The following is a 72,089-nucleotide window of genomic DNA, read 5'->3' as shown; positions in this document are numbered from 1 at the left end:
CGTGATGCTGCCGGAGACATTGTCGCCCACACGGACTACTTGAGGACTCTGACAGAGGAAGTTCAGTAGCCAGGTGCAAAGGAAGGTACTGAGGCCCAGCTTGTCGAGCTTGCAAATGAGACGCTGTGGAACAATGGTGTTGAATGCAGAATTGAATTCCACAAACAGCAATCTCACATATGAGTCCCTGTTCTCCAGGTGGGCGAGGGCAGAGTGGAGGGCAGAGCAGACGGCATCCTCAGAGGACCGATTGGGTCGGAAGGCAAACTGGAAGGGGTTAACGGTGGGGGGGAAGAACAGATCTGACGTGTGCCAAGACAAGCCGCTCAAAGCACTTCATGAGGATGGGGGTCAGTGCCACAGGGCGGTAGTCAGATAATTAGCAAGGTCTGCAGAAGCTGGAGAACAATCCTGATCATTTGAATCAGGTGTGGTGCAGCAGGGGACCTATAAAACATGCAGGACACCGGCCCATGAGGACCGGAATTGCCCACTCCTGTTGTAGCAGGTAAACTTATTTTAGGAGGTCAGAAAGGCAAAATATGGATTTTCCCAAAGATGCATGTTATGTTAAAATCAAAATAAAATGTCATCAGATTTGAGTTGGGATAATTACAGCTAACACAATTTACCAAGAGCATAACTTGACTAGTGGTAATTGTACACATGATCCCAACTCATTAATTTTTTGCTAATGGCAGCTAAACCTGTTCCAATTCAGCAAATACAAAGCTTCGTCACTTCTAATAGCGTAGAACTCATGAATGTAATGCCTCAATTTTGTGTTAAACCTTTCCTTACTTTATTGAGTCCCTTGAGCATGCACATTACAGCCAACAATGATCTCACAAGCACTTGTGAGATCGTTATAAACGTAAACGTTATAACAACTTTAAAATCAAAAGCACATCTCAAGGATGTCTGTGTTTTCATGCTTTCTGTCTTTGTAAGTCACCAACTTCCATAGTTCATTTTTTCTCTTGTCTGTAAAAGTACACAAAATGGCAAAATATAGCAAAAGAAATCACATGCAAGAAAACACACGCATGACGCACGTACACACACAAACCATAAACATCAGCTGTAATTTGTCTTGACTGCTGGGGCTATTAGCGCATTTCAATCATACCCTCAATCAATTGAGTATGTGACACGGTGATAAAACATAACACGCCACTCTGGCACTATTCCATCTTTCTGAAGTAGGATTTCAAATCTTTAGATGCAAATTATATATCGCCCATTGACAGTAGGTGGGGGAGGCATGACACTGTAAAAGAGTGAGAGTTCAATGCAAACATAGAAAACCCTCACTTGCACCATTCCTTCACATAAAAGGACCGCATGATGTCATATTCTCTAGAGACGGTTCATAAAAAACACTAATGCACACCAGATGGAATTATGGTTATACACCATGAAGAGAATGTATCTTGAGGTGGGATTTAGATTTGAGAAGTGAAAATTCTGAAGGAACCTTTGTCTGGCTCTGTTACCTTTAATGCTTCCTAGGCTAATAGTAAGTACCCAAAGACTGGATATTCTTAGTTGAAGTCTTCAATGGATGCCAGGAAGATCGCAACATAGTCGTTGAGCCTTTACTGCAAGATTGCAAAAGAAGTAATCCACCCACCTCCAGGATTCCTACTCTTATATCCTTGAGTGGGGAGACTCTGCCTGGCCCATGTGACTCTATGGTCTTAACGGAAATAAACTACACTGCTCAAAAAAATTAAAGGAACACTTTGAAAACACATCAGATTTCAATTATGAAAAAAAAAAAGTTGGATATCTATTCTGATATGGACAGTTTAATGTCTCAGGAACAAAAGGATGCCACATCTTTTGATGGAAATAAATGTTTTCAGCCTACAGAGGGCTCAGTATATAGACACCCCAAAAATCAAAGTGAAAAAATTATGTGGCAGGCTCATCCATTTTGCCTAAATTCAATTTCTGCAATTTAAAACTTTTCAATATCTTGTGTAGCCCCCACATGCTTGTATGCATGCTTGACAACGTCGCGGCATGCTCCTAATGAGACGACGGATGGTGTCTTGTGGGATGTCCACCCAGATCTGTCTAAGGGCATCAGTGAGCTCCTGCAAAGTCTAACGAGCAACCTGGCGGCGTCTGATGGACCGAAACATTATGTCCCAAAGGTGTTCTATCGGGTTTAGATCAGGTGATTGTGAGGGCCATTCAATTGTGTCAATTCCTTCATCCTCCAGATACTGTCTGCATACTCTTGCCACATGAGGCCGGGAATGTCGTGGATCAGGAGGAACCCAGGACCTACTGCACCAGCGTGCAAGGATTTCATCCCGATACCTTATGGCAGTCAGACTGCCGTTCTCTAGCCTGTAGAGGTCTCTTCGTCCCTCCATGGAAATGCCTCCCCAGACCATCACTGACCCACCACCGAACCGGTCATGTTGAATGATGTTGCAGGCAGCATAGCGCTCTCCTTGGCTTCTCCAGACCCTTTCACGTCTATCACAGGTGCTCAGGGTAAACCTGCTCTCATCTGTGAAAAGCACAGGGCGCCAGTGGCGGACTTGCCAATTCTGGTGTTCTATGGCACATGCCAATCGAGCTCCATAGTGCTGAGTAGTGAGCATAGGGCACACTACAGGACGTCGTGCCCTGAGGCCACCCTTGTAAAGTCTGTTTCTGACTGTTTGGGAAAAAAACATTCACAGCCTGCTGAAGGTCCTTCTGTAGGGCTCGGGCAGTGCTCAACCTGTTCCTCTTTGCACAAAGCAGCGGATATCGGTCCTGCTGATGGGATGAGGACCGTCTACGGCCTTGTGCAGCTCTCCTAGAGTAACTGCCTGTCTCCTGGAATCTCCTCCATGCTCTGGAGATTGTACTGGGAGACACATAAAATCTTCTTGCAACAGCACGCATGGATGTGTCATCCTGGACTAGTTGGACAATCTGCGCAACTTCAGGAGGGTTAAGAAATCGCCTCGTGCTTCCACTCGTGATAATGACTCTTGCTAAAGCCAACACTTGTGGAAAAACAGTTAAAAAAGATCAAGAGGGAGGAGCTTGAAATGGCCTCCACCTGCAAAACCAGTCCTGTTTTGGGGACCATCTCGTTGTTGCCCCTCTAGTGTACCTGCCACGTGCCTGACCAAAACCTTATCAGAAAAGTGTAATTGAATTCATGCCATACCCTGATAAAAAACTGTTCCTTTAATTTTTTTGAGCAGTGTATTTTGTGTACTAGGGTGTCATACGCTGTGTTTCCATGATATTCCAAAATATAAGCAATATTTCTACTATTTCGATAGTCTTGAAGGTGGTTCCATTGAAGAGTCTTCGACTTCTGAGGCTTAACTCCTGTAACATCCTACCTTGATACCGTCCATCCATTTTCTATACTGCTTGTCCCCATGGGGTCGCGGGCATGCTGGAGCCTATCCCAGCAGTCATTGGGCAGTAGTCAAGGGACACCCTGAACTGGTTGCCAGACGATTGGTTGGGCACAGAGACGAACAACCATTCGCACTCGCGCTCACACCTAGGGACAATTTGGAGTGTTCAATCAGCCCACCAAGCATGTTTTTGGGATGTGGGAGGAAACCAGAGTGCCCGGAGAAAAACCATGCGGGCACGGGGAGAACATGCAAACTCCACACAGGGAGGGCTGGAGGTGGAGCCTTTATACAGCATCTTGTAATCTTTGTATAATAAACAGAAAACACTTTTTTTAAAGAGTGATACCAATTTAGTTGGCCTAGCTCACTCCACTCTCTTACTTGTTGGTTGAGGGTAGGAATTGGTAACAAAGTGAGTACCGTATTTTTCATACATAAATTGCGTTTTTGTTTTAGTTTGGGTGGGGGGGGGGACTTGTATTCAGGATCGACTTATATGTGTAATTATTCACAAATTTTTACTTGATCATTAACACATTACTTACTTACTAGTAAAGTTGATCACATGTTATTTTCACTTTCACCACCATCACAGGATTGAATGACTACAGACCTGTCGCTCTGACATCTGTGGTCATGAAATATTTCCAGAAGGTGCTGAACCACCTGAAGCATGTCACGGGTCCCCTGCTTGACCCCCTCCAGTTTGCCTACTGGGCAAACAGGTCGGTGGATGATGCGGTCAACATGGGACTGCACTACATCCTGCACCACCTGGACACCCCAGGAACGTACGCCAGGATCCTGTTTGTGGATTTCAGCTCGGCGTTCAACACCATCGCTCCTGACATCCTCCAACAGAAGCTCATCCAGCTCGCCGTGCCTGCCTCCACCTGTCATTGGATCACCAGCTTCCTGACCAACAGGAGACAGCGTGTGAGGCTGGGGAGCATCACATCTGGCACCAGGACCACCAGTACTGGGGCCCCCCAGGGGTGCGTCCTCTCCCCACTGCTCTTCTCTCTCTACACCAACGATTTCTCCTCAGGTGACTCTCCTGTGAAGCTCCTGAAGTATGCAGATGACTCGACTCTCATCGGACTGATCCGGGACGGTGATGAGACTGGGTACAGACAGGAGGTGGAGCGGCTGGTCCATGTGGTGCAGCCAAAATCACCTGGAGCTGAACCCGCTCAAGACCGTGGAGATGACAGTGGATTTCAGGCGAGATCCTTCACCACTTTCACCCCTCAGTAATACCATATTCTCCTCAGACACCTTCAAGTTCCTGGGTACCACAATCTCACGGGACCTGAAATGGACCGGCCACATAGACTCTGTCCGGAAGAAGGCCCAGCAGAGGCTGTACTTTCTGAAACTGCTCAAGAAGTTCAACCTGCCGCGGGAGCTGCTGTAGACCTTCTACACTGCCATCATCCAGTCTGTCCTCGGTACCTCCATCACTGTCTGGTTTGGATCAGCCTCCAAACAAGACAAGCACAGACTGCAACGGACAATCAGGACTGCAGAAAAGATCATTGGAATCAACCTCCCATCTATCCAAGACTTGTACCTGTCCAGGACCAGGAAACGCGCAAGCAACATCTCTACAAACCCTTATCACCCAGGTTACAGTCTGTTTGAACTACTCCCCTCTGGACGGCGATACAGAGCTCTGTATGCCAAAACCAGCAGACACAGAGACATCTTCTTCCCCCAGGCTGTTGCTCTGATGAACTCACACCACTCTTAGAGTCTCAGAGTCATTGCTGTGCTATAACATCCTGCTCTCCACACCTTTTTGGATTGTCTACACTGTTTGTACTATGTGTCTTCTCTGCATCCATTGCAGCCTGGTCATCCTGGAAGAGGGACCCTCCCATCTGTGGTCTCTTCTCAAGGTTTCTCACTTGCCCTAGTCGGAGATTTGAGTTTTTCCTTGCCCTCATGGGAGTTTAAGATCAGGGGATGGCTGAGAATATTGTCATTTGTCATTTTCACATGTCCTGAGTGTTGTTAGTCACCTAAATGTTGAACAGAGACTGTGATGTAACGAAGTCAAATTCCTTGTTTGGCACGCTCAAACATGGCGAATAAATTCTTCTTGAATCTTGAAAAGCATGAGGGCGCACTATGGCTGTGGAATAATTGGAGCCTCACTGACAATGAGTTCCATTCACTGACTTCCGGAGGTAGGAGATTTAATGATTTGAAATGGTATCGGCTGAAAACGGCGTTCAAAATAAAGCACCCTACCTCAAATCAAAGCACGGCTGAACACAGCATGGAGAATTCATAACACATACTGTAAATATGTTTTTAGAACAGCTTTTATTATTATAACAATTTTAATAACAAGGTACAAATGTACATACTGTAAATATGTTTTTAGAACTGTTTTATTGTTGTAAAGATTTTTGTATAACAAGGTATAACATTCTTAAATGTGTTTTAAGAACACTTATCATTATAACAATTTTTTTATGAAAACGTACAAGTGTATGCACTGCAATTGTGTGGGCACTCCTTGCCTTCTGCTGATGTGTGGGCAACATTTGTGCCATAATTCCTCAATTTAAAATTTTTATTTATTTTTTATTTTTAAATTTGGGGAAAAAAAATCTGCGATGCGGTATGCCCTGGACAATAACACTGAAACAACACGACACGGACATTTAGAGAACATTCACGAACAGGAATTTGCCGCCACAAAAAAAACCAAAAAAAACGACACATCGGGAAATTGGACAGACTCATCGCACAAAAGAAGACACAACAGGACCGCACACACATCAACGATAAATGGATTCACAATATGTCACGCCACAAACTCACCCAGGCAAAACGCAACATACTAGCAAAAGGACTCAACTACGCAATCACACCCAAAAATATATATAGATGATTTCATTTTAGCCACAGAGTTAGCATGCAAAAAAATACATAATCCAGGACAAAAAGCAGCACTACGAAATGAAGTTGCAGATATATTAAGAACGGCTAAATCACCACCCAGCAATATTATGAAACAGGAAGTAAAAGCAATTATCACACTAGCAAAAAACAAAGACATTGCAATTCTCCCAGCGGACGAAGGCAGAACAACAGTAACTAGAATTGGCAATTTCTGGAGAAATTGCGTGTGAAGGCGAAGGCACTTCACACTATTGTGGGACTCGAAATAATGATTAAATGAAATAAAAATGGTAAATTAATTATGATGATTAAATAAAATAAAAATGGTAAATTAATTATGATGATGATGTTGAATGAAATAAATTATTAAAATGCTATTTTTAAATTAAAATTAAATGAATAAATAAATGAATAAAAAATAACGGCCAATGTCAGATTCGAATCCACTCGGGGAAATGACTCGTGTTGAATGTGCCATTCTCTACTAATTGAGCTAAACAGTGACTTAGTGATGCTGTGGTGGAATGATGCTATTAAACGAGAAATAAAAATGGTAAATTGATGATGTTGACTGAAATAAATTATTAAAATGATGTTTTTAAATAAAAATTAAATGAATAAATAAATGAATGAATAAAAAATAAAAAAGTTAAGGAAAGAAATCATGATAAAAGTTGTCAGATGTCAGATTCGAACTCACTCGGGAACATGACGTTAAGAATGAATGGGGGATTTTAAGGCACACATTTGCTAATCATGCAAAAACTGTAAATGTTATGAACAAACAAAATGGTAGCAATCATGCCGTGAATTTTTGGAACGTGTGAAAGTTGGAATGGGGTGAATCGGTTAAAGCATGTGGGAGTAATTAGGTGTCAAAAAAGTGGGAGGAATAAAAAAGTAGAATAACAATAGTGTGAAGGCCTTCGCCTTCACACTAATGAAGGCCTTCGCCTTCACACTAATTATGGACAGACACTTACGAAGAACAAATCCAACAGCTACTACAGGACGACACCTACAAAGTAATAATAAAGACCCAACAGAATACAAGAAAAATAAACTCAAAGCATTACTTAAACCATTACTCATTGAAAACAAAATAGACAAACAGTCATACAATCACTTAATACCTACAGCAAACATCATCCCCAGAATCTATGGCACACCAAAAATCCACAAACCAGGTACACCTCTCCGCCCCATTGTAGACAGCATAGGGTCAGTCACATACAATCTTTCAAAAGCACTCACAGAAATAATAAAACCAATACTAGGACTCACAGACCAACACTTTAAAAAAACTCAAAACAACTTGCCACAGAACTCACACACATAAAGGTACAGAAAGATGAAATGTTTATATCGCACAACGTCATTTCACTCTTCACAAAAACACGCACACAGGCCACCATACACATCGTGCATAACAGACTATTAGCAGACAGGACACTCAAGAAATGCACAAATCTAACAGCACAGGACATCACGCAACTACTCCATTTCATCGCCACCTCCACATACTTCCAATGCAGAAACACAATCTACAGGCAAAAAGACGGATTCCCCATTTTTTCATGGAGGATTTTAGAACAAAAAGCACTCTCATACAAACCCACACTATAGAGACGCTACATAGATGACATTCTAGAAAAAACAAAAACAGGACATACACAACACCTTACAGACCACCTCAACACCATAGACACCACTGGCAACATAAAATTCACTCATGAAGAAGAAACAGATCGATCCATAGCCTTTCTAGACATCAACATACACCACATAGACAACGGAGACATACAAATAAAAGTACACAGAAAACCCACACACACTAACCAATACCTCCTCTGGACATCAGAACATCCCACTATACACTATACTTCATTCCAAGATGGCGGCGCGTGCACACGCAGCGGCCTCTCTCCGTCCCAACCGATCGGTGTTTTGTTCGTCTAATAAGTGTTTGTCAGACAGTTTTATGTGTTTGTCTGATCGTACCATGTTGCGCTACAAGTACAGCAGGCAGGTTCTGCTCGACATCGGCGAAAGCGAGTTTTGCGGCGTTTCGGACTTTGATACGGGGACATTAAAGTCACTGGGACTGCTCCGGCCTGAATCATCGCCGGACTCGTCTGCTACTCCTTCCCCGGGCAAGCAGCGTCGGAAGCGGTGTGCGAGGAGGCAGAAGAGGGGAAAGCGCGGAGGAGTCCGGGCCAGGCTAGCGGCGAACCCAACTCGCCCGGCCGTGCCTTCCATTCTTCTGGCGAATGTCCGGTCGCTGGACAACAAGATGGATTACATTCGTCTGCTGAGATCCACGAACCGGGCAGTGAGCAACTGCTGCGTGTTCGTGTTCACTGAAACTTGGCTGAATGTCAACATTCCGGACTCTGCTGTGCAACTGGAGCGGCTGGCGTGCTTTCGAGCGGACCGGGCAATTGAAGAAGGAGGGAAATCGCGTGGAGGAGGTATATGTGTCTACATCCGCGACGAATGGTGCCGGGACTCTGTAGTGGTATGCAGGCACTGCTCGCCACTGGTGGAGTTTGTGATCGTTAAGTGCCGTCCTTTTTACCTACCAAGGGAGTTTGCTGCGATTCTGCTTGTCGCGGTCTACATCCCGCCTTCCAACGTTGGAAGTGACAGGATAACGGCCCTTAATGAACTGTATCGGGCTGTCAGTGATCAGCAGACGGCGCACCCTGACGGTCTCATCATCTTCGCTGGTGATTTTAATCATGCTGACCTGAAGTCTGTCTTTCCAAAGCTTCACCAGCACGTTACTTTTCCAACGCGTGGTGGCAGCTTCCTGCACTTGGTCTACACTGCACATAAAGGAGCTTTCAAGGCCACCCCCCTCCCCAACATCGGACTTTCTGACCACGTCACCGTTCTGCTTACCCCCGCGTACAGACAGAGAGTGAGAACTTCCAGGCCGGTTCGCAAACGTGTTAGGGTGTGGCCTGAGGGGGCCTCTGATGCTCTTCGGGACTGCTTTGGCACTACAGACTGGGAAATGTTTAAGCAGGCAGCCACTTGCGACAATCGGACGGACATTGAGGAGTATGCTGACTCTGTGACCTCTTACATCGCTAAGTGCATTGATGATGTGACCCTCACAAAGTACGTCGTCACTCGGGCTAACTGGAAGCCATGGCTGACAGGGGCTGTCCTTGGGCTCCTGAGGGCCAGAGACAAAGCCTACAGGGCTGGGGATGCAGCGAGCGTGAGATCAGCAAGGGCGAAACTGTCCCGGGGCATCAAGGATGCGAAAAAGGCGTTCTCTTCCAAGATTACTGCTCACTTCAAAGACAGCAAGGATGCTCGGAGCCTGTGGCGAGGCATACAGACAATCACGGACTACAAGCCCGCGCCGCAGAGCTGTGAGGGCGACGTCCCTCTGCTCAACGAACTGAACCGCTTCTTTGCTCGCTTCGACGCTCAGAACGACACTTGCCCGCTGAAGACCCCTCCCCATCCGGACGAGCAGCCTCTGTGCCTCTCTGCCGTTAGCGTGAGGAAGACGCTTGCTGCTATCAACACCCGTAAGGCGGCGGGCCCGGACAACATCCCGGGACGGGCGCTGAAGGACTGCGCTGAGGAGCTGATGGATGTCTTCACGGACATCATTAACATTTCCCTGCGGCAGGCCGTCGTCCCGTCTTGCTTCAAGGCTGCCACCATCATACCTGTGCCGAAAAATCCTGCTCCCTCCTGCTTCAATGACTACCGCCCTGTGGCACTGACCCCCATCGTCATGAAGTGCTTTGAGAGGCTTGTCTTGGCGCACGTCAGATCTGTTCTTCCCCCCACCGTGGACTCCTTCCAGTTTGCCTTCCGACCCAATCGGTCCTCTGAGGATGCCATCTGCTCTGCCCTCCACTCTGCCCTCACCCACCTGGAGAACAGGGACTCGTATGTGAGATTGTTGTTTGTGGACTTCAGTTCTGCATTCAACACCATTGTTCCACAGCGTCTCATTTGCAAACTTGTCAAGCTGGGCCTCAGTTCCTCCCTTTGCAACTGGCTACTGGACTTCCTCTGTCAGAGGCCTCACGTAGTGCGTGTGGGCGACAGTGTCTCCGGCAGCATCACGCTGAGCACGGGGGCCCCTCAAGGCTGCGTGCTCAGTCCGCTGCTCTTCACCCTGCTGACGCATGACTGCATTGCGACCTACGGCAGCAACCGCGTGCTGAAATATGCCGACGACACGACTGTGGTGGGTCTGATCACCGGTGGCGACGTGACTCACTACAGATCGGAGGTCGACCTTTTGGCCGCTTAGTGCAGGGACAACAACTTTCTGCTGAACGTCAACAAGACCAAGGAGATTATCATTGACTTCCAGAAGGGTCACACCCACCACCTGCCGCTGACCGTCAACGGAGCTGTGGTGGAGAGAGTGAGTAGCACCAGATTCCTGGGGGTGCACATCAGTGAGGACCTCTCCTGGACCACCAACACTGCGTCGCTGGCGAAGAAGGCCCAGCGCCGCCTGTACTTTCTGCGGAAACTCAGGCGGGCAAGTGCTCCTCCCGCCGTCATGACCACATTCTACCGTGGCACCATTGAGAGCGTCCTCTCCAGCTGCATCGCTGTGTGGGGTGGTGGCTGCTCTGACTACAACATGAAGGCCCTGCAGCGCATAGTGACCACTGCGAGTAAAATCATCGGGGCTACACTCCCCTCCCTGAAGGAAGTTTACGCCTCCCGTCTCACCCGCAAAGCGGCTGCGATTGTGTGTGATGAGAGTCACCCCGCTCGCTCTTTGTTTGTACTTCTGCCCTCTAGGAAGAGATACAGATGCCTGCGCTCCCGCACCACCAGACTCAGGGACAGCTTCGTGCTCCAAGCTGTCCGGATCCTGAATTCCCTCCACCCTCTGCTACATGACGTCCTTTTCTTTTGCGCTATGATCTGGCTGTCTGCTATTAGCGCGCTTGCTCCATTTTGCTGCTCTTATTTGTCTATTTATTTATTTATTGTTTATTATTTGGGTTATTTGCTTATTACTTATTTGTTGCTCTTGTCTGTTCGTTTTTACTCTTTGTGCTGTTTGATGTGCGTGTTGTGTACTGTCTAGTCATCGTGGGACGGTGGGAAACGTAATTTCGATCTCTTTGTGTGCCTGGCATGTGAAGAAATTGACAATAAAGCGGACTTTGACTTTGAAACTGTCAGTAGTCAGAACACTATACGAACGAACAACAATAATAACGGACCCGGAGGACAGAACACAGGAAGAAAAGCACATAAAACATGCACTCAAGAAATGTCAGTATCCACAATGGGCAATGACAAAAGGTGCAGAACAGGTAAAGAACAAAAAATACACAACACAGGGGGAAAGAAAAAAAACCCACAGAAACAAGAACCCAGTGGGAAGATGACGTTGCCGTATGTGAAAGAAATTACGGAACGCATCAAAAGGGCCATGAAAAAATACAACATAAACACACCTATCAAACCACACACAACACTCCATCAGATACTGGTTCACCCAAAAGACATAATCAACCCGGAAAATAAATGCAACTCCATATACGAGATACCATGCAAATCATGCAATAAATCATATATCGGGGAGACAGGGAGGAACTTCAGCACCAGGAAAATGGAACACAGGAAGGAGTGTGAGGAGACCGCAACCAGACAAACAAGAGCAACAAAACAACAAGCAGAACATGAACACTACAAGTCAGCCATTACCGACCACTGCAAAAGAGAAAATCACATCATGGACTGGGAAAAGACCAGAGTTATCCGCACCGAAGAAAATAAACATCAGCGTTGGATCAGGGAGGCCATTGAGATCCCTAAACGGGGCCCGAGGACCATCAACAGGAACGAGGGAGCCTACATGCTCTCCACCACCTGGAGCAGCATTTTGGAGAGGTGAACGGACAGCAGAGGGCGTGATTCATCTGTCAAATCTGACAGGTGAGTCACGCCTTCATCCATCAGCTGATAAAGACGAGTCACAACCACACCAGTGACACTCTGATGAAGGCGGAAGTACACGCCAAAACATGTCAGGTAATGCAACCTAAAATAAATTGTTAAAATAAGACCTAAATAACATTATTCGGAAATGAAAATGAAATTTTTGTTTCTTTAATTTATTTGCATTTTTTTAAACTTACAAATGTGTCAGATCATTTTGCCAATGTTTAGTTTGTTGGACTGTTGTAGATAAAAAAAAAATCTACATTGTTGGAATGTCAGTGCAATGTAAATATTTTAAATATTTTTAGAAATAATATTGTGCATGAATGCAATTGTGAGGTTGGTGGGTGAGGGAGTAATGAGGTGTGTTAGTAATGGTGTCTGGATTAAAGCAAAAACCAAATCTTTTGACTGAAAGTTTTTTCAGGCCAACTCATATTGACAGCAGTTAATTTTTTTTTTTGCCATACAGTTGCTTCTCAAAGGTTTTCATGTAGAAAGGACTATAGTGATGTACACGCCTTTAGCCCAATAGACAGAGTTTTCTAATACAGCTAACAAATGCTATGGTTTAAATCTAAATAAAATTGATATCCCAGACCATTTTAAAAGAAGAATGTAACTTTGAAAGGATTTCTATTGCAGTTTGCGCTGATGTAATATTATTCAATGTTTTCAATTGATTCATCAAAACGATTCTTTTGGCAAGGCTTGAGTGTATTGTGATCATATAAATTTACCATTTACATAACTTTTTATTCAAAGTTGTTATTTTTCTGACATTACGTGACAATGAGCTCAACCAGTGGCTGTGACATGAATGTCGAATTGTTCTCCACTATAAAATCACACACACGCACTCAATCCCACCCACTAACTCACTCAATCCCACTCACTCACTCACTCACTCACTCACTCACTCACTCACTCACTCACTCACTCACTCACTCACTCACTCACTCACTCACATACACACACACACACACACACACACACACACACACACACACACACACAAATTTTCAGGTTGCACACATGGTCAGACATAGATGCGCATACCTCAGTTGTTGAGGTTTTTACCAGGCAGTGAAGATGTGAACCGTAGTTTTTGGACTATAAATCTCTCTGGACTATAAATCACACCAGCCATAAAATGCACAATAAAGTGTAAAAAAACATATATAAGTCGCACCGTAGTATAAGTCGCACTTTTGGGGCAAATTTATTTGTGAGAATCCAACACCAAAAACAGACATAAACCAGCAACAACAGGGTAAACGATACAGTATGCTAACGTGACATATACACAAACAAGGAGCTGAGAACGGGCCTGACGTAACATTCAGAGTTATTCAAGTATTACATAAATAACACGTTTATCAAACCATCTGTGTCACTCCAATTCATTAAATCCATCGATCGTGCTTTATGTAAACAATGCTATGTATGCCCCGCATATGCTGACGTCGGACCCGTTGTAAATTGCATTTCTAATTATTCCACAGACCCATATAACGATATATAAAGTATATTTCAAATAACTATCATATTACAACAATATTATGAAACCATCTGTGTCACTCCAAATCATTAAATCCATCGATCAAATTCCTCATTCTTTATGTCATCAACGCCGTGCGCTGCAGAGATTTAGTATATAACGATATTGTAGCGTTAACAAAGTACCAGGAAAGACGTGGGTTTGGTAAACGGCTCTTTATTTAACAAAACAAGAGTTCAACGAGCCAACAACCACTGAACTTCCAGCCACGGAGGTGGAAGAGAGCTCCATAAATAGGACCGGGCGTGCGTAAAAGCCATGTCTGAGCCCCATCCACCGTCCCCAGACAGCCACGCGGCCGAGCGCCGGCCCCCGACTTCCATCCACGTAGGTGAAAGAGAGCTCCCGTCGAGAAAGACCGGGCGTGCGTAAAAGCCATAATAGTTTTTCTAACGTTCTGTGTCACTCCAAATCACTAAATCCTTCAAACTCTTCATCCTCCGTGTCACTTACAAACAAAGCCGCTAATGATGCCGGTAGTACGTGGGGCCCTTTGTCATCTTCGTCATCCCGTGATCGAATCCTTTGCCTTTATGTAAACAACCGCCGCGCAGCACGGGTGACGTCACTTGCAGTTCAAATGACAGTAATCCCTTGCTACATCGCGGTTCGTTTATCGCGGTTTCACTACATCGCAGATTTTTGAATTTTGAGAATTTCCTGAAAAAAATCACATATAAGTTGCTCTTGAGTATAAGTCGCCCCCCCGCCCAAACCATGACCAAAACCGCGACTTATAGTCCAAAAATTACGGTACTAAAGTGAATGTATGGTAGCTTTATGTCTCTCCTCTAGCCTGATTGCGTGTTAGCACCTTTGTTGCCATTACTGCTATACCAGGGGTCGGGAACCCAAAATGTTCAAAGAGCCATATTGGCCCAAATAAAATAAAAACCATACCTGTCTGGAGCCTCAAAAATCTAAAAGCCTTTTATAAGGCAACATAGACTGTCAATACACAAGCTGTACGCTTTCTAATAAAATAATTTTAAAAATATATATAATAATAGTGGTATCAATTCGATCGTTTCTTCTTGCGGCCCATTAGAGTTCACCTTCCTGCATAGCAGAGCTGTCTGTTCGATTTCAGAATCGATGTCCTTGATCTGGTGATCTGTGATATTGTTTGTGCGGAGAGGCATGTCTTTAGTTTTCTGAATGATTTCGGTTTTATTTTTGAAGTCCGAAAATAGACACTCTGATATTTTAATGAATGAACCCCTTCATGTACTCGCCATCGGTGAATGGTTTTCTGCGCTTTATTATCTCCCGGGCTGCAACAAAACTTGCAGCAGTAGTAGAGTTTGGAGATGCAATCCACTTTTTGGAAATGTTTTTTCGGTCCTCAAATTTCTCCACCAGCACTGCAATTGCACGTTTCCTCTCATTTGCAACTGGGTGATCGGCAGCAAATTTAGCATGCTTTATCTGAAAATGTCGCTCTAAATTCCTCTTCTTGTTGTTTGACAACTTCTCATTGCAAATCAAACATGCAGGCAATGCTTCAGCATTGGCAATGAAAGGAAATAGTTCAGTCCATTCTTTTTCAAAGCCTCTTCTCATCAGCAATCTTTCTCTTTTTGCCTTTTGAATCCATGGCCAATCACTCACCCACCTGTTTGTTTACAACTCGCATGTGCTGTGTCGTAGACCATGACGCAATTTTGCTATTTGACGCCATTCTTAAATTTGGTATTTTTAACATATTTACAACTACACACATTTTTACAGTATGAGAATGGTTGTCATGATTACCATATAGAAACCATATTTTAAAAAAAACAACAATAAAAAAACAACAACATATTTTTCCATTTTCGCGCATTTTTGCAAAAATTCCAGGGAGCCGCTAGGGGCGTGCTAAAGAGCCACATGCAGCTCTGGAGCCGCGGGTTGCCGACCCCTGTGCTATACTGTATTATGTTTTATGGCATAGCCTACCACGCACATACAAACACCTGACAGTTTCACCTTTTTGAATCACGAATCACTAGGCTTCTGTCCCCGGTTTCTGCGAGCCATGCCCATCTCCATTTATTTTTGACAGCTTCGTCAGTGTAGTAGCTCTGATATATAACTCAAGCTTGAACAATCTTTTTGCCTTGATAGTTGTCCAGGCCGGAGATGGACCTTTCTTTGAATGTCTTTGTCTTGCTTCTTCTCCCTCTTTTGTATTTCTCAATGGAACGCTCAGATAATTCTTTGTGTGGTTTGAATGTCAGTCTGCTTTCTACTGGAATTGGCACGATATTGACCAATGTTCTCAATAGTCTGGTCACCTGAGGACAGACCTACCTGGAGGGTGTATGCTCGGTCATGCTCGACTGGGAAAAGGCCAGAGTTATCCGCACCAAAGAAAACAAACATCAGCATTGGATCAGGGAGTCCATTGAGATCCGCAAGCGGGGCCCGAGGACCATCAACAGGGGTGAGGGAGCTTACATGCTCTCTACCACCTGGAGCAGCATTCTGGAGAGGTGAACGGACAGAGGGTGTGACTTACCTGTCAAATCTGACAGGTGAGCCACGCCTTCATCCATCAGCTGATAAAGACGCTTCACAACCACACCAGTGACACTCTGATGAAGGCAAAAGTACAAGCCAAAACATGTCAGGTAATGCAACCTAAAATATCGTTTGTGATAAAAGAACCAGTAAAATACAAGTACGATGTAATGTTAAAGATTATTTTTATCCTAAATTGGCTTACCTTAACTCGAGCACACCCTCCAGTCCCTCTTCTTGAAAAGGGGGTTATCCTGGTCTGCCAAACCAGAGGCACGGTGCCGAATGTCCACACGATGTTGTAGAGGTGTGTCAACCAGTATAGCCCCCACAACATCCAGAGCCTTTAGGAACTCCAGATGGAGCTCATTCACCTGGGGCTTTGCCACCGAGGAGCTTTTTAACCTCCTTAAAAAAGAAAAGCTCCATCTCAGCCGAACTATAAGAAGAACCAGTCTTGTAGCGCCATGTATCTCAAAATGTGTGGCATGCGCATTCTGACTTCACCTATGGAGAAGTGGAAAAAATGATAAATAAATTATTGTGTTCTCGTTCGTCGCTTTTTTGCACTCTAGTGCATGCGGTGCATTGAGTTCACACCTTGAACTTAATAAAATGCTCCCATTATTTTCTCAGGTGTGTGATGCAAAAAGAAAAGAGAAGCAGGATGGTGTTTGTGAACTTTTCTCTGCAGAGGATGTGAAGATAAATGTCATCTCTATTCAACACCTACACCTAAAATCCTTTCCTCCTTTGTTAAAGTGCTCTATTAAAAGAATTTTAGTAATGGTCTTTTCCATTTTCTGTCCAGAGCCCACCCGTCTCCGGCACCCATCAAACATCATACCACCCATCACCGCAAAAAGCTTTAATACTAAAGGAAACCAGAGAAAATGGAACGTACTGGATAGTGCCGATAAAAATCAAGTAAAAAGACCAAAGGGACCTGAAATCCCACTTTTCTTCTTTGTCCAACAAATACTTAATGTGTTATTAAATTTGAGGTTCATATGCATCCCTTTTGGACAATTAAGAGTCATAAAAGATGCATGTTTTGGATTGTGGGTGGAAGCCAAAGCATTTGCAGAAAACCCACGCAGCCAGAGAGCTAGTAGACTTTTACATTGCTGGACTGGTGCAGCAACAATGGTCTACTGTTAAACAAAAATTAAGGCGCTCGTTTTGAACTATTTGAGTACCAGACCCACGATCCCATCATGGGGTAGCTACTTGAAAGTACACTAAAACAATGGTCTGGACAAAACACGGACTGGAGGTGTAGTTACATGCATGCAGGTGCCTACATTATATTTACCCTCAAGACTTTCATTAAACACGTGTTTTTCAAAAATGTAACTGTTTTGAATAGGGGGAAAAATCTATTTAAATTATTTCACTCAAATACTGCTATTCAAATACATAAATGCTGTATGGTGTTTTTGCTGACTCTGGCCAGAAAACCAAGCAAGCTTCTTTTTTTCTTTTTTCTTTTATTAAGCCTTCACATTGTTTCAATAGTCAGCTTATAAGTGTACTTTTAAACCATATAAACACAATGCATGTTAACAATATGCTTAATACAGCATGTGACATGCCTCAAAGCATTGTGGCATACATGAAATGATTTTTGCTGTTGTGATTTGATATGTACACACCCATTGTTATGTAAAGCAAGGAGTGTAAACGGAATGATATTCCATATGTTACCAAACATCCTTGGTTGCAATATTTAATTAGGAGGCTGATTTCATGAACACAGACAATATGTTCTCACTCACTCTCTTGTACATCACAGTCAATGACCACCACTGTCAAGGCCAAAGGAAAGGTCATATCGATCCGTTTTCCCTACGTCCACAAATAGTGTACATGCATAAAGATATTGAGTAAGTGTGCGGAGAAAAAAAATGGCTTTTGCCCAATCACATTTTTTAATAGTGTACAGGCATTAAGATATTGAGTAAGCATCACAGTGTGTGGAGAAAAAAATCAAGTTTTTTTCCATCCATCCATCCATCCATCCATCCATCCATCCATCCATCTTCTTCCACTTATCCGGGGTTGGGTCGTGGGGGCAGCAGCTTTAGGAGGGACTCCCAGACTTCCCTCTCCCCAGCCACTTCGTCCAGCTCATCCCAGTGGATCCCAAGACGTTCCCAGCTGAGAGACATAGCGCGTCCTTTTTCCCCCCAATCAAATGTTTTAATCTATACAATCATTCTGCTCAAAAAGGAAATCAATAATAGATCAACATTTAGGTTACTGTGACACATGATGACAATACTAGGCTTCAATCAGCATGAATGTAAGCTTGACACATAAATTGACAATAATGAGGGTGACTTGACTTCAATTTCCTCTTTCCCGGGAGAAGACTTTGGTCTACCCTGGAACACATAAACACATTTTGCATTCTCTCATAAATTCCATAGAAAAGTACAACTAGTACTGAGTCCTGGAGAGACTTATACACCTAATTCCCACAATAAGGACAACAAAATAAAACCTACAAATTTTCTGATTGAGTTCTTGTGTTATCGCCACAAATTATCTAATTCACTTTGGACGCTTGCACAAAAGGTAATAACTGACCTGGGAGACCACCATTCATCTTCCAGCTGACGATAAACAACTTAAGGTCTATTAGAATTTTCAGACAGCTTTTTGGCAGCATCACAGACCTTTATAGCTGGTAAAAATGTCATGAGAACATCCTGGGAGGCCAGGCCAAAATAGATTACGCTGGCAGGCATGACTGTGTATGCCTGTAGTAAAATGGGATTTGTTGAAAAGTGTTTTTCCCTACAGAAAGCAAAAACTTGATTGGAGATGAGGTGCAAATTACAGTCACAGCTAATAACAGGGTGCTATGATGGTATACATCACAAAAGAAGAAAAGTGCCTCGGCAGGCATAATAAAAGAGCTGTGTGTGTGTGTGTGTGTGTGTGTGTGTGTGTGTGTGTGTGTGTGTGTGTGTGTGTGTGTGTGTGTGTGTGTGTGTGTGTGTGTGTGTGCGTGCGCGTGCGTGCGTGTGCGTGCGTGCGTGTCAGAGCTGTATGGACAACAAGGAGAGACAGATGAGACAAAAGATGGGAGAGTAGGATATCACAATTGGCACCATTGAGTTAACAACAAAATACATCCAGGTAACCCCACCACTACCCTTCCACACATACGCACGCACGCACACACAACACGCACACACACACACACACGTGCATGCACACACACGCACGCACACGCACACAATGAATGTACTGAATGTCCCGGAATCAGACATTGTTGTTATAGGCCAAAGAATAACTTGTGCCTTCCTGTGCCCCTTTGGAATGCTGTTTTATACCCTTGTTTTCTCTTTCCTCCAAAATATTTTCACACCAGCCAGGAGCCAGTTACTGCAGATTTAGAATTGTTGTGTGAGAAGTGTTAAAAGTTTCAGCTCTCACACAGCACAAGAGAAAATACATGATATGCCCAAACACTGTCCAGAAGAAAATATATATCCTTCTATTCAGAGTTTAGAACTTGAGCTCTTCACACATAGAATGGCAAGTCACTGTACAGATGGGGGTAATTTTACGCAACTGAAAAGCTGGCACATTTAGTGGTTTAGATATACAGAATGGGTCAGAAGTTGAGGGAGACAGTAACCACCACGTCCACCTGTTGTGATTTTGCAGTGACCACATAGGGGACAGGTGATTTTACACAATTTATCAAGCATTTTGTGTTTTCTCCCTGACACATTATTCTGGTATTTCTCCATTGGCTTTGTGTCACCCGAACACTCTGGCTTTGGTGGACAACAAAAGATAATTTTGTGCTCAACTGTTTTTAAGGCAAGGCACATTTATTTGTATGCATAAATTTTTACATAAAGCAATTCAAAGCGGTGAAAAATCTTAAAATCAACATTAAAGCATGTAACAAACCAGACAGAACGACCAAGAGATCAGACGTAGTGTGGTCAGAGGGCCAGGCGAAGACCTGGTCGGGGATGGGCGATCGGTCAGGACCGGTGTATCAGCAGACAGGACGACCAAATGCAGCACACTGCTTATTCATGGCAGAGGGGGTTCGAGCTCGGCGTGATCAAAGAGTGAGGTGAAGACGTGGTCGGTGGTTGGGCATTCGGTCGGAGTTGGCGGCGTTCAGGTTTACCGGTGAATGGGTGATTGGTCAGGGCAGGCGACGAGTACAGACTGTAACCAGACAATCAGGACTGCGGAAAAGATAATCGGGACCAACCTCCGATCTATCCAAGACTTGTACCTGTCCAGGACCAGGAAACGTGCAAGTAACATCTCTACAGACCCTTCTCACCCAAGTCACAGTTTGTTTGAACTACTCACCTCCGGACAACGTTACAGAGCGCTGTACGCCAAAACCAGCAGACACAGCTTCTTCCTCCAGGCTGTCGCTCTGATGAACTCACACCACTCATAGAGTCTCAGAGACATCACTGGGCAATAACATCCTGCTCTTGCCACTTAAATGTTGTTAGTCACCTGAATGTTGTCAGTCACTTAAATGTTGTATGAGGCTGAGATCAACCGGAATCGAATTCCTTGTTTGGCATGCACAAACTTGGCCAATAAAAGCTGATTGATTGATCGATTGATTGATCGATCGATCGATTGATTGATTGATACACACACAATATCCACACAAGACTTATTCACCATTTATGAAATGTAAACGTGTCTGGCTCCTCTCTGCTCTTGAGTAGTACTGGCCGCCGCAAGGGCATCAGCACAAGACTTTTATGATTTTATTTCTTAACACTCTATTGTACTTATGTCGTTGTATTTGAAATACTTTTTTAAGCATTATTATTAATATTATTATCATTATTATTATTATTATTTTAAAGTGTAAAGGTGTCACAGCTCCGCTCTGTTCTCGCTGTGCTGGCCGGCTGATGCGCCCCTGCGACCTAGCACCAGGGCATCCACACAAGAGTTTTAGAATTTTGTTTTTAAAGTCAAAGTCTGCAGTATTGTCAATTCCTTCACATGTCAAGCCACACAAAGAGATCAAAATTGCGTTTCCTACTATCCTACGGAGACAAGACATATTACGTATTATATATATATATATATATATATATATATATATATATATATATATATATATATATATATATATATATATATTTAAATTTGGGGAAGTACATCAGGACTTTAAAAATATTTTCTAAATTTCAGTGGCCGCTCTGTCACAATAATGCGACCAGCGCAGTGCAATTGCGTGGTCGGCGACGCGCTACGGTTGCGCGTTCTGCGGTGCCCTGCAGTTGCGCAATCGGACAAAAAGTTTTTTTTTTTTTTGCTTGGAACGGATTAGAAAAAATCCATTATTTGTAATGGGAAAACATGATTTGGAATTCGAATGGTTCACTTCTCTAACAGCCTTCTGGAACGGATTGTGTTCGAAAACCGAGGCTCCACTGTATATATATTGTATTATATTGGTACACGGACAAACAAAACATTCAGGTAAACAATAAAAAAAGTAAAAACAAGAAGGCACATACAATTAATAAATAAGAGCAATGAATAAATAATAAATGGAAAAATAGACAGACAGACAGACAGACAGACAGACAGACAGACAGACAGACAGACAGACAGACAGACAGACAGACAGATAGATAGATAGATAGATAGATAGATAGATAGATAGATAGATAGATAGATAGATAGATAGATAGATAGATAGATAGATAGATAGATAGATAGATAGATAGATAGATAGATAGATAGATAGATAGATAGATAGATAGATAGATAATAGACACACTGACCGACCGACAGACAGATAGATAGATAAGAGCAGCTCCATTAAATGGAGCAATTGTGCATACAGCAGACAGTCAGAATATAGTGCAAAAGTACAGGAGTAGTGCAATTCAGCCAACGTGGCCCAAAAGGCCAGGACGTTATGCAGCTGAGGGTGGAGGGGGGAGAAAGTTTAGGATCCTAACAGCTTAGAGTATGAAGCTGTTGGTGAGTCTGGTGGTGCGGGAGCACAGGCTTCTGTACCTCTTCCCAGAGGACAGTAGTTCAAACAAAGTGTGAGCGGGGTGACTCACATCACTCAAAATCGTGGTCGCCTTGCGGGTGAGATGGGAGGTGTAAATGTCCTACAGGGAAGGGAGTGAAGCACCAATAATCCTACCAGCTGTGTTCACTATGCGCTGCAGGGCCTTCATGTTGTATTCAGTGCAGCTTCTACCCCTCACAGCGATACAACTGGAGAGGATGCTCTCAATGTTGCCACAGTAGAATGTGGTCATGATGGCTGGTGGAGCACTTGCTCGCCTGAGTTACCACTGGAAGTACAAGCGGCGCTGAGCTTTCTTTGCCAGTGATGCAGTGTTGGTGGTCCAGGAAAGGTCTTCACTGATGTGCACGCCCAGGAATCTGGTGCTGCTGACTCTCTCCACCACAGCACCGTCAATGGTCAGTGGCAGATGTTTGGTGTGACCCTTCCGAAACTCAACAACAATCTCCTTGGGCTTGCTGACATTCAGCAGGAGGTTGTCCCTGCACCATGTGGCCGGAAGGTCGACCTCCGACCTGTATTGAGTCTCGTCGCCCTTGGTGATGAGACCCACCAGAGTCGTGTCATCAGCAAATTTCATTGCTGTAGGTTGCAGTGCAGTCATGCGTCAGCAGGGTGAAGAGCAGCGAACTGAGGACGCAGCCTTGGGGGGCCCCCGTGCTCAACGTGATGCTGCTTGAGATATTGTTGCCAACACGTACTACTTGTCAAGTCAAGTTTATTTGTATAGCCCTAAATCACAATTAGTCTCAAAGGGCTTCACATAGACAATCAATTGACAATTATTCTCAAAGCATCCCCTGATCTTTGGCTCCCAAAAGGGCAAGGAAAAACTCAAAAACCCCTGCCAGGGGAAAAATGAGAAACCTTGAGAAGGGACCACAGATGGAAGGATCCCCCTTTCAGGATCACCAGGCTGCAATGGATGCAAAGAGGGCACATAAAATACATAATATGGAAATCAAAAAGTGGATGTCCAGGCCAAAGCGAAGAGCTGTCGGAAGTGCCTTTGATTGTCCTGGCAGTGTCCTCTAGGAGGGTAATCCGCTGCAGTTCCCTCATGCTGAATTGGTCCACGAGAATCTCGATAGCCACCATCAGCTTGGGTGTCACCTAACCACCTCCCCAGCCGGGGAGGGGTGGGGGAAGTGGGGTCGGGGAGAGGGAGCAAAAACAAACTCCAGCCGAATCGGCTACTACAGGTTAATTAAAGGCCATATCATAGAAAGACGTCTTTAAACGTGTCTTAAATGTTTCTACTGAGGTAGCAGTTCTAATATCCATTGGTAGGGCATTCCAGAGCTCTGGAGCCCGAGTAGAAAATGCTCTAGCCCCTGCAGACATTTTCTTGGCCCTCGGTGTCACTAAAAGACTAGCGTTTTGCGAACGAAGGTTACGAGACGGAACATAAGGAACGACTAAGTCGACGAGATATGAAGGCGCTAAGCCATGCAATGATTTATAGGTTAATAGAAGAACCTTGAAGTCACATCTTAAATGAACCGGGAGCCAGTGTAAATTGGCTAATATTGGGGTAATGTGATCAAATTTTCTTGACCGTGAGAGCAGCCTAGCAGCAACATTTTGTACTAACCGTAGACTTTTGATGCTGGACTTGGGAAGACCAGAGAATAGTGCATTACAGTAGTCCAGGCGCGACGTGATAAATGCATGTATAATAATTTCCGCATCACCGGTCGAGAGGATTGGGGGAATCTTAGCAATATTACGAAAGTGAAAAAATGCTATTCTGGTTATATTCTTAATGTGCTTTTGAAAGGAGAGCGTTTGGTCAAATATTACCCCGAGATTAGTTACAGTATCACTCTGAGTGATAGTACGGTTATCTAGAGTTATAGTGGTTTCCTTAAATAAATGTTGATAACGAGCTGGACCAGTTATCAACATCTCAGTTTTATCTGGGTTCAGACGAAGGACGTTGAGAGACATCCATTGCTTGATCTCCGCAAGGCATGCCTCAAGATTACAACAGTCCCGCGGATCTGTCATTGATAACGGCATATATAATTGGGTGTCATCCGCGTAACATTGAAAACTAATATTATATTTACGTATTATGTCCCCAAGCGGAGTCATATAAATATTAAATAGAATTGGTCCTAGTACCGATCCCTGTGGGACACCACATGTAACTTTATAGAGCTCAGAGGACGCATTGCCATGGACCACTCGGTGCGTCCTTTCTGATAGATACGAATGAAACCAGCCTAGTGCTGACCCCAAAATACCAACACAACCTTTAAGACGCTCTAATAAAATATCGAAGTCGACAGTGTCGAAGGCAGCACTAAGATCGAGTAGTAACAATACCGATGAAGTGTTTGAATCCATAGCTATGAGGAGATCATTAGTCACTTTAGCAAGTGCTATCTCAGTGGAATGATTAGCTCTAAAACCAGACTGAAAAGATTCATATCGATTATTAGCGACCTTGTAATCAATAAGCTGCTGCGCTACTACCTTTTCAAGCAGTTTTGCTATGAATGGGAGATTTGAAACTGGCCTATAGTTACTGAGACAGTCCGGGTCAAGATTTGGTCGCTTAAGTAGCGGTTTTAAAGGCTGTTGGCAATCTACGGCGAGTTTTCAGACGTAGCGGCGCCACAGAGTCAATGGCATTTAACAATGTAGCATTGAATTCATTTGTAAGATTATCAATAGAGCCGGTATATGGGGAATTACGGCAAATGCTGGTGGCAGTAGCCCAGATAGCGCAGTCGCAGTCATGGAGTTAATATTACGGCCGCTATAATTCTGATTGCTCTCTTGTCTTTGACTAAGAACTAAAATTTCAAATTTTATTAAGTAGTGATCAGACAAAACAGTAGTGTATGGCAGTACTGTTATATTAGAGGTTGCCAGTCCTCGGGATAATACCAAATCTAAGGTATTACCATTCTTATGCGTTGCTACCTGTACGGCTTGCGTAAAACCAAACGTATCAATTAGAGTCTGAAATGCCGAAGTAAGTGGCTCTGACGGTAAATTTATGTGGATATTAAAATTTCCCATGATTATTATATTATCCGCATTTGTCACTAGATCAGCCACGAATTCTGAAAATTCATCCAGGAAGCCAGAGTAAGCCCCAGGGGGACGGTAAATAACAGCATAAAATGACGGTAAAGCGGTGGATCGGACAGTGAGAACTTCAAATGTTTTAAATATGTTAATCGAACGAGGCGTAAATCTAAGATCGGAATTTGAGTTGAGGGCAAAACCCCCACCCTTTTTTCGAGGACGCGCCACATGCGAGCTCACAAAATTTGGAGGCGAGGCCTCATTAAGCGGTAGCAGTTCATTAGGTTTTAACCAGGTCTCGCAAAGACGAAATATATTTAGATTATGTTCCATGATGAGGTCATTAACGAGAACTGCTTTCGTATGAAGCGATCTAATATTCATAAAACCAAATTTAAGTGTAATCGGTTGATCAGGGTTTGTATTTATCAAAGGATTTTGAAATGAAAGTAAGATTGTGTTCTATAGGCCTGACATTACCTCTCAATTGTTTATTTGCGCGGTGGAACGATACGACCGTAGGAATTTGATAGTAAATATTTGGTACACACGTAATATTATCTGAAACAGGCACCATATCATCAGCTATACCGGTCGGGGTGTAGCGATCGGATTTGTCTGCCACCTCAGTAGAAAGTGTGTTCATGTATACTGTAGCACTATTCAAACTGTGACGCTCTAGTCTACACAAGGAGCTATGTGCATGCTGGAAGTCTAGCCTAGTGCAAGTTAACTTTAATTTAACTGACTCCAAACCCATCCTGACAGGTGGTCTAGTCACCTGTGCTCCGGCCTGCTCTAAGGTGACCTGTCATGAGTGGCTCAAACAGTAATCTATATTCCTAGAAAGAGTGAAGGCGCCTTCACGGTTAGGATGAAGGCCGTCCTTCCTCAGCAGGTTGGGGCAGCCCCAGAAGGAGGACCAGTTATCTATAAAATAAAGTCCCTGCTTTTTACAGAACCCAGCCATCCATCGATTAAGGGAGACTAATCTACTAAACCTCTCATCAGAGCCTCTCCCAGGCAGGGGGCCAGAGACAAATACTCGATGCCGACTCATCTTTCTGACGAGATCACAAGTCCTCACTATGTTTCTCTTTGTGATCTCAGATTGCCTCATCCTAACATCATTGGCGCCGACGTGTATCACTACATCCGAGTAGCTAGTGTTGTTGGAACTACGCTGTTGACTAGTCCTATTGCGAGTCAGCTCCCTAAGATTAGCTTCTATGTCGGGTGCTCTGCCCCCAGAAATACACATTACCGTGGCTGGATTTTTAAGCGTGATATTTTGGGTGATGGAGTCACCTATGACCAAGGTGCGAGGGCCAGTAGACCGAGATGACTTTGGACGGCTATGTGTCTTACCTGGCTCATCACGATTAGCAAGCCGCTTGGGGCTAATGCTAATGGGGCTAGCGGGCTGACTACATTCCGCGACTGTGTCCGCCACATCTACTGTTATCGCACTATTCTGCTCTAACTGGCGGACACGTCCCTCTAGCAGGGACAACCTCTCTAACAGAAGGGTGCAGTTGGTGCACGAAGCAGTACAAACCTCTTGTTCCGCAGCCATACTTACGTGTCCGATGATCGACGGTAGACAAACGGCCACCACAGTAGCACAGTAGCAACCCCTACTACTTGAGGCCTCTGACAGAGGAAGTCCAGTAGCCAGTTGCAGAGGTAGGTACTGAGTCCCAGTTTGTCGAGTTTGCAGATGAGTCGCTGTGGTACAATGGTGTTGAATGCAGAACTGAAGTCCACAAACAGCAATCTCACATACGAGTCTCTTTTTTCCAGGTGGGTGAGGGCTGAGTGGAGGGCAGAGCAGATTACATCCTCAGAGGACCATTTGGCTCAGAATGCAAACTGGAAGGGGTCAAGAGTGGGGGTGAAAATGGATCTGTGTCATGACAAGCCGCTCAAAGCACTTCATGATGATGGGTGTCAGTGTCACGGGGCGGTAGTCATTGAAGCAGGACGGAGCAGTTTTCTTTGGCACACGTTAGATGGTGGCAGCCTTGAAACACGATGGGACGATGGCTTGCTGCAGGGAAATGTTAAAGATGTCTGTGAAGACACCCTTAAGCTCCTCAGTGCAGTCCTTCAGCACTCGACCTGGGATGTTGTCTGGGCCTGCCGCCTTACGGGTGTTGATAGCAGCAAGTGTTGTCCTCACGCTATCGGCAGAGAGGCACAGGGGCTGCTTGTGTGGAGGGGGAGGGGTCTTTAGCGGGCAAGTGCTGTTCTGAGCATCAAAGCGAGCAAAGAAGCGGTTCAGAACGTTGAGCAAAGGGATGTGGCCCTCACAGCTCTGTGGCGCGGGCTTGTCGTCCGTGATGGTCTGAATGCCTTGCCATAGGCTTCGTGCGTTCCTGCTGTCTTTGAAGTGGGCGGTAATCTTGCAAGTGAATGCCTGTTCTCATGCCAGCTTCATCCCCAGCTCTGTAGGCCTTGTCTCTGGCCATCAGCAGCCTTAGAACAGCCCCTGTTAGCCATGGCTTCCAGTCAGCCCGAGTGATTATGTATTTTATGTGGGTCACGTCATCAATGCACTTTGTGATGTAAGAGGTTACAGAGTCTGTATACTCCTCTATGTCTGTCTGATTGTTGTAAGTGGCTGCCTGCTTAAACATTTCCCAGTCTGTTGTGTCAAAGCAGTCTTGAAGAGCATCAGAGGCTCCCTCAGGCCACACTCTTACCCGCTTGCAAACCAGCCTGGATGCTTTCACTCTTTGTCTGTATGCGAGCATAAGCATAACAGTGATATGGTCAGAAAGTCCAATATGGGGGAGTGGGGTGGCTTTGAAATCTCCTTTATGTGTGGCGTAGACCAGGTCCAGGAAGCTGTCTCCACGTGTTGGAAAATCAACATGCTGGTGCCGCTTTGGAAAAACAGACTTTAGGTCTGCATGATTAAAATCCCCAGCAAAGATGGTGAAACCGCCAGGGTGCGGCGTCTGTTGTTCACTGACAGCCTGGTACAGTTCACCAAGAGCCGTGATCCTGTCGCTTTCAATGTTGGAAGGCGGGATGCATACAGCACCTAGCAGAATCACAGTCAGGTAATACAACCTAAAATACCCTGTTTGTGATAAAAGAACCAAAAAGTGAGAATCACAGTAATTTCCCTTGGCAGGTAAAAGGACGCCACTTAAGGATCACAAACTCCGCCAGTGGCGAGCAGTGTTTGCATACAACTACAGTGTCCAGCCACCATTCGTCACGGATGTAGACACAGATTCCTTCTCCTTGTGATTTTCCACCATGTACAATGGCCCAGTCCGCTCGATAGCATGCTAGCTGCCTCAGTTGTACAGCAGAGTCCGGGATGTTGACATTTAACCAAGTCTCAGTAAACATGAGCACACAGCAGTTACTTACTGTCCGGTTCGTAGATCTCAGCAGTAGTATGTGATCCATTTTGTTGTCCAGCGATTGAACATTCGCCAGAATAATGGAAGGTATGGCCGGCTGAGTTGGGTTGGCCGCTAGCCTGGCCCGGACGCCTCCGTGCTTGCCCCTCTTCTGCCTCCTTGCACACCGCTTGGAACGCTTTCTATCCGGGGGAGGAGTAGCAGGCGAGTCCGGTGTTGTTTCAGGCCAGAGCAGTCTGAGTTGTTTTAATGTCTCTGTTTCAAAGTTCAGAATGCTGCAGAACTCGCTTTTGCTGATGTCTAGTAGAAGCTGCCTCCTGTACTTGTAGCACAACGTAGTAAGATGAGACGAACACGTAAAACCCTCGGACAAACACTTCTTAAATTAACAAAACACGGTTCGGTTGGGACCGAGAGAGGTCGCTGCGTGTGCACGCGCCGCCATCTTGAAATATAACACTTTATTATACTGTATTGGCCCCAGTATAAGACGACCCTGATTATAAGACAACCCCCTCTTTTTCAAGACTCAAGTTTGAAAAAACACTTTTTGAACACAAAACTTTATTTATATACAGAAATAAATTACAGTACATTTGAAACAAATGATTATAGCAATATATTCAAGAGAAAAAGCATGATATTTTGCCTCATTCAAATCATGCAAAAACTGTCTATCACATCTTAATATTTGAACATTTAAATATGTAAACTACAGTGGAATCACATTTGTAAATGAATGGCTTCTGGTTTTTGAAATGAAAATAAACCAATCTACTGTGATAAAACAACAAAATTGCAATAACTGTATTAACCATCAAAGTGAAGTCTAAGTGTAACTGTAGTCTTGAAACAAATCTGAATAAGGACAAACATTGCAATAAAATAATGCAAACTGCTACCGCTGATGTTGGGGAGCCTGGGGACTGTATAGGGCAGGGTTCGGCAACCCAAAATGTTCAAAGAGCCATATTGCCCCCCCCCCCAAAAAAAAACATACCTGTCTGCAGCCGCAAAAATCTAAAAGCCTTTTATAATGCAACATAGACTGTCAATACAGTTGTATGCCTACCATTAAAATAATGTAAAGAAAAATAGTGGTATCAATTTGATAATTTCTTCTTGCAGCCCATTAGAGTTCACATCCCTGCATAGCAGAGCTGTCTATTCGATATCGGTCACGTCACACGACTCATCCATCACAGGCAATTGAGAAAGCTGGAGCTGAATTGATGTCCTTGATCTGCTGATCGGTGATATTGTTTGTGCAGAGAGGCATGTCTTTAATTTTCTGAATGATCTCGGTTTTGTTTTTGAAGTCCGAAAATAGGCACTCTGATATTTTAATGAATGAATCCGTCATGAACTCGCCATCGGTGAATGGTTTTCCGCGCTTTATTATCTCCCGGGCTGCAACAAAACTTGCAGCAGTAGTAGACTTTGGAGATGCAATCCACTTATTGAAACTGTTTTTTCGTTCCTCAAATTACACCTTTCCCCTCAGTTCCAACAGGGTGATCGGCAGCAAAATTAGCATGCTTTAGCTGAAAATGTCGCTCCAAATTCCTCTTCTTGTTATTTGACAACTTCTCATTGCAAATCAAATCATGTAGGCAATGCTTTAGCATTGGCAATGAAAGCAAATAGTTCAGTCCATTCTTTTTAAAGCCTCTGTTCTCATCAGCAATCTTTCTCTTTTTGCCTTTTGAATCCCTGATGATGAATACAATAAATGGATGTCGTTTTCCCTCGTCCGGACGCTGGTCACCGGGGCCCCTCTCTGGCCTGGAGGTGGGGCTCGAAGGCGAGCGCCTGGTGGCCGGGCCTTCGCTCATGGGGTCTGGTCGGGCATAGCCCGAAAAAGAAAACGTGGGTCCCCCTTCCAATGGGCTCACCACCTATAGGAGGGGCCAAAGGGGTCGGGTGCATAGTGAGCTGGGCGGCGGCCAATGGCGGGGACCTTGGCGGTCCATCCCCGGCTGCAGAGGCTGGCTCTAGGGACATGGAATCTCACCTCTCTGGCTGGAAAGGAGCCCGAGCTGGTGTGTGAGGCAGAAAGGTTCCGACTAGACATAGTCGGACTTGCCTCCACACATAGCTTGGGCTCTGGTACAAGTCCTCTCGAGAGGGGCTGGACTCTCTTCCACTCTGGAGTTGCCCACGGTGAGAGGCGTCGAGCAGGTGTTGGCATACTTATTGCCCCCCGGCTGGGCGCCTGCACATTGGGGTTCACCCCGGTGAGCGAGAGGGTAGCCTCCCTCCGCCTTCGGGTGGGGGGACGGGTCTTGACTGTTGTTTGTGTCTATGCACCGAACAGCAGCTCAGAGTACCCACCCTTCAGTGCTCACGTGGGCAATGACAGTGAGACCTGGAAGGGCGTGATTGGGAGGAACGTCCCTCTCCCCCCGATCTGATCCCGAGCGGTGTTCTATTATTGGAATTCTGTGCTCGACACAGATTTTCTATAATGAACACCATGTTCAAGCATAAGGGTGTCCATGTGTGCACTTGGCACCAGGACACCCTAGGCCGCAGTTCGTTGATCGACCTTGTAGTCGTGTCATCGGATTTGCGGCCGCATGTTTTGGACACTCGGGTGAAGAGAGGGCCGGAGCTGTCAACTGATCACCACCTGGTGGTGGGTTGGCTCCGATGGTGGGGGAAGATGCCGGTCCGACCTGGCAGGCCCAAACGCTCTGTGAGGGTCTGCTGGGAACGTCTGTCAGAATCCCCTGTCAGGGAGAGCTTCAACTCCCACCTCCGGCAGAGCTTTTTCCACGTCCCGGGGGAGGCGGGGGACATTGAGTCCGAGTAGACCTTGTTCCGCACCTCCATTGTTGAGGCAGCCGACCGGAGCTGTGGCCGTAAGGTTGTTGGTGCCTGTCGTGGCGGCATTCCCCGAACCCGGTGGTGGACACCGGCGGTAAGGGATGCCGTCAAGCTGAAGAAGGAGTCCTATAGGGCCTTTTTGGCCTGCGGGACTCCGGAGGCAGCTGACAGGTACCGGATGGCCAAGCGGAACGCGGCTTCGGCGGTTGCTGAAGCAAAAACTCGGGCGTGGGAGGAGTTTGGCGAGGCCATGGAGAATGACTTCCGGACGACTTCGAGGAAATTCTGGTCCACCATCCGGCGTCTCAGGAGGGGGAAGCAGTGCACGGTCAACACTGTTTACAGTGGAGATGGTGTGCTGCTGACCTCGACTCGGGATGTCGTGAGTCGGTAGGGGGAATACTTCGAAGACCTCCTCAATTCCACCGACACGCCTTCCATTGTGGAAGCAGGGCCTGGGGACTCTGAGGCGGACTCTCCAATCTCGGAGGTCGAAGTCACTGAGGTAGTTAAAAAACTCCTCGGTGGCAAGGCCCCGGGGGTGGATGAGATCCGCCCGGAGTTCTTAAAGGCTCTGGATGTTGTGGGGCTGTCATGGCTGACACGCCTCTACAGGATTGCGTGGACATCGGGGACGGTGCCTCTGGATTGGCAGACTGGGGTGGTGGTTCCCCTCTTTAAGAAGGGGGACCGGAGGGTGTGTTCCAATTACAGGGGAATCACACTCCTCAGCCTCCCTGGTAAGGTCTATTCAGGGGTGCTGGAGAGGAGGATCCGTCGGGAGGTCGAACATCGGATTCAGGAGGAGCAGTGTGGCTTTCGTCCTGGCCGTGGAACAGTGGACCAGTTCTACACCCTCGGCAGGATACTCGAGGGTGCATGGGAGTTCGCCCAACCAGTCCACATGTGTTTTGTGGACTTGGAGAAGGCGTTCGACCGTGTCCCTCGGGAGGTTCTCTGGGGGGTGCTTCGGGAGTACGGGGTGCCGAGCCAACTGATAATGGCGGTTCGGTCCCTGTATCACCGATGCCAGAGTTTGGTCCGCATTTCCGGCAGTAGGTCGGATTCGTTCCCAGTGAGGGTTGGACTCCGCCAAGGCTGCCCTTTGTCACCGATTCTGTTCATACATTTTATGGACAGAATTTCTAGGCGCAGCCGAGGTGTTGAGGGGGTCCGGTTTGGGGACCTCAGAATCGCGTCACTGCTTTTTGCAGATGACGTGGTGCTGTTGGCTTCTTCAGTCTCCAGTCAGATCTCTAGCTCTCACTGGAGCGGTTCGCAGCCGAGTGTGAAGCGGTCGGGATGAGGGTCAGCACCTCCAAATCCTGGTCCTCGGTCGGAAAAGGGTGGAATGCCCTCTCCGGATCGGGGATGAGATCCTGCCCCAAGTGGAGGAGTTCAAGTATCTTGGGGTCTTGTTCACGAGTGAGGGCAGGATGGAGCGCGAGATCGACAGGCGGATCGGTGCAGCGTCGGCAGTAATGCGGACTCTGTACCGGTCCGTCGTGGTGAAGAGAGAGCTGAGCCAAATGGCAAAGCTCTCGATTTACCGGTCGATCTACGCTCCTACCCTCACCTATGGTCACGAGCTATGGGTCGTGACCGAAAGAACGAGATCCAGGATACAAGCGGCTGAAATGAGTTTCCTCCGCAAGGTGTCTGGGCTCTCCCTTAGAGATAGGGTGAGAAGCTCGGTCATCCGGGAGAGACTCGGAGTAGAGCCGCTGCTCCTCCACGTTGAGAGGAGCCAGATGAGGTGGCTCGGGCATCTCATCAGGATGCCTCCTGGACGCCTCCCTGGGGAGGTGTTCCGGGCATGTCCCACCGGTAGGAAACCCCGGGGTCGACCCAGGACGCGCTGGAGAGACTACGTCTCTCGGCTGGCCTGGGAACGCCTTGGGATCCCCCGGGATGAGCTGGAGGAAGTGGCTGGGGAGGGGGAGGTCTGGGAGTCCCTCCTAAAGCTGCTGCCCCCGCGACCCGACCCCGGATAAGCGGAAGAAGATGAAGGTGAAGGTGCCTTTTGAATCCATGGCCAATCACTCACACATCTGTTTGTTTAGAACTCATCTGTGCTGTGTGGCAGGTTGTGACGCAATTTTGCTATTTGATCCTATTCTTAAATTCTATATTTTTAATATATTTACAACTACATACATTTTTCAAGCATAAGGATTCTTTGTGTCATGATAACCATCTAAAAAAATATTTAAATAACCACCACCACCATCAACAACAAAACTTATTTTTCCATTTTCACGCATTTTTGCAAAAACTCCAGGGAGCTGGTAGGGGTGTGCTTAAGAGCCGCATGCGTCTCCGGAGCCGCGGGTTGCCGACCCCTGTTATAGGGGGTTGGCTCGGATGGTTAAGCTCTTTTTGGTCCCGGGTGTCGGTCAGAACACAGGAGGGAAGACGTGGTTCAGTTTTGATTGCTTTACTGAATTATTGGCAAAAAATAATAAATAACCATAAACACACCAAACATAAGTCATTGATCGAGACAACAAAATATATTTGCTGTCGACCGTTGGTAGCCATGCCGCTGCGTAACGGCCACTCGTACGATGCGAGGTAAACTTAAAGGAGCTCGCCGGAGCTGTCAATCAAACTGCGCGCACACAAAGCAAATTGCGATCGGTCAAACTGCACAACAGTGGACAGTCGTAACAATGAAATGGATACACTGTATACTCACTTTGTGTCAAAGACGCACACGATCACAGCAACATACTCAGTCCATTATGAGCGTGCCGGAACTGTCAATCAGACGGCGCACACACGAAGCAAACCGCGATCGGACAAACGGCACAACAGTGGACAGAAGTAACAATCAAATGTATATCCTCACTTTGTGTCAAAGACGTACACGATCACAGCAACATACTCAGTTGATACCAGAAACCATTAACTTACCTCTGCGCGCAAGTGAAAATGGGCACAATGTCTAGACCCCGAATGAAAGACGACCCCCACTTTTTCAGTCTTATTTCAATGCAAAAAAAATCGTCTTATATTCGTGCGAATATGGTATTTTTAAACACTTTTTAAATACCGTATTTTCTGCACCATAAGGCGCACTTAAAAGCCTTTAATTTTATCAAAAAATAAAGATGCGTCTTTTAAGAAGGTGCACCTTTTGTGTGGACTGTAAAGTTGTTTTGTGTGTTTTCCGTAATATACAGGCGTAATATGAAGACCCGATGAACCTATCAGAGGACATTATGTTTTACGTAGATCGGGGTGGTAAACCAATCAGACTACTGGATGTAACACGTAGAGGAGTACGTACCACTGTCGCCATTGGTAAATAATACTATCGTTTGTGCAAAGTCCCTCCCTCCGTCGCCAATGATAAATAAATACTACCATTTGTGCAAGTCTGTAAAGTTGTTTTGTGTGACTTCCGCTACACAGAGATGTAATGAACAGGCGTAATATGTAGACCTGAGGAACCAATCAGAGGACATTAGATTTTACGTAGATGAGGCCGGTAAACCAATCAGAGGACTTCACGTAACATGTAGAGTACGTACCTTCGCCGCCATTGATGAATAAATACTGTCATTTGTGCAAAGAAAACAGCATTAGTACCCTCTAAAATGGCATAGACAAAGAGACATGCTTATGAGGTACAATTCAAGCTTCCTGGAAAGCTGGGATCATTGCCGAAGAGCAACGTGACGACGAGATAATGACGAGGGAACATGGCATGTCAGATGGCAAACTTGCCCAACTGTTTAATTTGGACACAGAAGATGAGGACTTGGACGGATTTGCGTATGAGTATCGATGAACAATAATGTGAGTACAGTAGAGTGCATGGTTACACAGTAGAATAAAGTACAACTGAACTCACAGTCTTGCTCCCGTGACATTTTTTTTGTTTACCGTAAGTCATAGCATGCATGTGCCCTATAATGTGGTGCACCCTATGTGTGGATGAAATACAAAATAGACCCCGCAATTAATCTGCGCTTTTAAACCTGAAGCGATTTATGGTGCCGAAAATACGGTAGCTTTACAAAACCTTCTATGCCCTTCTGCTTTGATGACGCACGATGCGAGCTTGCTGAGTGGCTCGTCAGCTTGCCTTGTCGTCCTGCTCTGCAGTCATTCTAGCCCTCATTGTCTCCTTTAAACTTTGTGTGACCCTGTCTTGCATTTGGTTGTCCTGCCTCGTTCGTGACAAAAGGAAGTGCAAATCAGAGATGCTGCCGATTATGCTGACGCGAACGAAGTGGAAGAGTGGATAGGTAGCGCGACTGCGGGAGGCTAAGATAAAGCGTGGTTTCAACTGTTCTTGTAGTTCTAAGCCAATTAGCGGCAAGTATAGAGATAAACATGTTTCCATTTGTCTCATCTCCTCTAACGGCCAATAGTGTGCTGTAAAGTCATATGGGCAGACAAAGCCCCACGCTCCAAGTGACACCGCAAAAAGCCGCGATGCACCAAATATATCTGCAATATTTGTTTTCATAAAAACCTGCGATCCACCAAGGCCGCATAAGGTGAAGGGCGAAGTAGCGAGGAATCCCTGTATTCACTCTCAATGCACTTGATGATGGAGGAAGTCACAGTGTCTGTGTACTTGTCAATGTCTGTGTGGTTATTGTATTATCATTATAATTATTATTGTACTATATTATGGATTATTACTGTACTCTGGAGTAGCCCTTAAATGATTTTCATTTGAGACAACAGTTTTTTATAACTAAAGGGACTTAAGGAGGACCTTTACGAGAAAGACTTATTTATTCAGAAAGAAAGGTGTAGACTATCAAAAAGAGTAAAGACCATAAATGATTTAAAAAAAATATATATATATATAATAATCCCAAGGCGTTCCCAGGCCAGCCGAGAGACGTAGTCTCTCCAGCGCGTCCTGGGTCGTCCCCGGGGTCTCCTACCGGTGGGACATGCCCGGAACACCTCCCCGGGGAGGCGTCCAGGAGGCATCCTGATGAGATGCCCGAGCCACCTCATCTGGCTCCTCTCAACGTGGAGGAGCAGCGGCTCTACTCCGAGTCTCTCCCGGATGACCGAGCTTCTCACCCTATCTCTAAGGGAGAGCCCGGACATCCTGCGGAAGAAACTTATTTCAGCCGCTTGTATCCTGGACCTCGTTCTTTCAGTCACGACCCATAGCTCGTGACCATAGGTGAGGGTAGGAGCGTAGATCAACCGGTAAATCGAGAGTTTTGCCATTTGGCTCAGCTCTCTCTTCACCACGACGGACCGGTACAGAGTCCGCATTACTGCCGATGCTGCACCGATCCGCCTGTCGATCTCACGCTCCATCCTGCCCTCACTCGTGAACAAGACCCCAAGATACTTGAACTCCTCCACTTGGGGCAGGATCTCATCCCCGATCCGGAGAGGGCATTCTACCCTTTTCCGACCGAGGACCATGGACTCGGATTTGGAGGTGCTGACCCTCATCCCGACCGCTTCACACTTGGCTGCGAACCGCTTCAGTGAGAGCTGGAGATCACGGACTGAAGAAGCCAATAGCACCACGTCATTTGCAAAAAGCAGTGACGCAATGCTGAGGTCCCCAAACCGGACCCCCTCAACGCCTCGGCTGCGCCTAGAAATTATGTCCATAAAAATTATGAACAGAATCGGTGTCAAAGGGCAGCCTTGGCAGAGTCCAACCCTCACTGGGAACGAATCCGACTTACTGCCGGAAATGCGGACCAAACTCTGGCATCGGTGATACAGGGACCGAACCGCCCTTATCGGTTGGCTCGGCACCCCGTACTCCCGAAGCACCCTCCAGAGAACCTCCCGAGGGACACGGTCGAATGTCTTCTCCAAGTCCACAAAACACATGTGGACTGGTTGGGCGAACTCCCATGCACCCTCGAGGATCCTGCAGAGGGTGTAGAACTGGTCCACTGTTCCACGGCCAGGACGAAAGCCACACTGCTCCTCCTGAATCCGAGGTTCGACCTCCCGACGGATCCTCCTCTCCAGCACCCCTGAATAGACCTTACCAGGGAGGCTGAGGAGTGTGATTCCCCTGTAATTGGAACACACCCTCCGGTCCCCCTTCTTAAAGAGGGGAACCACCACCCCAGTCTGCCAATCCAGAGGCACCGTCCCCGATGTCCACACAATGCTGTAGAGGTGTGTCAGCCAAGACAGCCCCACAACATCCAGAGCCTTTAAGAACTCCGGCCGGATCTCATCCATCCACGGGGCCTTGCTACCAAGGAGTTTTTTAACTACCTCAGTGACTTCGACCTCCAAGATTGGAGAGTCCGCCTCAGAGTCCTCAGGCCCTGCTTCCACAAAGGAAGGCGTGTCGGTGGAATTGAGGAGGTCTTCGAAGTATTCCCCCCACCGACTCACGACATCCCGAGTCGAGGTCAGCAGCACACCATCTCCACTGTAAACAGTGTTGACCGTGCACTGCTTCCCCCTCCTGAGACGCCGGATGGTGGACCAGAATTTCCTCGAAGCCGTCCGGAAGTCATTCTCCATGGCCTCGCCAAACTCCTCCCACGCCCGAGTTTTTGCCTCAGCAACCGCCGAAGCCGCGTTCCGCTTGGCCATCCGGTACCTGTCAGCTGCCTCCGGAGTCCTGCAGGCCAAAAAGGACCTATGGGACTCCTTCTTCAGCTTGACGGCATCCCTTACCGCCGGTGTCCACCAGCGGGTTCGGGGATTGCCGCCACGACAGGCACCAACAACCTTACGGCCACAGCTCCGGTCGGCTGCCTCAACAATGGAGGCGCGGAACATGGTCCACTCGGACTCAATGTCCCCCGCCTCCCCCGGGACGTGGGAAAAACTCTGCCGGAGGTGGGAGTTGAAGCTCTTCCTGACTGGGGATTCTGCCAGACGTTCCCAGCAGACCCTCACAGAGCGTTTGGGTCTGCCAGGTTGGACAGACTCTTCCCTCACCATCGGAGCCACCCAACCACCAGATGGTAATCAGTTGACAGCTCCGCCCCTCTCTTCACCTGAGTGTCCAAAACATGCGGCCGCAAATCTGATGACACGACTACAAAGTCAATCATCGAACCGCGGCCTAGGTTGGCCTGGTGCCAAGTGCATACATGGACACCCTTATGTTTGAACATGGTGTTCATTGTCGAAAATTCATGTTGAGCACATAAGTCCAACAATAGAACACCGCTCGGGTTCAGATCGGGGGAGGGGGCGTTCCTCCCAATCACGCCCTTCCAGGTCTCACTGTCATTGCCCACGTGAGCATTGAAGTCACCCAGTAGAACGATGGAGTCCCCAGAAGGAGCGCGCTCCAGCACTTCCTCCAGGGACTCTAAGAAGGGTGGGTACTCTGAGCTGCCGTTCGGTGCATAGACACAAACAATAGTCAGGACCCGTCCCCCCACCCGAAGGCGGAGGGAGGCTACCCTCTCGCTCACCGGGGTGAACCCCAATGTGCAGGCGCCCAGCCGGGGGGCAATAAGTATGCCCACACCTGCTCGACGCCTCTCACCGTGGGCAACTCCAGAGTGGAAGAGAGTCAAGCCCCTCTCGAGAGGGCTTGTACCAGAGCTCAAACTATGCGTGGAGGCAAGTCCGACTATGTCTAGTCTGAACCTTTCTGCCAAACACACCAGCTCGGGCTCCTTTCCAGCCAGAGAGGTGAGATTCCATGTCCCTAGACCCACCCTCTGCAGCCGGGGATCCGCCGCCCAGCTCACTTTGCGCCCGACCCTTTTGGCCCATCTTACAGGTGGTGAGCCCATGGGAAGGGGGACCCACATTTTCTTTTCGGGCTATGCCCGGCCGGGCCCCATGGGCGAAGGCCCGGCCACCAGGCGCTCGCCTTCGAGCCCCACCTCCAGGCCTGGCTCCAGAGGGGTGACCCGCATCTGGGCGAGGGAAAACAAAGTCCATTTTTGTTTGTCATCATAAAGGGCTTTTGTGAGCCGTGCTTTGTCTGACCCCTCATCTAGGACCCTTCTGCCATGGGTGACCCTACCAGGGGCATGAAGCCCCAGACAACATGGCTCCTAGGATCATAGGGGCACGCAAACCCCTCCACCACGATAAGGTGACGACTCACGGAGGGGGGTGAGCCGTGCTTTGTCTGGCCCCTCACGTAGGACCCTTTTGCCATGGGTGACCCTACCAGGGGCATGAAGCCCCAGACAACATGGCTCCTAGGCTCATGGGACAACCAATGATTTATAAAGAAAATCTTGAAACTGATCAGGGGTGCCTGAACCTTTGGATATGACTGGAGCACTACTCTCCTCTAGTAGCGAGTAGGTCTTAAGATCAACACACACAAAACAAAAACAATGAGGAATAACACAAGCAACCAGGAAAGAATGGAGATCAATGGAAAAGACATTGAAGCGGTAGAGCAGTTCACATACTTGGGAGGCACAGTCTCTAAAAAGGGAAGCGGAACAAAGGACCTGAAGAACCAACTATTAAAACCAAGAGGTGCTTTCATCAGACTCAAGAAGATCTGGAGCTCCAACAGCATCACAAAGAAAAAAAACTAGGACTTTACAAGACATTAGTGTGCAGTCTTGCGATATGTATTTGAAACGTGGATAATGAACAAAGGAGATAACAAAGCAGTGGCTGTGTTCCATAATAGATACCTACGCAGAATACACTGTATACATTGGCAAGAGCACATCACAATTGAAACCTGCTAGAAAGAGCTGAGCTGAAGCCACTGAATGACTTCATAAATGGAAAATGATTGGACACATACTACAGCAGGATCACGATGACTGCAATATAGCAATGACCTGGGCACCAGAAGGGAAAAGAAGGAAGACAAAAGACCATCTAGAATTGTACTGTGGAGAAAGAAAGAAAGAAAGAAAGAAAGAAAGAAAGAAAGAAAGAAAGAAAGAAAGAAAGAAAGAAAGAAAGAAAGAAAGAAAGAAAGAAAGAAAGAAAGAAAGAAAGAGGCAGAATGGATTTCATGGGTCTAAGCGAGGACTGCAGCAGCAGACCGGGAGAAATGGAAGTGCTCTGTGAAGGCCTTATGTGCCACAAGGCATGAAGTGGATAGGTAACAAGATATTCTTGTTGCCTGTTTGAACATTTTACATTCTGTTGAGGAGCAGAGGCGGTCTTCTCTGACGACACTCCTACCTGCTTCAAAACTGGTTTGGAAATTCTCTGCATGCTCCCATTAGCATAACAGTGATCAGAGAGTCCAACGGGAGGAGGGGAAAGCCTTTGTATGCCCATATGAGATTGGTGTTGGCTGGCCAGAAAAAAAAGAAGTCATGACACGTGGTCATTTTCTTTATCTTGTGTTGATTTTACATTTAGCTTGTGTCTGTGAAGAACAAAGTCAAAAGACGACATAAGGCTATCCCTGTTCAATCCACGCTCAATACGCATGGAGTTGAAACCCATGTTTAGATTTATTACTGAGCAGATAATACACAAAGACATATACCCCTTGGCACCCCAGAACAAGTATACAAATATGGAACTTTTTTTACTGATCAAGAGCCTTTCAAGGTTGGCTAGAAATCCAACAATGCTATGGGGTGGACCATACTGAATGTCAACTACATGTGTCAGTTGAATTTGTTTATGCGCCTAAACTATTTTAGTAGACTAGATGGAGAAGTGTGCAGAGATTTTGAATCGGTAGGCTCTTTTGGGGTTGACAAAATTATATTTTAGGCATGTTCACAGTATACCGACAAATCACATTTGATCCGCTATTTTGACGTACTTACATCGTGCTTAGGTCTCTCTCTCTCTCTCTCTCTCTCTCTCTCTCTCTCTCTCTCTCTCTCTCTCTCTCTCTCTCTCTCTCTCTCTCTCTCTCTCTCTATATATATATATATATATATATATATATATATATATATATATATATATATATAAAAGTACATCTCAAACCAGCAATCTAATGTGAAACTGCAGTCGATATATTGGATAACAATATTTAGGCATATATATATGCATGCAAGTTATTTCAAACCTACTATAAGTAAATCGTAAATCTACATTCTGGTTTACATAGTTCACGCTCGGAGCAAAATGGTTCACTGACTGATCCCGTTGATGCACGGAAAGGCACGGAAAGGTTCGTTGGTGAACGGGAAATGCAATCCACGACTCGTTCGTATTATTTACCCGAGCCAATTATTATTATATATAATAATTTGGGGGGGTATTGTGTAGTTGTATTGTTTGATGTGTATGGGCTGTTTCCACGGGATGTTTTTAAATAAATAAATAAATAAATAGGGCGGCTCGGTCGCGCACTGGGTAGCACGTCCGCCTCACAGTTAGGAGGGTGTGGGTTCGATTCCACCTCCGGCCCTCCCTGTGTGGAGTTTGCATGTTCTTCCCGTGTCCGCGTGGGTTTTCTCCTGGCACTCCGGTTTCCTCCCACATCCCAAAAATATGCTTGATAGGGCGATTGAGCACTCCAAATTGTCCCTAGGTGTGAGTGCGAATGGTTGTTCGTCTCTGTGTGCCCTGCGATTGGTTGGCAACCAGTTCAAGGTCTCCCCCGCCTACTGCCCGATGACGGCTGGGATAGGCTCCAGCACGCCCGCGACCCCCGTGGGGACTAAGTGGTTCAGAAAATGGATGGATGGATGGATGGATGGATAGATAAATAAATAAATAAATATCGAGAAATTGGCTCAGTCCGGGGGGTGGGGGTGGGGAATGCACAATTCGTTGAACGATTCGTTTGAACGAATCTTTTGAGTGAATTGATTCTATAGATTCAGTTCACCTAAAAGAACTGGAATTCCCATCACTATCTGCAACTTTTGACTCGCTACGCCTCGCGTCAGCCAATCAGCTTCAAGGAATCTGTTACGTGACAATTTCGGTACAAATTTTGTGCTCCATGGTCATCTGTAGATGTACAATACTTCTTTGTACTTATACCAGGATAAAACCAAACAAAGAAAGGCTTCAGGTATGTTTTTACTGTTTCCTTCATTCATTTTTCAGCTGTTGGATGGTCTGAAAACGCAACATTGTCTACATTACCATCGACCACTCCATGATGTAACTTTTTTCTCTCATCAGAGGAGTTTTGCCGTAAAAAAATGGAAAAGTGTGCAGTGTGCATGCCCTGCCGATTGTCTGTAAGTTGCGCAACTATTTATAATTTATTTAATGTTTATTTTACATTGTTTAATAAATATTAAGTTAAATGAAGTATTGGTCTATGCTGTTCTATTCTATGTAGTAGCTGTATTGACACTCAAAAATCTTAATTCTTTTATATCATTGAACTGTATTCACACTGACTCTGAATTCTTTACATCATTGAACGTTTTTGAAAACCCTGGTAATTAATTGTATTTATGAAGGAGTTTTTCAATTACTAATTACCGTAATTTTCGGACTATAAATCGCGTTTTTTTTTCATAGTTTGCTCAGGAGCAACTTATATGCGGTTTTTTTTTCGAAAAAAATTACTTGATCATTAACACATTACTTACTAGTACAGTTGATCACCTCACATATTATTGTTGATACACTGAAAAAGCGAATAAAGCAATTCACACTTTAAAGCACAATATTCAAGTTCATGAAACAAATAAACAAAACAAAAAAAAACAACTGAAAAAGAAATATAGTTTTCAAACTAAACTGAACGAGGGTGATTTAAATTTCACCATTGGCCGTGACGCAACAACTGGGAGGGGAAAGCGCTGTTTTTTTGAGTTTTTAAAAAGCACAGGTATGGTGAAGATAATTCAGTGTGGTGATGTAAAAAAAAAAAAAGTAGGGGCAGCAATGCAATTTAGAATGCAAGCTCTGCTTGTGATGGACAGCATGAGAGCACACATCATGCCAGACATGCAAATCACAAGTCCAACGGCGCGCGTACGCGGCATTGTTTACACGATCGATGATTGATGTATTTTATGATTTGGAGTGACAGATGGTTTAGTAATATTGTTGCTATATGATAGTTATTTGAAATATACTTTATATATCGTTATATGGGTCTGGAATAATTAGACATGCAAATCACGAGTCCGACGGCGCGCGTACGCGGCATTGTTTACACGATCAATGATCGATGGATTTTATGATTTGGAGTGACAGATGGTTTGGTAATATTGTTGCTATATGATAGTTATTTGAAATATACTTTGTATATCGTTATATGGGTCTGTGGAATAATTTGACATGCAAATCACGAGTCCAATGGCGCGCGTACGCGGCATTGTTTACACGATCGATGATCGATGTATTTTATGATTTGGAGTGACAGATGGTTTGGTAATTTTGTTGCTATATGATAGTTATTTGAAATATACTTTATATATCATTATATGGGTCTGTGGAATAATTAGACATGCAAATCACGAGTCCGACGGCGCCCGTACGCGGCATTGTTTACACGATCGATGATCGATGTATTTTATGATTTGGAATGACATAGATGGTTTGATAAACGTGTTATTTATGTAATAATCATTTGAATAACTCTGAATGTTACGTTAGGCCCGTTCTCAGCCTCTCGTTTGTGTATGTCACGTTAGCATACCGTATCGTTTAGCCTGTTGTTGCTGGTTCGTGTCTGTTTTTGGTGTTGGATTTTAACAAATAAATATGCCCCAAAAGTGCGACTTATACTCCGGAGCGACTTATATATGTTTTTTTTCACGTTATTGTGCATTTTATGGGTGGTGCGACTTATACTCCGGAGCGACTAATAGTCCGAAAATTACGGTAAATTATTTTTGGGAAAGGTACTGTAAGTAATTACATTTTGGAAGACATTTGCCCAACAGCACTGGTTAGCACGTCCGCCTCACAGTTCAGAGGGTGCGGGTTCCATTCCACCGTCGCGCTCCCTGTGTCGAGTTTGCGTGTTCTCCCTGTGCCTGTGTGGGTTTTCTCCGGGCACTCCGGTACAGAAAATGGATGGCTGGATGGATATATGTATACGGTTGTGCCTTTTCCAGAGCCAGGTCACTGGGCCCCCCATCTGGAGCCAGGCATGGAGTTGAAGTCCGAAATGGCAACAGGGTCTCCCTTCCCATAGGCCACCTGTGGGAGAGGCTAATGTGATCGGGAGCAGAGTGAGCTGGGCGGCGGCCAAATGCGGGTATCTTTATAGTCCAATCCCCAGCTACAGAACTGTCTCTAGGGACGTGGAATGTCAACTCTCTGGCAGGAAAGGAGCCCGAGCTGGTTTGCGAGACAGAAAAGTTCCGACTAGACATAGTAGGGTGCCTGCACACAGCTTGGGTTCTGTTACCAGTCCTCTCAAAAGGGGTTTACTCTCTTCCACTCTGAAGTTGCCCACAGGGTGAGGCGCTGACTAGGTGAGGGCATATTCATTGCCCCCCGGCTGGGCACTGCGGTTCACCTCGGTGAACGAGAGGGTAGTCTCCTGCATAGGGTCCTGACAGCAGTTCAGAGTACCCACCCTTATTTGAGTTTTTAGAAGAAGTGCTGGAGAGTGCTCCTTCTGGGGACTCCATCGTTCTGCTGACAGCAGTTCAAAGTAACCACCCTCATTTGAGTTTTTGGAAGAAGTGCTGGAGAGCAATCATTCTGGGGACTCCATTGTTCTGCTGGGTAGCTTCAATGCTCACATGGGCAATTACAGTGAGACCTGGAAGGCTGTGGTTAGACTTTTGTGCTCCACATGGATTGTCCATAATAAACACCATGTTCAAACATAAGGGTGTCCATGTGTGCACTTGGCACCAAAAAACCCTAGGCCGTGATTCTATGATCGATTGTAGTTGTGTCACCGGATTTGCAGCCGCATGTTTTAAACACTCTGGTGAAGAGAGGAACGGCGCTGTCAACTGATAACCACCTGGTGGTGGGGTGGCTTCGATGGTCGGAGAAGATGCTGGTTCGACCTGCCAGGCCCAAACGTACTGTGGTTTGCTGGGGACCTCTGGCAGAATACTCTGTCAGAACGTCAACTCCCACCTCCGGCAGAGCTTTTCCCACATCCGGGGAGAGATGGGGGGGAAATTGAGTCTGAGTGGACCATGTTCCGTGCCTCCATTGTTGAGGTGGCTGTGGCCGTAAGGTGGCCGGTGCCTGTTGTGGAAACCGGCGGTAAGTGATGCCATCAAGTTGAAGTAGTTCTATGATGCCTTCTTGGTTTATGAAACTCAGGAGGCAGCCGACTGGATGGCCAAATGTAACACAGCTTCTGCGGTCACTAAGGCAAAAGCCCAGGCATGAGAGGAGAGGTCGTGGAGATTGACTTCCAGACGGCTTCGAGGAAATTCTGGTCCACCATGCGATGTTTCAGGAGGGGGAAGCAGTGCACTATTAACAGTGGAGACGGGTTGCTGCTGACTTCGACTTGGGACGTCATGAGTCAGTAGGCAGAAGACCTCTATTCCACCAGCCTTTCATAATAGAACTAGAGCCTGGGAACTCTGAGGTGGGTTCTCCCATCTCTAGGGTTCAAGTCACAGAGGTAGTTAAAAAGCTCCATGGTGGCAAGGCTCCCAGGGGTGGATGAGATCCACCCGGAGTTTTTAAAGGCTCTGGATGTTGTGGAACTGTCCTGGCTGACACGCCTCCACAGCACCGCATGGTCATTGGGGACAGTGCCTCTGGATTGGCAGACTGGAGTGGCGGCCAGAAGATGATGGACCGGAGGGTGTGTTCCAACTACAGCTCCTCAGCTTCCCTAGTAAATTCTATTCAGGGGTGCTGGAGAGGAGGGTTCGTCGGGAGGTCGAATCTCAGATTTAGTAGGAGCAGTGTGGTTTTCATCCTGGCCTTGGAACAGTGGACCAGGATCCTCGAGGGTGCATGGGAGTTCGCTCAACCAGTCCACATGTGTTTTGTGGACCTGAAGAAGGCCTACAACTATGACTCTCAGGGTATTCTGTGAGGGGTGCTTCGGGGGTATGGAGTACCGAACCCACTGATAAGCCGTTCGGTCCCTGTACCACCGATGTCAGAGTTTGGTCTGCATTTTCGGCAGTTAGTCTGATTCGTTTTCCGGTGAGGGTTGGACCAAGGTTGCAGATTCTGTTCATAACTTTGATGGACATAATTTTTCTTTGCAGCTGAGTGATGTGGTGCTTTTGAGCTCTCACCGGTTCGCAGCCCAGTGTGAAGTGGTCAGGATGAAAATCAGCACCTCCAAATCCGAGACAATGGTCCTCAGTCGTATAAAGATGGAATCCCCTCTCCGGGTCAAGGATGAGATCCTGCCCCAAGTGGATGAGTTTAAGTATCTCAGGGTCTTGTTCATGAGAGAGTGCATGATGGAGTGTGAGGTCGACAGGCGGATTGGTGGAGTGTATGCTGTGATGTGGACTCTGTATCGGTCTGTTGTCGTGAAGAGGGAGCTGAGCCGAAAGGCTCGATTTACTGGTTGTTCTATGTTCCTGCCCTCACCTTTTGTCACGAGCTATGGTCATGACCTAAAGAACAAGATCCCGAATACAAGCGGCCGATATGAGTTTCCTTCACAGGGTGTCCGAACTCCCTTGGAGATAGGATGAGAAGCTCAGTCATCCGTGAGTGACTGTTTTTAACCGCTGCTCCTCCACATTGAAAGGAGCCAGATGAGGTGGTTCTTGCATCTCATCACAATCACTCCTGGCTGTCTCCCCATTCGAGGCATGTCGCACTGGCAGGAGACCTCTAGGACGACCCAGGATGCGCTGCAGAGACTATGCCTCTCAGCTGGCCTGGGAACGCCTTGGGGTTTGAACGAAGTGGCTGGGGAGAGGGTAGTCTGGGCTTTCGCGGTGACCCTGATGCTTTGAAATTTGAATGGTTATGGAGAATGTGCCATTGGGAACGAATGGTACATTTTTCATTAAAAATCTTTGAGTTATATGAAAATTTTAAATATTTATAATTTGAAAAATAGTAGCTCTTAATAGCATGTATTCCTGTTGAAATGGTAATTGTGCGAATCAGTGAATAAATAAAGCAATAGAGGTGAATAATGTAGAACACATGAATTTAAAAAAACACTGGATTTTCACCCAATTTTAGCTGGTTCGGCTTATATTGAGGTACGGCTTATAGTCCAGAAATGACGGTAATTATTAAAGAAACCAAATAAACAACAATTAAACAATACCACTCGATCGGGGCTAATGTACTGAGAGCTACTTCATCGGTAATAATGTGAAGAACTACTACTATTCTAGGGGAATTTGATATACACTTCTAGGTCTGCTTCAGGTTCATCTTCATATAAATTACAATTTTGTGATATTACAGCTGCAAATGGTGATTGTTTCCCTCATAGATTGACCTATGGATCCATCCATTTTCAGTGCCACTTATCTTGTTCAGGGTGACGGTGGATGCTGAAGCCTATCCCAGCTAACATCTGGGAAAAGGCAAACTACACCTTGAACTGGTCACATATCGAAAGGAACAACCAATCACACCCACATGCACACCATCACTGAGCGGGAATTGATCCCACGCTGCCCGTACACATTTCAGGCGAGTGTACCCCTACACCATGGGTAGGTTACTCCGCTCCTCAAGCGCCGGTGTCCTGCATGTTTTCTATGTCTCCCTGTTGCAACACCTCATTCAAATTATTAGGATTGTTATCCAGCTTCTGTAGACCTTGCAAATTATCTGATATAGTTACATTCTGGTCTCTTCTGGTTTGGATCGGCCTCCAAACAAGACAACCACAGACTGCAACGGACAATCAGGACTGCAGAAAAGATCATTGGAATCAACCTCCCATCTATGCAAGACTTGTACCTGTCCAGGACCAGGAAACGCGCAAGCAACATCTCTACAGACCCTTCTCACCCAGGTTACAGTCTGTTTGAACTACTCCCCTCCGGACGGCGTTATAGAGCTCTGTACGCCAGAACCAGCAGACACAGAGAGGCTGTTGCTCTGATGAACTCACACCACTCTTAGAGTCTCAGAGTCATTGCTGTGCAATAACATCCTGCTCTCCACACCTTTTTGGATTGTCTACACTGTTTGTACTATGTGTCTTCTCTGCATCCATTGCAGCCTGGTCATCCTGGAAGAGGGACCCTCCCATCTGTGGTCTCTTCTCAAGGTTTCTCACTTCCCCTAGTCGGAGATTTGAGTTTTTCCTTGCCCTCATGGGAGTTTAAGATCAGGGGATGGCTGAGAATATTGTCATTTGTCATTTTCACATGTTCTGAGTGTTGTAAGTCACCTAAATGTTGAACAGAGACTGTGATATAACGGAGTCAAATTCCTTGTTTGGCACGCTCAAACATGGCGAATAAATTCTTCTTGAATCTTCTTGAATCTTGAATCTTGAATTTCATTTACAATGGTAATGGTTCGAGAAATATCGGTGCGAATGGTAGACCCCTAGACATTTTCATCTAACCAAATCTGGCCCGCTCTGCAAAATGTTTGGACACCCCTGCCTACACCATTAGCAACCCAATCCAACTTGCATTTTCTTTATTACGGTTGTACTTTGTAGTTTCTAAGTTCAACACTGGCGCTAAACAATTAATCGAATATACAATACACTACATCTTTATTTATATAGCGCTTTCACAACAGCTCTTATCGTAACAAAATAATTTACAAACCCATATACAGTCAAACCTCGGTTTTTGAACGTCCCAGTTCTTGAACAAATCGGAATTTGAATGAAAAATTCGAAATTTTTTTGCTTCCAATGTCGGACAAAAATTCGGAAGTCGAACCTCGCAAGATAAGCCAAGAGGACCCAAGAAAACCCGACCGTGCTGCCCGACTGACTCCGTTTGTTGTTATTGTATTTTCGTTACTTTGAGGATTGTATTAACCCCTAATCATGCCTCAAAAGAAAGCAAGTGGGAGCAGTAAAGCCATCCTAAAACACAAAGACGCTCTTAAAGCAATGTGACAGTGAGCGCCTGGCACGCTGCGGTTGCGCGATCGGACTAAATTAAGCTCCCTGCGCACTGAGGTCCACTTAAATTTTGGAAAATACATCAGGACTTTAAAAATGTTTTCTAAATTTCAAAGAAAGCTTTGTCACAATAATGCAACCATTGTGCCGCAGTTGGGCGATCGGCGGCGCGATATGGTTGCGCGTTCGGCGGTGCGCTGCAGTTGCGTGATCGGACAAAAATGCGTAAATGAGAAAATGCTTAAAAAAAGGCGGGTTTTTTTTCGTCTTGCAACGGATTACATTTTTTTCCATTATTTGTAATGGGAAAAATAGATTCAGAATTCGAACAAATCACTTCTCGAACCGCCTTCTGAAACGGATTGTGGTCGAAAACCGAGGTTTGACTGTATAAAAGAAAATAACATCATATCACATAAAACATTGGCAGTAACACAAACAAAACTATCCAAATAGTTGTCAACAACTTGGTGATCAATTATTGTCAATTAATCGATTCTTTTTGACACTTTTATATTATTTTTTTTGTATTGTTTATTAAAGAAGTTATATTTTCCTCCCCATTTTTACCCGACAACCAACATTTGTCATCACATCTGTAATGAGTTTTAACAGGCTTCAAGCTCTGCGAAAAGCAAAATACAGAGAGGGAGGATCAGCGTGGACATTCCTAAACGTCATATACCACTGTGGGGGCTTGAGACAAAAAGAAAAACCCTGTTGTCTCTCCCTATGTCACATACACACGTCCAACCTGTTTACCTGCACACAAATTAAATAATTCCCTAAAGACATTGATTTAGGCACAGAGGGAGGCTTTTCACATTAATGACTCACTGCAGTTACTGAAGTCAACCCTACCCAGTAAATTGTTGATACTTGCCATTGCAACCTAAATTTTTATGGATATTTTCAACCACAGTGCTGAAGAATTCCGACTGACGTGGGTATGAATGCTACCGTGTAGAGGTGTGGAGGAACAAACAGGTCTCTTGGCATAGACCCACTTTAATTACTAACCACAGGAATTGGAAACTTAACATTTGCAAAACCACAATAGTACACAGACAGCAACACCCTGCAAAAGTGTGTTTACATCTTTGAAAAGACTAATAGGCTTCTGAAAGCTTGGGAATACAGCTGGGAATCAAAGTGGGTTCCCTGTTGACAGTATTGCAAAAAAGCTTGTAAAAGTGTATAGGAGTATTAAAGGGGAATAAACCCCTAAATGTTAAAAGCAAGAATAGATTGTGTGTGGTAGCAGCTGTCAAAACACTGTACTCTGATTAACATTGTCTTTGTGGACTAAGAAATACACAAAATAATACATCAACCAATGGTGTCACCATATTTGCCAAAATCGTCATCAGTCGCAGACTAGAAGTGATGTCACAGGCTGCAGTTGTACCTTGCCTGCTGCTATTAAATTGTGTCGGCTGACACATTTTGAGAGCAATGGATTCAGTTTAATCAGAAATCCATGGTCATGGTCAAAGTACTGAGGAAAAACAAACTTAGGCTGGGTATTCAGATAAAAACAAAACACATTAGGGCTGACAATCTTAAATATAATTATCATATTATGACAATATTATATCATGACAACCCCCCTCCCTTCCCCCCCAAAAAGGAAAGAAAAATAATAATAACATGTGGAAAGACAACCACTCTCGCGCAATTTGACTTTGTGGACTGTGGTGTGAATGGAATATAGCCAAAGAGCAATGATTTCTGTATTATATTTGTATTATTTTAAACCAAAAATGAATTCCCAAGACTGCAGGAAGTATTTTCCAAAGAAAGGGTTAGGGTTTCTTTTCTTGCTATATTAGGCTACTGCCTACAGCCCTCTTCGGAAACACTCGTCAACGATCGGCCCATATTTGGAAGTGTCCGCTCGACTTTGTGTTTGTGAGATCACATGATCACACAAGAGCTCTTTGTTGGAGGACTGCATTCTTCACCAGTGGTGGAGCAGAATTTCTGTGATAGCTGTTGTGTTCTCTTTTGAGATTCTCACAGCAGACCAAATAGAATAAGACCAAAATTGTTAAATGCCTGATTTTCTATTCTTTTCTATTTTTCTTTTTGTGTGTGGTGTCTGTCACAGATTTGAAAACTCCTAATGTGTGTTTCAGGTATCACATAGCCCTCTGTACATCATTGGAAACACAAACAAATTCAAAGTCCTTGCATGTTGAATGAATGAGGCGTCGCTTATGCAGTTAGGAAGATGTTCTCTTCACTCTGTGCCAAAATTACTGTATTAATCGTGTACTCCATCCATCCACCAACCCAATCACCCAACCGCCCACCCAATCACCCAATTGCCCATCCATCCATTCATCCTCTGAACTGCTCATCTTCACAAGGGTCCAAGTGCCAATAAATAGACAGGCGGACGGACAGATAGTCAGACTTTTCTTCAAACAAATAATTTATCTGTGTTCTTCATGAAAATGGGATCCATAATTATTCGGCCTGCAAGCTCTCAGTTGATGATCACGAATGAAACAACAGCACTCGTAGTGAAGATAAACGGCAGAGTTAGTATTAAAGTGCCAAATAGGTGACTGTGAACACCCATCCAGCCAACCAACCGGCCAGCCAGCCATCTTAAACTTACTCTTATTGCCACTTAAAGGGGTATAACAAACAAACGGGTTAGATTTAAGAACGATTCAATTGTCTTCTGAGCAACCGATTAACAAGACATCTTCCTGGTACATCACTTCCTGCTGTAATTCCACTGCTGAGTGTTCAACCTGCAATACACCTATGCCCCTTAGCGAGCAACAAGAAACACAATGTGCTATATGATCCAATACAAAAGTTTATAAATACATACATATACTGTTTCAATTTAACAGACTTTCGGTTATCGCTGGTGGTTCTGGTGATTCTGGAACGCATCTCCCGCGATAAACGAGGGATCACTGTAGTTCAAGACTTTTAAGACGCTGTATCCTTATCTGGCAACTTCCTTGCACATGCAGATGTACCAGCAACAATGTTTTTAATTAGGTAATAACACATTCAACACACTTTGTGATAACCCTAACTCAACACAAGGCTTTTTGCCCATTACCATCTCACCACAAGCCTTTTTAAAATATTTTTTCTCATCCCCCACCCACAAATAAGCATCTTTGTTCCCCTTTAATAACTGAGATTAGTTATTAATCTAACTAATTAATAGTTAGTTGCCTGTTAGTAGTAACAGGCAACTAACTATTGGTATGTTGGTAAACAAATATAACAAAACTTTGGTTGACAGAAAGCTGTGAAGGCACATTACAAAAAAAAAAAAAAAAAATCTTCCAATTGGAGCGCGATAGGCTCCAGCACGCCCGCGACCCCCGTGGGGACAAAGCGGTTCAGAAATCCCAGCCGTCATCGGGCAGTAGGCGGGGGACACCCTGAACTGGTTGCCAGCCAATCGCAGGGCACACAGAGACGACCAACCATCCGCACTCGCACTCATACCTAGGGACAATTTAGAGTCTTCAATCGGCCTACCAAGCATGTTTTGTGGGAGGAAACCGGAGCCCCCGGAGGAAACCCACGCGGGCTCAGGGAGAACATGCAAACTCCACACAGGGAGGGCCGGAGGTGGAATCGAACCCGCACCCTCCTAACTGTGAGGCAGACGTGCTACCCACTGCCCCACCGAGCCGCCATATATATATATATATATATATATATATATATATATATATATATATATATATATATATATATATATATATATATATATATATATATATATATATATATATTATATATATGCGGGTGTTTGTGCGTGCGTGCGTGCATGCGTGTATCTTTAAGATTAAGACCGTGACATGAAAAGACTCTTCCATGAAAAAGCAGGGTCATAACAAGGCTTATCTTGTACGTTGCTCCCTCCAGTGTTATTGTTCTATTTTAAGTCATGGTGCTTTCCACATGAAATTCCAAACTCACAGCAGACAGAAAGAATGCATACCTGTCAACACACGCCTTGATGTTGAAAGCCACATTTGACGTGTTAAATTGCTAGTAATTGTGTGTATTATTGAAGTCGTAAGAATCTTGGCACTAATCCCGGAGCTTTTTTTTTTTTCGTCTCATCATTTCAAGAACAACCCACCCTGTCTGGAAAAGTGGGGGAAAAGGCAGACATACTATTGACTTTGATCTACTGCGGCAGCTCTTGCTTGGTTACAATTTTTTATCAAAGTTATGACTTCATGATCTTTCCCGTAAATTCTAAAAATGAGAATAATGTGCATCTTTACATGCATAGATTACTCACAGAATAATGAGCAGATTTACATGCATAGATTATTTTCTCATCTTTTAAACTACTGTATTGGCCCGAATATAAGATGACCCCGATTATAAGACGACCCCCTCTTTTTCAAGACTCAAGTTTGAAAAAATACTTTTTCACTCAAGTTTGAAAAAAGACTTTTTGAACACCAAATAAAATTTTTATACAGAAAAAAATTACAGTACAAATGATTATAACAATATATTCGAGAGAAAAAGCATGATATTTTGCCTCATTCAAATCATGCAAAAACTGTCTATCACATCTTAATATTTTAACATTTAAATATGTAAACTACAGTGGAATCACATTTGTAAATGAATGGCTTCTGGTTTTTGAAATGAAAATAAACCAATCTACTGTGATAAAACAACTAAATTGCAATAACTGCATTAACCATCAAAGTGAAGTCTAACTTTAGTCTTGAAACAAATCTGAATAAGTAAAAACATTGCAATAAAATAATGCAAACTGCTACCGCTATTGTTGGGGAGCCTGAGAACTGTATAGGGGGTTGGCTCGGATGGTTAAACTGTTTTCGCTCCCGGGTGTCGGTCAAAACACAGGAGGGAAGATGTGGTTCAGTCTTGATTGCTTTACTGAATTATTGGCAAAAAATAATAAATAATCATAAACGAAATACTCTCTGCAACACACCAAACACAAGTCATTGATCCAGACAACAAAATACATTTGCTGGCGACGGTTAGTCGCCGTGCCGATGCGTGATGGCCACTAGTACGATGGAGGCAAACTTAAAGGACAAACGGCACAACAGTGGACAGAAGTAACAATCAAATGTATATACTCACTTTGTGTCAAAGACGCACACGATCACAGCAACATACTCAGTTGATACCAGCAACCTTTAACTTACCGCTGCGCACAAGTGAAAATAGGTATGTCTGGACCCCGAATGTAAGACGACCTCCACTTTTTTAGTATTATTTCAATGCAAAAAACATCATCTTAAATTCGGGCCAATACGGTATATTGTGGCAGAATTGGGGAACAAGTCTTTCTTACGTAACTGACAAGTGTAAATACAGGTCTTCAAAGCAACCAAAACAACAATAAAACAGCTCCTTCAATGCAATTCATCTGATACAACTACTCAAAATACATCCACAAGAAGTGAAAACATAGAGCGCAAAGCGCTAAAATCAGCAGAAAGATTGAGGGCATTATAGACATGCAATAATATAAAAGTGGAATACATTTTATTATTTTTGTGACATCTCAAGCTTACCGCTTTACTGTGTCCATCGTTTCCATAGATTGAAGGAACTGAACCCTCAATGAAACAAAGTCTTTCGGCGGATCCTTCTCTATACTGACAAGAGATATCTGAAATACTCGTCCTTGAAGTGGTTGTACAGACAAGCAGGACTTTGCCCACAGATGTGAAAACTTTGTCCTGAAAAATTTTGATAGATTGATCAATTTTATCTTGAGCTTAAAAACAGAAAAAGATATCAGTAAAATATAAAAAGAAAAAGAAAACAGGACAATAACAAAATGTCCCAAGCAAGTCGTAAATAACTTAACAACAATTAGGACAGCTCGAAAACAAGTAGGAAGAAGTTAAAGAACTTTTCAAATCCTACCCCCTATCTCTTTTATCTATTCATAATACAGATTTTTCTTTACCTATGTACTTATATACCATATTTATAAACCACGCACTTTACTTCACTTATGTAATAATGCACAATAATCAGAACAATAATACCATGTGCTAAAATGAAATAATCAGAATAATCAATAATATCCATCCATCCATCGTCTGAACCGCTTGGTCCCCACGGGGGTCGTGGGCGTGCTGGAGCCTATCCCAGCCGTCATCGGGCAGCAGGCGAGGGACACCCTGAACCGGTTGCCAGCCAATCGCAGGGCACACAGAGACGAACAACCATCCGCACTCGCACTCACACCTAGGGGCGATTTAGAGTGCTCAATCGGCCTACCAAGCATGTCTTTGGGATGTGGGAGGAAACCGGAGTGCCCGGAGAAAACCCACGCGGGCTCGGGGAGAACATGCAAACTCCACACAGGGAGGGTCGGAGGTGGAATCGAACCCGCACCCTCCTAACTGTGAGGCGGACGTGCTACCAAGTGCGCCACCGAGGCGCCATAATCAATAATAATCAATGATATAATCATCAATACCATATAATCAGTACAATCATCCATTTTCTGAACCGCTTTGTCCCCACGGAGGTCGCGGGCGTGCTGGAGCCTATCCCAGCCATCATCGGGCAGTAGGCGGGGGACACCCTGAACTGGTTGCCAGCCAATCGCAAGGCACACAGAGACGAACAACCATTCGCACTCGCACTTACTCCGAGGGACAATTTGGAGTGCTCAATTGGCCTACCAAGCATGTTTTTGGAATGTGGGAGGAAACCGGAGAGCCCGGAGAAAACCCACGCGGACATGGGGAGAACATGCAAACTCCACACAGGGAGGGCCGGAGGTGGAATCGAACCCGCACCCTCCTAACTGTGAGGCGGGCGTGCTACCCAGTGCCCCACCGAGCCGCCTCAGTACAATAATCAATTATCTATATTGATATAGTAACACAGATAGGACTGTTTTACAATACCCATGCTACCCCTCTTCCCTGTATATCCCTGTATTTGGCCCAAATTGATAGTTTGTATTTATTTTTAAATTGGTTCATGGTTGGACATTGTTTCATTTCCGTGGTCAGGCTGTTCCATAGCTTTACTTCGTAGATTGTGACGCAATGTTTTTTGATTGTGGTCCGGCAATTTTGTACTCTGAAGTTTAATGGCTCTCTCAATTCGTAACCTCCTTCACTATCATGAAACCTTATCTGTAGTTGTTTTGGCAATAAATTATTTCTGGCTTTATACATAAATTGTGCTATCATTAAATCTATAGTGTCTTGCAATTTGATTACTTTTGACTTTATGAATCATGGATTGGTATGTTCAATGTAACTGAATTTGTTGATGATTCTTATGGCTCTTTTTTTGAAGGATGAATAATGGCTCTAATGAACATTTGAATGTGTTGCCCCAGACCTCTATGCAATAAATAAAGTACGGTGAAACCAAGGAACAGAACAGAGTGCAGAGTGATTTGCTGTTTAAATAGTGTTGTGCTTTAGCTATGACTGAAATGCTTTTAGAGATTTTTGTACAGATATATTTGATGTGAGGTTTCCAGCAGATTTTATCATTTATTATCACACCAAGAAATTTTATTTCATGTACCGTATTTTTCGGATTATAAGTCTCATATTCTCACCTATGGTCACGAGCTATGGGTCGTGACCGAAAGAACGAGGTCCAGGATACAAGCGGCTGAAATGAGTTTCCTCCGCAGGATGTCCGGCTCTCCCTTAGAGATAGGGTGAGAAGCTCGGTCATCCGGGAGAGACTCGGAGTAGAGCCGCTGCTCCTCCACGTTGAGAGGAGCCAGATGAGGTGGCTCGGGCATCTCATCAGGATGCCTCCTGGACGCCTCCCCGGGGAGGTGTTCCGGGCATGTCCCACCGGTAGGAGACCCCAGGGACGACCCAGGACGCGCTGGAGAGACTACGTCTCTCGGCTGGCCTGGGAACGGCTTGGGATCCCCCGGGATGAGCTGGAGGAAGTGGCTGGGGAGAGGGAGGTCTGGGAGTCCCTCCTAAAGCTGCTGCCCCCGCGACCCGACCCCGGATAAGCGGAAGAAGATGAAGGTGAAGAAGTCTCATATTTTTTCTTAGTGTGGGTGGGGGGGGCGACTTATACTGAGGAGCGACTTATATGTGAATTTTTTCATACATTTTCAAAATGTAAAAAAAAAGGCCAACTGCGATAAACGAACCGCGATGTAGCAAGGAATTGCTGTAATTTGAATTTCAAGTGACATCAGCGGCGGTTGTTTACATAAAGGACAAAGATTCAATCACGGGATGACGAAGATGACTAAGGGCCCCATGTACTACCGGCATCATTAACGGCTTTGTTTGTAAGTGACGTGGAGGACGAAGAGTTTGAATGATTCAATGATTTGGAGTGACACAGAAGGTTTGAAAAACTATGATGGCTTTTACGCACTCTCAGCTCTCTTTCACCTCCGTGGATGGAAGTCAGGGGCCGGCGCTCGGCCGAGTGGCTGTCCGGGGACGGTGGATGGGGCTCGGACATGGCTTTTACGCATGCCTGGTCCTACTCTACGGAGCTCTCTTTCACCTCCGTGGATGGAAATCGGGGGCCGGCGCTCGGCCGGGTGGCTGTGCGGGGACGGTGGATGGTGCTCAGACTTGGCTTTTATGCACGCCCGGTCCTATTCTATGGAGCTCTCTTCCACCTCCGTGGCTGGAAGTGCCACCTCCGGGGATGGAAGTCGCCGCCACACGCCTGGAAGTCGACACCAGTACTTGGGGCCGTGTGGCGGTGAACTATTTATGTTGTAGTTATTTGATATATTTGATTTCGTGTAGCAACTTGCATATGTTTTTATCGTTACAGTTCAGTAGTTGTTGGCTCGTTAAACTCTTCTTTTGTTAAATAAAGAGCCGTTTACCAAACCCACGTCTTTGCTTGTACTTTGTTAACGCTACAATATAGTTATATCTGTGGGATAACGACGAGGCTGACATCAGGGCGCACGCGCGGCGTTGTTTATGAAGGACGAGGAATTTGATCAATGGATTAAATGATTTGGAGTGACACAGATGGTTTGATAATGTAATAGTTATTTGATATATAATTTCTCTATCGTTATATGGGCCTGTGGAATATTTGGAAGTGCAAGCACCGTCAGCGGTGCGCACCCGGCCTGCATTGTTGACATAAAGGACGATCGATGGATTTAATGATTTGGAGTGACACAGATGGTTTGATAATATTATTGCTTACATAAAAGTTATTTGATATATAATTTATATATTGTTATATGGGCCTGTGGAATAATTTGAAGTGCAACCGCCGTCAGCGGCGCGCACCCGGCATTGTTGACATAAATGGACGATCGATGGATTTAATGGAGTGACACAGGTGGTTTTATAAACGTGTTATGTAATAGTTATTAGAATAACTCTGCAAGTTACGTCAGGCCCAATCTCAGCTCTTTGTTTGTGTTTATGTCACATTAGCATACCTATCATTTAGCCTGTTGTTGCTCGTTCATGTCTGTTCTTGGTGTTGGATTTTGTCGAATAAATTTCCCCCAAAATGTGACTTATACTCCGAAGCGACTTATATATGTTTTCTTCACGTTATTGTGCATTTTATGGCTAATGCGACCTATATTCCGGAGCGACTTGACTTGATGATCGGTCCAAAAGTCAATTTGAAGTAGGACCAGGCAGCATCTACAGTTGAAAAAGTGTCCATTTTTTTTCCCAGCACACTGCAGCAATGTCCTGGAGAAAGGCGACTAGGTTAATCTTTTTCAGGGAGCATTTATAGACCATCATAGGTGGGCGTTTAACCGAAGAACCAAAGCGTATGCAAGCAATAGCACAATGATCACTCAGATCTAGGCTAAAAACACCAGACTTATAATTAGAGGGAGCTTTGTAAGGATAACATCTAGCAGTGTGGCAGAAGAAGGAGATTTAAGGTTATGTCTAGTCAGATATAATTTGAAAGAGGTTTAGGGCATCAAATTGTTGCACAACCAGTTGCGGTGGGTTAGTCATATCCCAATTTAGATCACCTAAAAGAATGAACTCAGAGGAGATATGTGGGGCCAAGAGTTCACTGAGGGCAGTTAAAGATGAAACAGGGGCAGAAGATGGTCTGTAGCAGACACCAACAGAAAGGGAGAAGTTATTAGACAGTTTTATCTTTACCACTAAGAATTCTAATTGCTCACGGACAGATTTTGATAGGGAAACAGTACATTGCAGATGGTCTTTAATATATGAAGCAACACCACCCCCTTTGGTGGCTCTGTCCTGACGGAAAGCAGTGTAGCCTGGTATATAAATTTCAGAATTGACAGTACTTTTTCTAAGCCATGATTCTGAAATAGCAAGAACATCAGGAGTAGCAGTATGCATCCATGATTTCAACAAATCAAATTTGGGTAACAGGTGGCGAATGTTAATATGTAAAAAACTCATAGATGTGCGATCACAAAAATCAGCAAATGAAAAAATAGAAACATTCTGTTTAAGAATAACTGAACCTGAGTTTGGATGTATAGTGCCTGAGATAAGCAGCATGAGAATGATTAAATTGCGCCTGAGCACATAAAAGGTTAGACACAATAGAGAGGGAGAGTCAATGAATTTCTGCAATCAAAAAAAAGGAGTACAGTAGAGATTGTTGCCAAGACAGATTAGGAAATCCTGTATTTCTAGTGATCCAGAAAGTAAGAATGTCTCTGGGCAATAGCCTGTAGTCCATCGTGCCACCACCATAGTAGACTATGGCTGGCCTGTGCGAATGACTGCCAGTGGTCCTTCCGGATTGATCCAGAACAATCAGGTAGATAATAGTCAGTATAGGCCAAAAGAAGTTGTTGAAAAGTGCACAAAGTACCGAGGCACTGAAAATGGTGTTCACCCTTTGGGGGGGGGCGCCCCCCGGCCTACCCAAGCAACCAGGGTCCCGACGCTGCCGTGGGTCCAGAAACAGCGGTCGTGAAAGGAAGCGACAAGAGAGGACAGGCCCGACCCAAGACTCGCTCTCCGGACCTCTGTCGACCCAACTCCGGCGCGTCAACTCACCGGCTCCACTCCAGACAAACGACACGGCGGCGCCCCGACATGGCGCCGGCGCACGACACCCGATCGGGCGGCGAGCAGTCAGCGTCCACTCTCGGCCGGTCTCCCACTGCCCGTGGCACCATCAGCTTCCCTCCGATGGCACCGTTGGGTTCACCGGCAGGAGGTGGCTTGAAGATCCGCAGTTGTGTCTTGCAATTCGCGACGAGGAAGCGTCCGACAGGGTCAGTTGAGCCACATGCAAACATCTCCTGAGTAGCTCCTCGTGCAAGAGTGACACCCCACATTAGATTGACAGCGTAGCCAGCTGTCAAACTGTGCGCTTACAGCAAGATCAGCTGTGAATTATCGATTTTTTAACAATTATTTTACAGATTCATCTTGCACTGTATGTGAACCGAAAGCCAGTTTCCACACGTCTTGCAATGCTCATCAATAAATTCTGATTAGTAGCACGGTGTGGCACTTTGTATAGCAACTCATATCCTTCCATCTCAAATTCCATGCCTCACTCGTTATTAAACCATCCATCCATCCATTTTCTGAACCGCTTAGTCCCCACGGGGGTCGCGGGCGTGCTGGAGCCTATCCCAGCCGTCATCGGGCAGTAGGCGGGGGACACCCTGAACCGGTTGCCAGCCAATCGCAGGGCACACAGAGACGAACAACCATCCGCGCTCGCACTCATACCTAGGGACAATTTAGAGTCTTCAATCGGCCTACAAAGCATGTTTTTGGGATGTGGGAGGAAACCGGAGTGCCCGGAGAAAACCCACGCGGGCTCGGGGAGAACATGCAAACTCCACACAGGGAGGGCCGGAGGTGGAATCGAACCCGCACCCTCCTAACTGTGAGGCGGACGTGCTACCCAGTGCCCCACCGAGCCGCTGTTATTAAACCATGTTTCTGAAATTAAAATTACATTGAACGGCTGTGTAAATTGTTTTGAATAATCCTTGATGTTTTGAAAATTGGCATACATGCTTTGCAATTGAAGTGAATTATTGATATTTTGTTTTTGTCCGTAAAAGTGCTTTTGTATTGTTCATCTGTATTGTCGTTACAGTCATTGTTGAGGTTCAAGAGAAAAATGTTTTCCGGATCAATATCATTTGCAATGTCTAGCTGCTTGAAGTTGTGTCATCATCATCATCGGTTTAAAGTCCGCTTTCCAGGCGCCGCTGGGTAGGACTGGATTCTCGATATGGCTTTCTTCCACCGGGAACGGTCCATGGCCATCTCGTAGTTGATGCCAAGTGCCTTCATGTCGGCTGCCACGGTCGTCTGCGAGGTCTTTTTAGGCCGACCACTGGGTCTTGTTCCCTCTACGTTATACGACATGACTTTCTTCACCCAGTCATTCTCATCCTTCCTCACTAAATGTCCGTACCATCACAGTCTGCCTCTCCTCACCACATCCACTATGGCCTCCACTCCCATCCTCCTTCTCAGCTCTGCACTGGTCTTTTCCTCCATCATTGACACACCACACATCCATCTGATCATCCTCCTTTCTGCTGTTTTTGTTTGTTTTCCTGTTGTTTTCATGGCCAATGCCTCACTTCCGTACGTCATAGCACTCCTGACGCAGGCTGAGTACACTTGGCCTCTCATCTTCAGGGATGGTGCCTTAGATGTTAAGAAGGGCATGAGTTCCCTGAATTTCTTCCACCCGCTTCTCACCCTTGTGGTCACTGCTAGCTCCACCCTCCCCCCCCCCCATCAGCGTTGACCATATCTCCAAGGTAGCAGAAGCTGTCCACCACCTCGTACATCTCCCCATCTACTACGAGCCCCTCTTGCTCAGCTGGGTCTGCTTGTGCGACTTCTCCCCTGCACCGTTTGCATTGGAAGGTCTCACTTGCAGCTAGTAGGCTGCCCTTTACTCCGCTGCATCTCTGGTGTACCCATCTCTGACAACCCTTGCACCGGATAGAGTTAGCTTGCACTCCCTTCCCGCAAACTCCACATGGCCATGCTCCTGACTGCGGTATCACTCCCAGGCCAGCACCACCGACCATGACCTTTGATTTTGCCGCATTCACCTTCATTCCTTTCACTTCCAAGCATATCTTCCACTAGCTTCCTAGCTAGGTCTTCTCGACTGTGAGCCATCAATACCAGGTCATCCGCGTAGAGCATCTCCCATGATAATCCACCCCTCACTTCCCTCGATACCACATCCATCATAATAGCAAACAGTAATGGGCTGAACACTGATCCCTGGTGCACCCCTAACCTTACTTCAAACTCATTACTGTCGACAACTGTTCTAACAGCTGTGTATGCTCTGCAGTAGAGAGCCATCTCAGCCTTAACAAGTCCCTCTTCCACACCCGACTTCCTTAGGGCCCACCTCACCACCTCCCTTGGCACCCTGTCGAATGCTTTTTCCAGGTCAACAAAAGCGAAGTACAACCTCTTCCTCTTCTCCTGGTATTTCTCTTGCATCTGTCAGGTGATAAAAAATGCGTCTGTTGTACCTTTACCAGGCATGAAGCCATACTGCATCTCGTCCACCTCTACCCGTGACCTCACCCTCCTTTCCAACACCCTCTCCAACAGCTTCATTCCATGCTCCAGCAGCTTTATTGCCCTGTATGACCCACATGGAAATGGGTCCCCCTTCCCTTTGAATAGAGGCACCAGGATGCTTTTTGTCCCGTCCTCCGGAATGTGCCCCTCAGCGATGACACTGTTACACAGGTCAGTCATCCACTGCACACCGACGTCTCCCGGTGCCTTGAGCATTTCTGCCACCACACCAGATGGTCCAGCTCTCTTTCCATCCTTCATGGCCTTCATGGCTTTCCCCACTTCTGTTCGCGTGATCGGGCAACATTCACCCTCCACTTCGTCGCATCCCACCTCTCCATCCCAGTCATTCTCTACATTCAGCAGCTTCTCCATGTACCTTCGCCATACTTCTTTGACTCCTCTGTTGTCTGTCACGATGTTGCCATCCTCATCCTTCACACAGTTTGCACCGGTCACATCACGCCTCCTTAAACATTTGCTTCGCTTTTGTCCTCTCTCACTCTCCAATTCACTTGCAAATTCTTTCCTCTTGGGCCTCCCACACTGCTGTCCGTGATGCCCTCTTTGCCTCTACATACCGCGCTCGGTCTGCCTCCCCTTTGGACTTCTTCCATACTTTATGGCACCGCCTTTTCTCCTTCACCGCTCTTTCGACGCTGTCATTCCACCACCATGTCTCTCTTTGTCTTGCTTTACCCTTTGACCATCCACACACCTCCTCTGTAGCTTCAAGCAGAGCCTTCTTCATTGCCTGCCACTTGCCATCCACACCACCCGACTCCATCCTCTACTCCACTTCTTCTGCTATTTGCTCAATCTTCTCCCTAAACTCGCGTTTATTCCCTGCGCTATGTAGCTTTCACACCTTCAACTTGGGAGGATGCTTCTTAGCACCCACCTTCTTGATTCGCAGAGTTAGGTCTCCGATGACTAGGCGATGCTGAGACACACACTCTTCTCCGGGGATTGCCTTGGCATCCCTGACCAGGACGCAGTCCTCCTTTCTGACCATGATGTAATCTATTATGCTCTTGCAGCCACCCGAACTGTATGTTACTAATTTGGCTTCGTCCTTCTTGAAAAGCGTGTTGCACAGCACCAGCTCCAGTGCGTCGCCAAACTTCAGAATCCTCTCTGCATGCCGTACCCCTGTCCCCCATGTACTACCTCAAAGTCATCTGACTCCCTCCCCACGTGTCCATTCAGATCACCTCCCAGAATGATCACCTCATTCTGAGCACCATGATGGCCTTGTCCCAGAACGCATCCTTCTCGTCCTGACTTCTGCCAACTTGAGGGGCATAGATTGAAATTACATTTGTCAGGCGCTTCCCGACGATCAACTTCACAAAGATGATCCGCTCATTTACCCTGCTAATACTTAGGACTTGAGCTCTCCACTTTTCGGCGATAAGTACTCCGACACCACCAGTCCCTTCATTGCAGCCTTGCCAGAAGAACTTGTACCTTCTGCCGATTGCACCCAGCATCCTTGCACTTCTACCCTTCCATCTCGACTCCTGGACACAGCAGACATCCACCCTTCTCCTGTGTAGAGCCTCAACCACCTCCCCCGATCGGCACGACATGCTACCGATGTTCCATGTAGCCACCCTAACATGTGCCTCCTGCCCCTCTCTGTTCCGGTTCAGTCCATCGGGCTGAGGGCCGTCATATAATCTACCTGCGGTTTGGCCTCCTTTTCCATCATTCTTTTTGTCGTAGGCTGATGAAAATGCCCACGGAGTACTTCAGGCTCTACCCCGCCTCTCCTGTGTTTGTCTAGCCATACTGAAAATATTTTGGAGCAAAGGTTTTTACAGTCGGATGCCCTTCCTGACACCAACCCAAGGGGAAATTGATTTTCTGTAGGGGTTGACTCCCTGAGTCCATTCCTCTCCCAAGGAGCCCACTAGGCAGTGGTACTATTTAACCCATAGTTGGGGGCTGGTTCGTGGGCACCAGGGCGTGTCCACACACCGGTGGGCCAGCGTGCCGCGCGTCTAGGGACCAAACCTCCTCAGAGTCCCTTGTAGTTTAGCCTGAGTCCGTGTTGTACCCAGTTACCATGTGTTGCCGCGTGGAGGCACTACATTGCTGTTAGAGAGGCTATGTACTGGCAGGGAGAGACTTACGCACTCGGCTCTCCCGTTCGCATACTGCTAGCCAGCGGTGAGGGTTGACAGTGAGAAGTGACATGCACTGGGCACTCCACCAACACACTAGACGCATCACAACAACCCAACTTGGTCTTATGAAGTCAGACACATTTATGAAGTCAGACATTGTGTAGTTGAAATTATTTAGTTCAGTCAGTCAGTTGAACGAAGCCTTTAAAGTTCTCCTGCTGCTGTTGTAGGAGAGCCGTAAACATGTCCTTCTGTTTTTGCATCAGGTCAGATACCTGACTACGTGACATGTACTCAACCTCTTCATCTTCTGGCTTCGTCTCCACTTTTTTAGGCATCTCTGTGTCTGCTCTTTTTCGTCTACCCAGGGTTGTACGAAAGACTGCTGCCCGCTGCTGTTGTTGTTAGCCACCAGGCGCTAGTAGCCGCGCTGGGCCTTCTCTTCAGCTGCCGCTAGGTGTTAGCACGTGGCGCTGCTCCTCCATCCGGTGCTGTTAGCCACCGCCGTTTGGGCTCAGTTGTTCACGATTAAGCCTGATCCTTTAGCCAAAGTGGTGGTGGATGGCTCCGTGTAATGATATGAAAAGCCAAGTGTCCTGAAAAGCCTGTCCCTGTGCCCTGTCACGCGTTAGCTGCGTGGTGAGCGTTAGCTGCGTGCACACAGGGGCTCCAGGTTGATATGGTTTAGGTTAGGTAAAAATGGTGATCATCAGGAATACTTCAGGCAGCAACACTTACCCACCCGGGTCCAACAAGTGGACCCGCGGCGGTGATTAGGCACGAGGATGAATAAGCTACTGTTTAGCTTGCCTAGAGACCGACATGCATGCTCAACCAAAGTTGGCCAAAGCAGCCGCTTCCTGTCCTCTTGAGATTCTTGGTTTTGTTAATTCCTCTCCATGTTCGTTTCTTTCACTCTTGAAAGCTGCTGCGTGGTGAGCGTTAGCTTTGTGGCGAGCGTTAGCTGCGTGGCGAGCGTTAGCTGCGTGGCAAGAATAAAATTAATCACGCACTTCTTTGAGGTTCTGATACTGGGGGACGATGTAATGAGTTGTGTGGATTAATGCATCAAACAACGGAACATTTTGATCTTCCACTTTGATATCTTTGAGTTGTTTGGAAAACAAGATGGCAGATTTGCGAAACTGTTTGGCCACACGCATTACCTTGTTTGGTAGTGGTGCCCCAAAGACATAATAGACAAAAATCCGTAATAGAGAATGGATAAAACTGAACAGAGTATAAAATATCCCCCAAACAGATCTCTGCAACACCTGGAGGGATAGTTGAAACTTTTCTACAATCTTGGAGACTCCAAGTGCACAATAAAATGTATTTAAAAGCTAAAAAAGAGGATATGTCATGATTGTGATGTCAGGCTGCAGTTGTGCGCTGACAGTTGAGTTCATGCTAGAACAAGGGTCACCAACCTTTCTTAAACCGAGAGCTACTTCCTGGGTACTGATTTAGGCAAAGGGCTACCAGTTTGACACACACTTCTGAAATAGCCAATTTGCTCAATTTAGCTTTCACTGTGTTATTATTGTCATTTCCAGTTCACATGTAAGTGTGATTTTGACAAGAATAGCAAAAGTACAGTCAAACCTTGGTTTTCGACCACAATCCGTTCGAGAAGCGAAACGGTCGAATTGCGAATCTATTTTTCCTATTACAAATAATGGGAAAAAAAATTATGTTCCAAGACTAAAAAAAACTCATTTTTTTTAAAAGCATTTTTTCATTTGCGCATTTTTGTCTGATTGCGCAACTGCAGCGCACCGCCGAACGCGCAACCGTAGCGCGTCGACCACCGCGCAACTGCACTGCGCTGGTCGCATTATTGTGACAGAGCCGTTGCTGAAATTTAGAAAATATGTTTTTATATATATATATATATATATATATATATATATATATATATATATATATATATATATATATATATATATATATATATATATATACACACTGCTCAAAAAAATTAAAGAAACTGTTTTTTATCAGGGTAAGGCATGAATTCAATTACACTTTTCTGATAAGGTTTCGGTCAGGCGCGTGGCAGAGGGGGTTGTTAATCACTTTCAGCTGCATTGATGTTGATGGACTTAACAACAGGTACACTAGAGGGGCAACAATGAGATGGTCCCTGAAACAGGACTGGTTTTGCAGGTGGAGGCCATTTCAAGCTCTTCCCTCTTGATCTTTTTTAACAGTTTTTCCACAAGTGTTGGCTTTAGCAAGAGTCATTATCACGACAGGAAGCATGAGGTGATTTCTTAACCCTCCTGAAGTTGCGCAGGTTGTCCAACTCCTCCAGGATGACACTTCCATGCGTGCTGTTGCAAGAAGATTTGACGTGTCTCCCAGTACAATCTCCAGAGCATGGAGGAGATTCCAGGAGACAGGCAGTTACTCTCGGAGAGCTGCACAGGGCCGTAGACGGTCCTCATCCCATCAGTAGGACCGATATCCGCTGCTTTGTGCAAGGAAGAACAGGTTGAGCACTGCCCGAGCCCTACAGAATGACCTTCAACAGACTACTGGTGTGAATGTTTTTGTCCAAACAGTCAGAAACAGACTTCACGAGGGTGGCCTCAGGGCACGACGTCCTGTAGTGTGCCCTATGCTCACTACTCAGAACCGCGGAGCTCGATTGGCATTTGCCATAGAACACCAGAATTGGCAAGTTCGCCACTGGCGCCCTGTGCTTTTCACAGATGAGAGCAGGTTTACCCTGAGCACCTGTGATAGACGTGAAAGGGTCTGGAGAAGCCAAGGAGACCGCTATTCTGCCTGCAACATCATTCAGCATGACCCTTAGACAGATCTGGGAGGACATCCCACAAGACACCATTCGTCGTCTCATTAGGAGCATGCCGCGACGTTGTCAAGAATGCATACAAGCATGTGGGGGCTACACAAGATATTGAAAAGAGTTTTGAATTGCAGAAATTGAATTTAGGCAAAATGGACGTGCCTGCCACATCATTTTTTTCACTTTGATTTTTGGGGTGTCTATATACTGAGCCCTCTGTAGGCTGAAAACTTTTATTTCCATCAAAAGATGTGGCATCCTTTTGATCCTGAGACATTAAACTGTCCATATCAGTATAGATATCCAACTTTTTTTTTCACCATTGAAATCTGATGTGTTTTCAAAGTGTTCCTTTAATTTTTTGAATATATATATATTTTTCCTTGCCCTCATGGGAGTTTAAGATCAGGGGATGGCTGAGAATATTGTCATTTGTCATTTTCACACGTCCTGAGTGTTGTTAGTCACCTAAATGTTGAACAGAGACTGTGATGTAACGAAGTCAAATTCCTTGTTTGGCACGCTCAAACATGGCGAATAAATTCTTCTTGAATCTTGTATATATATATATATATATATATATATATATATATATATATATATATATATATATATATATATATATATATATATACATATATATATATATATGTGTGTGTATATATATATATATATATATATGTGTGTGTGTGTGTGTTATTTAAAGTCTATTGTAATAAGTTCTCCCAAAGAGCAACATAATCTCCCCGCTGCTACAGACCGGCGCATCCTTCACATAATAAAGTTGGGGGGAAACAAAAACATCCTTCATGTACTGGCAAGAGATGTGTCAGCTCTTATATGTTCATGCGCTTGCAAGTTGCCCCAAGTTCTTGGATGGACACCACATTAGCTGTTAGCTGGGGGAACGCGAGCACAAAAGGAGTGGTGAGTGGTTCTTCCTTCCAAGGCGAATCATGTAAATATGTTTACTGACTGGGAACTGGCTGGCCTACATAGTTCTCGTTTACTCACTGAATTGTTCACGCCTGGAGATGCAACACGTTCAGTCACTGATTCGTTCTCGTGATGAACGGGAAAGGCAGTTCACTCACTGAGTCAGCATGTTCGGTCATTCACTCACTGATCTGTTCAGTGATGAAGGGGTAAAGGCAGTTCACTCACTGAGTCAGCATGTTCGGTCATTCACTCACTGATCTGTTCAGTGATGAAGGGGTAAAGGCAGTTCACTCACTGATCCGTCCAATTGAACGGGAAAGGCAGTTCACTGACAAATTGGTGAACGGGATGTTGCGTCATTATTATTCTTCGCTTTGATTTATGGCGGCAGGCACCAGCTTCAAGGCGCATTACTGCTACCTACTGCGTTCACGCACGTTCACTGAAAAGATTCGCTCTTTATGAACGAACCCTTCACGAGCGACACAACAGTAATGGGCAATAATACTGGAGGGGGGCACAGTTTATCATCACTGCTACTCACATTGGACCACACACTTCTTCACTAGACGGATGACAAAAATTATATTTTAAATTTGGAACAACATATGTGCAAAATACATTTTTGATAATACGTATTTCAGTGCAGACTGCAGCGTGGTGCACAAGGTAGCACGTCCGCCTCACAGAGCAAATGTTGTGGATTCGGCTCTGGCCTTCCTGTGTGCCTGCGTGGTTTTCCTCCGGTTTCCTCCCACATTGCCAAAAACATGCATGGTAGGCCGATTGACCACTCCAAATTTCTCAGAGGTGTAACACCTAACTCACATCGGAATCCCCGAACGCCGCAAGGAATAGAAAGCATTGGAGTCGATGAGTCAACTCACACTTGCTGCGGTGTGCCAGTGGAACGTTGCCACTGTTCGCTTGCCTTCCGCAAGCCTTCTATTTCTTTCAAACGCCTCATTTATTTTTTTGTTTTTCTTTAATGTTAATAGCATGGGGGGGGCGAAATGTTTTCTTCTCCCTGGGGGGGGCATCACAGAAAATAATTGAGAAGCACTGCATTAATCGGACATTTAAAAGGCAAATAACGAGCTTGAAATAAATTAAACATAACAAAATAACAGTTCTCTCATTTTTCGTGGATAATTGGTTCCAAGACCACCTGCCAGTAATGTGCAGTGAGGTTCATGACTGGGGAGGCACTAACGTCACTGCACCCTGGTAATATTTGTCCGGCACCTAACCGTGTCACTAAAAAGGTTGGGGAACGCTGCTCTAGTGTGGCTTATTTATTATTTTATTTGAACTGTTTTAATTAAAATCTCATATCAGCAGTCTTCAGACATAAAAACACTCAATAAAGCACATGGAATCAAAAACTTGTTTTCGATCGTGCGTGCAACTTCATTTGAAAAGACATGCTCCTAAGTCCCATTGTCCGAATCAAACCTTTTAACTCTGGAGTTGCTCTTCCTTTACTGATGACCTTCTTTGACCGAAAATCTATTGTTTAAAATCATTTGGATATGTAATCCTCCATTGTAAAATGAAATGTAAAAACGAAAAAAACCAAACAAAATGAATGTAAAACGAAACAAATGGAGGATTGCTCCTCAGTTGTTCACTGTAAATTTGAACTGGATATCTCTTATTCTAAAGGTAGGCACATGAAGCATTCCGGGATCACTAGCACCCCCTGCCATAAGGCTGGAGAACCTTTTTTTGCAGCCTCCGTAAGGTCTCTTCTCAAAGCCGTTTTGTTCATCTAAAGAAACACAACGTTACAGACAGATGACAAAAAACACAAGATATTATATACACCAGCTTAACTACGTAAATGAGTTAATATAGCCACATTGTATGAACACTTAAACAGCGACATAAAGACAGAGAGAAGTTCTGTTTAAGTGCATAGCCTGTCAACATCGGCGGCCGTGTGATTACGCAATCCTCAGAGGAGGCTAGACAGGAAGTTGGCTCCTACGAGTGAATCGTCTTCTGTTTTAAAATAACAAAAAATTCAGCGATTTTGATAAAAATGATGCAAAATTATTGAAATGAAAAGGAAAATGACTTTATAATAAAAACAATTGAATTTGTTTTTCCCCTTTTCATGATGGGAGGGGAGGCGTAGCCTCCTCTGACCGCACGTCCCTGCCACCCGCGATATGTGAAAATCCGCGAAGTAGTGTCACCCTCTCATTTTTGACTTACATACATTTTTGTGCACCAATAAATATTAAACCATATAAGTAGATATGTTACCATTAGAACATGAGACAGTAGTTTCAAACATGTACCATATTATTTGGACTATAATTCGCATTTTTTAATAGTTTTTTGACTTGTACTCAGGCGCGACTTATATGTGTAATTATTCATACATTTTTACTTGATCATTAACACATTACTTACTAGTAAAACATTACTTACTAGTAAAGTTGATCACTTCACATGTTATTTTCACTTTAAAACGCAGCTCAGTGGCCTAGTAGTAGAGTGTCCGCCCTGAGACTGGAAGGTTGTTGGTTCACAAACCCCGGCCGGGTCATACCAAAGACTATAAAAATGGAACCCATTGCCTCCCTGCTTGGCACTCAGCATTAAGGGTTGGAATTGGGGTGTTAGATCACCAAATGATTCCCGAGCGCGGCACCGCTGCTGCTCACTGCTCCCTTCTCCCCCAGGGGATGGATCAAAATCACATGGGGATGGGTTAAATGTAGAGGACAAATTTCACCACACCCACATGTGTGTATGACGATGATCATTGGGGGACTTTTATGATGGAGCACTATGGCTGTGGAATACATTTTGAAAAAATGTTCTCAATTGGCTGACCTGGAAAAACATTGAATAAAAAAAAAAAAAAATAATAATAATAATAATATTGATTGGAGCCTCACTGACAATGAGTTCCATTCACTGACTTCCGGAGTCAGGATATTTGATTTGATTGATATGATTTTGAGTGACAGATGGTTTGATAAATTTGTTATTTATCAAAGTCAAAGTCAGCTTTATTGTCAATTTCTTCACATGCCAAGACACACAAAGAGATCGAAATTACGTTACCCACTATCCCACGGTGTCGAGACATATAACAAAACATCGAAAAAAACAACACAAAAAGTAAAAACAAGAAGGCACAAACAATGAATAAACAAGAGCGACAAATAAATATAAATAAATAAACAAATAAGAGC

The 72,089-nt window shown here is 45.3% G+C and overlaps 1 long non-coding RNA gene and 1 pseudogene across 1 annotated transcript; one reads left to right on the top strand and one right to left on the bottom strand.

Moving 5' to 3' along the window:
• Positions 1-27,434: 27,434 nt before the first annotated feature.
• On the bottom strand, positions 27,435-35,752 carry LOC147050583 (uncharacterized; annotated as a pseudogene).
• Positions 35,753-42,653: 6,901 nt separating this feature from the next.
• Positions 42,654-48,755, top strand: LOC147050582 (uncharacterized). The gene is made up of 3 exons (XR_015067303.1): positions 42,654-42,713; positions 47,890-48,068; positions 48,239-48,755. It is a non-coding gene; the product is annotated as an uncharacterized LOC147050582 (long non-coding RNA).
• Positions 48,756-72,089: the final 23,334 nt, after the last annotated feature.

The sequence above is a fragment of the Syngnathus leptorhynchus genome, chromosome 9 (genome assembly GCF_054491065.1).
Source record: "Syngnathus leptorhynchus isolate UIUO chromosome 9, UIUO_Slep, whole genome shotgun sequence".
Lineage (NCBI taxonomy): Eukaryota > Metazoa > Chordata > Actinopteri > Syngnathiformes > Syngnathidae > Syngnathus > Syngnathus leptorhynchus.
The sequence above is the reverse complement of the archived record's forward strand: the minus strand, read 5'-3'. Positions and strand labels throughout refer to the sequence as shown.